Raw genomic sequence first — 72,089 nt, 5'->3', positions numbered from 1 at the left:
ATCAATTAATGATTCATTTTTTATCCACTTTGATTGGTGTCAGCAAGTGACACATGGTAATATTTGTTAGAAACGATATCATAAGATTGTAATTTGTTGATTAATGTTGACTGTAATGTTAGACTATTACATATCACATTATATTCTATATATTAAACATAAATTCAGCTATAACTAGTGTTGAACCGATACCGTTACCAGTATCGCGCAGGGCCCCAATAGAGCATTAAAATGGCGGGATCGGTATCAGCGAGTCCTGACAAATAGGGCGCTGATACCCTTGTGAGAGCCAAAAGTTTATTCAACTATTGTCACCCATTCCAAGTAGGAAATAAAATGTTCTACAGGATTCCCTTTGCATTAGTCTTTTTCCTGCTTCACAAAGGTAGGCAGCAGCTTGAAAATGCCATGGTGGCAATTATTTTACATCCAAGTAGTATGCAGTTCTTCATATATACACACAGACATCAATTTCAAACAGATGATATTGGTATGGTATCGGTATCAGCCAATACTGCACAGCCAGGTATCGGTATTGGTATTCGGGGCCAAAAAATTGCATTGTCGCTACACTAGCTATAACTACCTTTTAGACATTCAAAAAACAGTGTTCTAAAAAGCAGAACCCTATTTGGTTTCTTTCTGGCCTGAAATATTGCACATGGTATGGAAGAAAAAAAGGGACTAGAATTAGATCAATTTTTAGATATTGAAATTAGTCAACACAATTTGAATCCACTGCATTTAGGTTTGTGGCACTTTTTCCTTTACTTTAAATTTGCAAGCAAACATCCCCTGCAAAAAATTGCTTGCAAATATTTTGAGCTCTGGTAACTCAGGTAATAGTAATCAGAATCAGATCAAGTTGCAAAGCTTTTACTTAATCAAATGGCACACCTTTTAATGAAGTTACTCATTAGTGCACTGGGAAAAGATGAGTTTAGCTTGTGAATATAAAGTTGCAAGTTGAAGTTTTTGCACACCTCCCTAGCCTCAAACAGTTTGGACATGAAGGAGGAAAAGCAGCGATTTAAAAGGGAAATATTGCCTTTTATTTACTGTTCTCTAAAGAAATGTGATATGATGCATCTTGGTCACACAGAAGGTAAGATATTGATTTTAAAACAGGTATTATGGTTTGAAGATGAAAACAATATATGCTTCTTAAAAATGCCAAAAATGTTTAAAGATTCTGGTTTAACTAAATTCACTGCGCATGGTAAACGATAAAAAAAAAAAAAAATTGTGAAATCTCATTGGAAGATTATTTTTCTTGTCTGTAAGTCAAAATAAGTATTTAAAAAACATATGTTTTGAGGGTTGTTTTAGGGGTTTATAAAATTGATTTTTAACTATTTAAGCAATCATTTAAGAAGAAAGTCAAAAATGTATTTGGCGGATTTGCTCTTAGCCTTTGTTTTTTAAGCTTTAAATTCTAAAGTTAATAAGTTAATAAAACAATAGATGTAAGCTAGAGCTAAGTGTATCAGAAGAAGTCTAGGAAAGCACCTTTATTTCTTGTCAGGTAGCAACAGAACCTCTTCAAGGAGAACAATAAACCCCCACGGTGACCCAATCTCCAGTCACGTATCCAACTGAGTTTTGTCTTTTTTCTCATCAACTGTGGCTCACTCTGACCACAGAGATCTTTTTTCTTTAAGGATGGTCTTTTTTTGACACTTTTACTGCTTATAACAATCTGAGTATAATTAAGGAGCAGAAAAACCATTCCAGAACCAAAATAAACTCCCAGGTTGCTTTTAATAACAGTGCCTCAAGGAATTAATAGACTATCTATAAATGGTTGGACATTTTATTGCAGCTGTTTCGCCTTCGGGTCGAGAAACATAGTATAAATTGCTCCATCTGAGTGTGATGTTTTCTTAGTCTTTAGTTACAGAAAAAAAAAGAAAACGGCAAACCTAAATGATAAGCTTTGAAGCTTTACTTTCTCTGACTTAAAAGTTTTCTAGGATATATTTAATTTGACATAATAACATAAAAGTTTAATTTAGAGGAAGAAACTGGTATATTTCCTTCACCTTTTAGAAAAAGCATAAAAGTAGGCTACACTTTGAACATCAGCCTTAAACAGAATCGACCCAGAGGCTAAAACATAAAGGAGATTTTTATTTTTACACAACATCTAAACTTCTGTTTTCAGGATCTCAACCCAACAGTTTTTCTGCTTAAACATGTGAAACAAAAGAGATAAAAATCTCTGGGGGCTTTTTCATAAGCAGCTTGTTTTCAGTGTAAAAACTTGGAAAGCTTCCGCATCTGCACTTTTGAAAACAACAACAAACGCAGCATGGTGTCCTAACTTATTTAATAGTAGAGACAATACTTTGCTTTAAATAACAAATAATTGGGTGAAGAAGAGGCTTTTGTTCAATTTCCTTTTAAAGGCATTTTTACAACTAAATCCTGTTTATGTTTTTTATTCAAAAAGAAAAATGAATGAAATTTTTTTTTTAAATAATAACCTAAATCTATACATTTTTTTCAAAACTAGATATAACACAAGGCCATGCATGTTTTTTTTTTTTTTTTAATCTATTTTATTTTTTTTTACAAAGTAAATTTCAGTAGCAAGGCATTTAAATGTGCTATACATCAAAAAATAAACATTTCAACCAGGAGAAACTCGGAGAAAAGCAGCAATTAGAAAGGTTTAAATGACATGAATGAAATTCATGTCAAGTTCTTTGGCGCCTGGGCCCTGGCAGAGGACTTTGATGCTGTGAATCAACATTTGCTGGATGACTAACCTAGGAAAATAATTACTGTAGTCTTCCCCCTGGCAACCAGACACTGGTACTGGAGTAAGCCAGAGGCTGAGTGGGACTGACAATAGAGTGAGGGAGGAGACGGGGTGGAGGTGGGTGAAAGTTCAGCTGCCGTGCAAGAGTAAGTGCCAGTAAGGGTTCATAACATTTAATTGGCTTCTGAGGAGGTGCAGTCCTGACATTGATTGGCTGGAACTTCAACGTGGGACATCAGCAGGTGGTCCATCGGAGACTGATAAGAGACTTTTAGATTTACTTTACATTTAATCTTCATATTATGAAAATAAAGAGATTGCAAACTTTATAAATAAAGGTAGTTAAAAATTCTTAAACATTTCAACCCTATAAAACTCACAAAAAGAAGGAAGAGAATAAGAAGAGCCCTCAGTCCTCAGTGAGGTACATTTTACTTTGATTATTCACATGAGCTGCTAAATGAAAAAAGGGATAATGCCCCTCCAGGCCTGAAACTGGTGGTGGAACAGAGATGTAATGAATATGAATGCCAGCTGGAACAAAGCACAGCTTCATATGAACCTCCATGATGAACAAGCATGAAGCGACAGTGGAGAGTGTTATGGAAATTTTTAATTGGCAAAGAGTAAGACACTGTTTCAACGAGAAAGAAAAGATCTATCAGTTTAGATGAAATCAGATGTGAAGAAGGTGCTCAACATCCAATGGAATAGCCCACATTGACCAGGTAACACAGCAAACAAATGAGCCCCCCCCCCTGAAGAAGTAAATCCAACCTCCATGATATTTATGTAATGAGACTCTGGCATCCTGTATCTTCAAAGGAACAAGATAAGCTTTTCGCAGGAAACCAAGGTAATAAAATTTGCTTGAGGTCAAACCAAGATGATGAAAGTCAGTCCACATGAGGGTCAGCATATTCCAAAGCAATTTTTTCTACTAAGTAAAATATACATAGGTGAAATTTCCCATGTCAAGAGAACAAACTTCCCTTGGGAAGAAATCTTTAGCAGAACCAGGCTCAACATGGCAGTCTTATGAAAGCAGTACCAGTTCAAGGAAATACTTCAACAGGGGAAGAGCAGCAGCATGGAGAAGGACCCAGATGAAGCTTGTGAGTATGGTGGTGAAGGGTTAAATCAAGGTCTAACATGCGGTCCAACTCAGATGCTTGTTGGTGGCACGTTGAGCTATTTAAAAGTCTTTTAAGCAGGACTCTTAATGCTGATTGAATCGTGAGGATGTGCGGTTGAATGCTAAATGGTTGCTTTACAGACGGATGAGCCATGAACTATCTGACTGCATGAGGGTTAGACATCCAGTTTATTTAGTTGAACTTCCGCCTAGGCAGGATACAAAAGTTAACAAAAAATGTTAAAATCGTGAAATGATAAAAAAATAAAAATAATAATCAAATTATTGACAATAAAATTAAAGGAAGTTGGAGCAAAAACTTAAAATAAAAAAAATGTTTAGAAACCACAAAGGCTGCTCTAAACATATATTTTTAATCTTGATTTAAAGAAACTTACTTTAGTGTTTTAACGCTTTAACAGTTTTCTGGTATTTTGTTCCAGATTAGTGGAGAAGAAAAACTAAAAACTGCTTCTTCATATTTGGTTCTGGTTTTGGGTTCTGTAATGTATTTTGGTGCTAAGCCATTCAGAGATTTGTAGACAGATAGAGGAATTTAAAGTTTTCTGAGATATGGGGAGCCAGCTTCATGACTTTAGAGCAGGGGTGAAGTGCTTGTTAACTTCAGCTGTCTCATTATTTTTTTGGGCAGATACAGTTGCAGTTATCAGTTATTGAAAAGAAAAATGCGTGCATTTTGTTACACATACAAAGACATACAAAAAAAAGGATGGCATTTTTGTCACAAAGTGAAATGATACAGAGAATAATTACTGAACACTTAAACAAACTGAGGTGACAAAGATAAAAATAACTTATAGAGTTATTCTGCTCCCATAGAAAATTTGTTCCAATGCAAATAGTTTGAGTTGCAGGCCTATAAAAAGCTATCTACACAATAAATGTACCATAATGGGTAAAAGCAAAGAGCTCCTTTATTTTTCAAAGCTTTCCAATGACAGAGGTAAATGATGTGTTTCTAAATTTGTAACTTTTACTCCAATTCATTTTCATTCTGTAAAACTGGTTGAGTTGGTGAACTGCAAAGTGCCTTGAGATGACATGTGTTGATAATTAGATCTATAGAAATAAACTGAATTGAATTGGTTGCATTGAGGCTTTCACTATGTACAGAATGACCAGATATCCTGATATAACTATCCTGCATGTTTCACTTTTCCCTCTATCACACAAATTGTAACAAAGTCCCATATTTGACTGTTTCAAATTTTAAAGAGTAAAAAAAAAACTTAACAGGCCCTTCTCTTAGATGTAAAGAAAGCAGTGCAGCAATCATTAGCAGACCTGCACAGCCTGTCGATCAAAATACAAACAACATGAGCAACCTGACGACAATACTCTTAAAATAAAACAGAATGGGTAAACAATTATAACAAATACAAAACATAGTGGAGACTACGTTTAAAGAAGAAAACCAAAGCTTTTTGTAAAAATTCGACAAGGTTATTTTTCAGATTAATTCAGAAGGGAGCGAATGTCCTGCATCCTCCCTAATAGGCGTTCTTTTTAAACATTTGTTTTTAAAGCTCAGAGGGGATTGCTATTTCACTTTATCGGTTTTCAGTACTCCTGAGATCCTACTATGGATTACCTTCTCTATTTATTAAAATGTGTTATCTATTGTGTAACAAATGTGGCAGTGGTATAGTAAGATTGTTACTGGGGGGGGGGGGGGGGGGGGTATGGTGCAAAAGGGGGCCAAGGCTATTTTAGGAGGCTCCACAGACTATAAGAATTAATTTTAGTTATTTGCAATTGGGGTTTCTAAACATTAAAAATAACCAACTGCATGTAAGGCACAAAGGAGATAGGATTGGTATTTGTCACATTTCAATAGAAAAAAACCCCCATGACAATAGTTACGTTTACATGGACACAAATAATCGGATTGAAGGCCTGATCAGATCAAAAATGTTTCATGTAAACATGTCAGACTGAAGATTCTAATCCGATTCGGTCCGATCGGAAATAAATTTAATTCCGAAAGAGAGAGGTGGTTTTTGCCGATCGCCATTCTGATTGGCGTCCATGTAAACACCCATTCGGATCTTAAGAGTAAAATAATCTTCACTGCGCATGTGTGCGACATCAGCGTGACGTTTTTCCGCCTTGTCAACAACAGGAAACCACCGGTCGCTCTCGCTCTTGTTGTGAACAACATGGCGGGAGGAGTCTAGGAACGCCGACTTATACACTCAAGTTCATTTAAAGCTGCAGGGAGCAGGAATTTATCCTCCTCCTCTTTTCTCTCTCCACAGCCCACTCGCTCTCCCACGCCGGTTCAATCGCTCATTCTCTACATTTTCTCTCGGACATTTCGCTGCCAAGCGCTTTTTTCCTCCTCTCTCCGTTTTTCTTTCCGCTGGCTCCGAGCGCATCGTTTGTCAGGCCTCCCAAAAACCAGACGCAGACAGAACTGCCAAGTTTGGCAGGAAGTTCTGCGCATGCTTAAAAGATTTAATCTGATCCAACGCTTGGTACATGTATACACACGTCATGATCGGATCATTTCATTTAGTGTCCATGTAAACGGAGATTTTGAGTTTCCGATCAACCAAGGTTTGGATCGGATCGGGGAAATTTTGCGCATGTAAACGTAGCTATTGACAGCAAGTAAATGTGCGTAAGAATCTGTGATTGAGTATCTTGATCATTTCCTGCTTTGAAAACAAAAAATACAAATAAATTGAACTTTATAGATCTCACAATGGAGAAATTAACTGTCTGCATTTAAACCATCCCCCATGGGGAGCAGAGGGCTGCCACTGTTCAGCTGGTGGAGAGCAAACAGGGTTAGGGGTCTTGCTCAGAGACCCAGAGTGGCAGTCTGTGGGTATGAGTTTGGAACCCCACTTACATCCCCACCCCACTTTCGAACTACAAACTTCGTGATCCCTAGTCCTGTCCTTATTAACCTTTATTGTGTGTATGCTCACCAAGGTTCCTCCAGAGGCTGTATCGCTTCTGCCACAGAGCATACTACTCTCTGGTTCTCTCTCTCAGGCTCTTGTCTTCTGGACTCTTGTCTCCTGGACTCCCTTTCATGGTGATCTCATGTTAAATTCCTCCATCTGAACACAATTAGAACCCCATGACTGGTATTTGCTCCTCATCATTTTCCCCTGCTGATCCACTGCATTGGCCGCCAGTCCAATCTCCTCAGAAACATCAAGCCAGACCTAACCCTCCAATCCACTGCACTGGAACAAACCGAAGCCCTTCATCTGGAATCTCTGTTGGAAAAACGGCCACAGCTTCAACCCTTGATCTGTTGGCAGTTCATCTCCACTCCTACTTAAGATCTATGTATTAATATCAAAATTCAGTTCATCCCAATCACCACCTCACGCCGTCTCTTCCCTAGCTGATAATCCTACTTTCGACTTAATCATCGTCCCTTTACAATATCCTATGAACCTTTTTCATCAATTTGTCTCTTGAGAGTCGGCTGCTATATGGGTGCACAGACTAGAGAAAACTATGAATCCAGGGCCCAATCCTAAACCGCTAAACACTTCCCCTAAGCACCAACTCTCCATTTGTGCATTCCCACAGAGGGTCCATCACACTGGGACAGGCATACACATTATTGCGCTTTTCGGGCTGATTCTCCAGTAATGGGAGAATTGTTTGGACCGGGCTGTGTTTCAGCCTTATTGTGCGTCCATTGTGAGGCGTGAACTTTTAAACACTGCGGTTTTGTTGTAATGTTTGAGTTGCACCTGAGTACAAAGATTGAAAATATTGTATGGTGTATGCCTGCCCCTAAGAGTTGTCTGAAACCACATGTTGGGGAGGATGGGTGGACCTTCAATAGTGAGTTTGCGTAAGTGCAGGCTCCCTAAAATTTGGCAGGGGGAAACAAGTGCATTCAAATTCAGGTTCCACAGGTTTGCTGCATCTTTGTCAACTGAGAGAAAATCACAAGCTAGGATAGAGAAAAAAGACGTTTTTATTCCAAAAAGGAAGACCCTCTTTAAAATAGTGTTATTTGAGCATATACATGTATTTCTAAGAAAGGGGTAATTTTTCTTTATGCCAATTTGTGCCACAGAGTTACAACCATGCATGTTTGTTACTCTCCATGGGGCGTCCATGGCCAAAGCAACGACTGATTTCCTTTTCGGTGGAGGAAAGAGGGTGTCCCATTCTCCTTCATACACCCCCACCTTGAATCAAGGCGCCTTCCACATCTATGAGTGCAACTTTGTTGGGAGTGACATTCCCCATTTACACTACCGTTTTGAAACCGTGCTGAGAACAGTTTCAAGCTTTGCATGGTTCAGTTGTGGCTCGGTTCTTTGATAAAAAAAAAGGGCGCATGAGCAGACCATGTCATCTCCTATTTAGAGTCAGCTGACTCATTTCTAGGGTTTTACAGCATGTTCAGCTTTACAATTCACAGATCTCTTTACCTGTTCACAACACAGAGCTTCTTCTCAGCCTATTAACTTTAAATGGCATCAAAAGAGCGTTTGCGACCTGGGATTATGCCTAGACCGAGGCTCTAATTGAAATTTGGGCTATTATGCTATCCAGTCACATATGTTCCTGAATGTTATCGGCGCCGCCACTTTTGTTTGCGTAATTCCCACCATGAACACTGTTCATCGTGGATAGGTGGTGGGAACCGTGATAGCGTGATGTGTAAATGGTTGTAAGAACAAAGCTTGGCACGTTAACTGATCCAAGCTCCGTCCGAATTCGGCACAGATTGTTGTCAGAGGGGTAGTGTAAATGGGGCAATAGTTAAGGGGATAGTTTAGAGGATAAGTAGAGGTTTGAGCCTATATGAGTTCAGGCCAGTTAGCAGTTGGTCATATAAAGCTTGGTTTTTCAACACTGGTCCTCAAAGCAAACTGCCCTGCAAGTCTTGGATGTTTCCCAATTTTCACACACCTGATACCAATTGATAGCAGATTAATGGACTCTGCTGAACTGCAATAACCTGAATCAGGTGTGTTGAATCAAAGAAACATCTAAAACATGCAAGGCAGAGTATGTTGAGGACCAGGGAAACCCTAAGGCGCTTCCAGGCCAGCCGAGAAACATAGTCCCTCCAGCGTGTCCTGGGTCTCCCCCTGGGCCTCCTCCCAGTGGGACGTGCGCGGAATCACCAGGGAGACGTTCAGTAGGCCTCCTAAACAGATGTCCGGGCCACCTCAACTGGCTCCTCTCAACGTGGAGTGGCTGCGCCTCTAACCTGAGTCTTCCCAGGATGACTGAGCTCCTCGCCCCATCTCTAAGGGAGACCCCAGACACACTACTCTCCATCCACTCCTCATTCGTCAACCCCAAAATACTTAAACTCCTCCACTAGGGGAGTACATCCTTCCTGATGGATGGATGGATGGATGGATGGATGGATGGATGGGTGCAAAACCACATTTTGTTTTTACAAGATTTTAAGTTTTCCTCTAATTCATTTTCTTTTCAGGCCAATATACATGTATCCTCTTCTCCTTTATGAAATTAACTAGGGGTATTTTTCTGCTTACAAAAAGAAACTAAATAACTTTTACTTAATGTAAAATTTCTCTGTCATTTTTACTTTTATTTGAGTAATATTTTGTTTGGTAACTCTTCTTGTTTTTAAATGATGTTTTTATTTAAGTTTTTGTAATTTTACCTTTTTTATTTTTTGCACTCTTTTTAGCTCAGCAAAGCACCATTTAGAGTAACAGAGTGATGTAGTGCTGTAATGGGTCAATCATCTGTTGGGCCCCACATCAGATTTCAGGGTGTCCAGATTTCTTCATAAATACATAGGTCATAATCCAGGCTGAGCCATGCATGCTGCAGGTTTCTCCATATAAAATACATCTTACATTTATTGCCATAATTTAATGCGTCTTCAATACCTGCTCATCCATTAGGATCATGGAGGGCTGGTGCCTATCTCCAACAGTCATTCGGCACAAGGTGGGGTACATCCTGGACAAGTCTCCAGCCGCATCGCAAAGTGACGCAGGCAAAAACACCCATATACACACATACACCTACAACTTAGAACCTAACAGTCATGTTTCTGTTTTTGGTCTATGGATGAAGCCAGAGAAAATGTTCAAACTCTGTCCACAAAAGCTCCAGGTCCATAACACTGCCACAATCTTGTCCACAGTGCAGCATCAGCCTTTTGCTTTGTGTTATATTAAGCAACAAATCCTTTTCCTACTAATTATTTAACATGTTTGAGTCAACTTGTTGAATACTCACTCTATCTGTAATTTCATATTTTTCTTATGACTTCAAAACAAGTTAAAACAGTGGGAATGGTTGCACCAAATATAATAAAGTAGATCTTCAAATCAATAGCCTCCAGACAAACACGAAGATGCATATGCCCTATAACACCATACAAAGCTCTAAGGATCTAAAGAGAAAGACACATCTACAAAAACATTTGTATCTTCATTGCAGCTCCAGTGTAATTTACAAACATAAATCCAAGCGAAAAACAATAACATTAGTTTTTAAAGTCTGTCTATCACTTACCACAGACATTTTTATTGACTTTGCTGCATCTTTTGATGTAGACTGCAATACTGATGCTTTTTGCAACATCTATGGTATGACACGGATTAAGATAAAAGAGGTGGTGTATATTTCAAAAGTTAAAGGTGAGCTAGTTAACCCGAAATACTTGCTTTAAATCTACACCTCTCTAGTTGTGTTGTGGAGTTGTAATGATTTGATTTATTCATTTCTGACATGTAATCATTGAAGACAACAAAACAAGAGGTCCCAGTGCAGAATCCTTTATTGATGCTTGAATATTATGGCTTCCAAAGAAGAGCTTTTCACATTAAAATAATATATATGTTGTCTTAAATAGGCGTGGATGATAATTCAATATAAACATATATTGCAATATAACGTTATACAGTAACAGTGATATGAATTTTCTGATATTTCTATGCACTTTACAATGTATGATTACAGCATTTTTCACTGACTGACATTTCAGGGTTTATGCAGGGGTTATGCAGGCCTTTATGGGTTTTGTTTTTATACAAGATTCTTGTACAAGATTCTGTTGTTGGTATTCTTAACATTCTCCTTACGGCTTTTATTTTCTTTATATCGATATTGTAAATATATTGTAAATATATGGTGATATAAGTTTTGGCTGTATCGTCCAGAACTATGTCTCATGTTTACTGAAGATACCCCAAAAATATTTACTAGTTTATAGAAAACAGAGCACTGAGGCATATTAAATCAAAACCTCATGTAACTTAAAAAGAAGTAACATATAAGTATTGGGGTGAACCCTGATCAATTTCTAGGATGCTAATGCTTGAGGATAAAGTAAGTTATACCGTACATTGACTAATGTCAAAGTCTTTTTTATTTATCTATGAAACTAATAATCAATTGTTAATCTTGAGCTGGAAGTTCAATGCTTTACAACAGAGGTGTTCATAATTTTTGCTTAAAGGACAAAATGTATATTGTTTATTTTACAAAAAACACATTATTTTACTATGAACTACTTTTAAAATTATCAAATGTTACATGTAATTTTGCAATGACAAAAAAAAAAAAAGTAGATTTACTGTAAATCCAACACAGGATCTCAGATACTCTGTAACACTTCCTGATTTTTTATTTAAACTGTTTTCTAGTTTCCTGGTTGTGAAATTATTTGAGAATCGCCCAGCAGCTATTATTTTCCTTTCAAGGAGATAAAATTGTCATCCTGAAAAATTACAAATCCTCTAAGTCCTTATACATTAGAAAGTATAAATTTGTCAAGAGACTCTAGCTGAAGACCTGGACTGTCAGGACCTTGTCAGAACTAGAAGTTTATTTAAAGCCTTTTAAAGCAAAAGTAAAATAAAATATTAGCTAGAACATCGGAAATATTTTGCATTGCTGAGTGTATTTCCTGAGTCTTCGTAATAGAAATATGTTTGTCTATTCATGAGTTTAACAATATATATAATCTCTTTCCAGTTCAATTGGATAAGGATAAAAATGCAAGAAAATATCAGAATGACAAAATTAACCCAGTTCTTTCATAAAGACATTTTATGTGTGTATGCAAGCATTATATTATACTGTATATTCTTTATTCCTTTGGTATTGTTTGGGCTATGTTCCCATCTTTGCTGTTTGACCACATAGATTTGCCAATGGAAGGTGTGTGATTTCAAATTACTTAAGCTTTGTGTTCTCATAATGACTTACTAAATACCTAGATACATCACCAAAATAGTCCCCCCTCCCCCGACAATATAGGAGAAAACAGCAGACAAAACAAACTTTCAAATGTCTATTTATTTCATTTTCTTGGAAGGAGTTTTATTGTCGACACTTCAGATTTCACAGTGAGACATACAGCGTTTAACTTTTTGCAAAGTTCCAGCGGGAGTCACAATTGAAACATACGTCTGTAAGAAACAGATAATGTAATGATTAAAAGAAAATCACCAAAACAATTATATGATAAAACATGGTTTTCTTGCTCTTTAAGTGGGGAAAAGTAGTGAAAAGGTAAATGTAGGTGTGCACTCATCTCGCAAAAAAAATGTCTTTAAATAAAACATCCACGGAAAACCTCCGATCCAGACAGTGCAGGAGACCGCATTGTACAGGTTTGCAATGAAGAGTACTGACAGTGATGGTGTGCAGCCAGACCCCTGTCAAATTTGTAGCATTCACAAACTATGGATTACAGGGAGAGTAGCACACTGTATAATGAAAATGCTACACTTTAAATGTATAAAGGAAGTGATGCTGGGGCTATGGAACTTCATGTACCATGGAAACCAAAGAAGGAACATAAAGTTATTGATTTTTCTAACTTATACTGTTGGATCTCCAAGTCCAGTCCTTCAGAGCTTCTCTGCTCCAACCTTTAGATAGACTGAGGAAAAAAAAACTCTTACCATAGTGGTGTGAGTCTTTTTGATTGCTTCCTTCGGGGAGGAAAAGTCACTGACTTTTAGCCCACTACACCAAAGAGGGACTCTGAGTTCATACCAAATGCAAACATTTCCTTTTTCAAACAATGTAAACAATTTGAACAAATATTTTTCCCCTGCTATATACATGGTAAATGCTTTTTAAACAGTCACATTTTGTTGGGGGCTTAGAATTTGGTTCTCAACTGTTGTTTTGCAACCCTAATCTAAAACATGTGGGCACCTGTTCCACATGTTTTAGATTATCCCTAGATTCAGTGCACCTGATTCCCATTGAGGGGTGCTTAACCAGCTTTTTTTAACCTGCAAGCCTCTGAATCACAAGTGTTAAAGCAGGGCCACATCTGAAACATGAAGGCCTGGACCTGTGTTGTAAAACACTACTCACATCTTGCCTTGTTACTGTTTTTAATGTACAAAGACAAGATATGTTTAAACAAAACCATGTTCCTATTAAATTGTTTAGGTCAAACTGAGGTTTCTGACGATATAGGCTTTACAGTGGGTAAGAATGACTCCGTTTTTTTTTGGTTTTCTTAGCTATACAGTTATTATTCCCGTTATTGTGGTAACTTTTCATAAACCATAGCATTCCTAGAGCTGTGCTTCCTTTTAAAATTTTAAGGTTTGACTCTTGTTGGTTATGTTCAACAAGCTGATGACGATTATAGAACTACATTATTTTTTCCAAGTAATTAAAATAAAATGTGAAATGTACGACAAAAAGAGATATTATGTATGACCCAATAACATGTTAAACAATATAAATCATTTCGTAGTGATTTACATTCAATCACAACTGGTCAAAAGAAAATGTTGAAACTAAATTAATTATTAGTGAAATCGAAAGGAAGACCAGTAAATATTTAAATAAAATCCTTAATGATGGTTTCATGTAAGAATTTACAGAAACACTAAAACAAGAATAGAAAACAGAAAACTAATCTATACATACCTTGCAGTGGAAATGCACAATTATTGCTGTAAGCACCAAAATTAGAGTCCCTCTATCTGAGGGCTTTCTGCCAGGGTAAAGGATCAAAAGGAAACAATTTAATGTAATTTCATCCTTCTTTCATACTAAAGTTACCATAAAAGACATTCTCTTTAGTAGACTGCAAATGCATGTTGGATACATACATTAGCTTTCAAGTTAAAGTCAAGCTCTAATCCATCTCCAACATCTTTCTACAGAACACCTTACTTTAAGATGAAACATTTCTGCCTCAATTTAAAATTACACTGCTGCATAGCCTAGTTAAAATTTCAGTCTTTTTTTTAAAGGCATAATTTTGATCATTCATCAAGCAAAGCAATCCATTCTGAGGGAGGTACAAAGACAAAGGCATCCAAAATGAAAACCTCTTTATGAGCCATTCACGCTCACAGCTGTGGAGAGCTCTCCACCTTAAGGCGGAATGTATAAATAAACAGGTAAACTGTGGGACGCAGGGAAACTGTAGGCAGAAATCATCATTCACCACATATGTCGATAGATACTCATGCAGCTGTTAGCATTGTAGTGCACGGTGTTTTGCTTTGAGTGCAATCATTTTCTCTACCCTAGCATCATAACTGTTTGGGCTTGCAAATGTTTTTTTAGGTCAAACATTTCTCCTACCTCTATCTTTGTTGTTAAACTTATATTATAAGCATCACATCAAAGTAGAAAGTGGAATGTTTGAACTAAAGCTACACAAACCTTTTTTAAGATAAATCTTTGTGCTGTTCTGTTTTTGTTTTTATTCTTTCATAATCTTACTGTACGATTTTTTAACAATATGCTAGTTTCACATTTTATCATTAACATCAACAACCAACATTTATTTCTTTTTTTAGATTACTATATCACTGATTAACACAAGAAGAGAATAATTGTAAACTGAAAGAAAAAAATGAGGGATGTTTTTTCAAATTTGTAATTCTGACAAATGTGGCACAATTTTGTATACATTCTCTGCTGCGCCGCAGCTACAGCTTTAACTTTTTTTGTTATGAATCTATCAGACCTTCACAACTAACCTGTTAAGGTTTCATTTGTTTGTCTGGTTCTGCTGGAGGTTTCTTCCTGATAAAGGCAGTTTTTCCTCTCCACTGTCACTACAAGCATGCTTAGTGTGATAGATTGCTTTCGAGTTAATGAGTCAATGCAATCAACTGTTTTTTCTTAGATAGAAAACTTTCAATCAATTTGACTGTATGATCTCGTGAACTGTAAAGTGCCTTGAGATGACATGTGCTGTGAATTGGCACTATACAAATAAACCGAATTTAATGTTTTTTTTCTTCCAGGATCGCTCTATAATTAGCTCCACCCAGAATCCATCCTGAAAATGAATACCCCTGTAGCATGGTCCTCCTCCTGCTATTTTTTACTGCAAATATGGTAAAACTTAATGTTTACTTGAATGCTGGACAAAAACTTCCGTTTAGGCCTCATTTGCCAAGATGACTTCATAATAATTGAACTTTTTTGATCTCATATTGGCTCAAACTCAGAACCTCAGAATTCCAAGCTCTATATCCTAACCACTAGGCCACCAGTCCCCACTAGTTGAAGAAGAAGCAGACATGTTATTTTTTTGTGTAAGTCCCTCATGGCCCTCATCACTTTTTAACAATTTCTTAAGGCTTTTTTCTATGATAGCTTTTATCTTACTGGTATCGGATAAAATCCAGAGATCCCATGGCTAATTGTTGATCTGTCAACAGTTTCTGAGCTAAATATAATAAATTCTCTTTGTCTTTGCAGATTTATTTTAATGCTAAACTTTTTTTTCTTCAACTTTCACCTTTTGGAACATGATCACTTCCAAGCTCTTACTTGAACTAAAGACATGTATTTAGAAATTCTAAGTATGTATTCAGATTGCAACAATACTATTTGAGAGAGAAAGAAAATCTATTGATAAGTTTAGATCTTGTTTTTTACGTCAAGAAAATCTGAAAAGTCATTCTCCAACTCTGGCAATTAACGTATGAAAATAATATTTCTATTTTATTATATTCATAATTTTTTTTACTGTAAAAGAAATTGAAAGGACAATTATTTATAGGATTTGTAATTTTTTTTTGTGTGACTGGATAATTACTGTACATTTCTATATGAGATGTTAATGTGATGCTGAGTGGAAATATGTTTTTATACTACTGTATGAGAGAAGTGTTGTGTCCTGACAACATTCCAGGCCTAGTTTAGAGAGTCTGCTGTGGAATTCACATATGTCTTCAATGACATCTTCAACACCTCACTGAGCCAAGTTGTTTTCCCCACATGCCTCAAAGCCACCACTATCATTTCAGTCCCAAAGAAATCATCTCTGTCCTGCTTCAATGACTACCGCCTGGCTGCACTCACTTCCATACTTTTTAAGTGCTTCAAGCGGCTAGTTATGCACCACATCAAGTCTTTCCTCACCACCTCCCTGGACTTGTTCAAGTTTGCATATTGCCTCTACCGCCCTATTGATTATGCCATTTCCACTGCTCCCCACTAAGTCCTCACACACCCGGACATTGAGGACTCTTATATTATGACACTGTTAATAAAGTTTTTTTCAGCATCACCAGCAGCTAAATCACAAATTGGACAAGCCAGGGCTCTGTATTTCACTGCGCAACTGGCTGATTTTTATGGCGAAAAACCTTAGGTTGGCAGTAATTCCTCTAGCACATTTCTGTAAAACTGAGATGACTGCGTTTACTCACATCAGCACAGATAATAGGAATACTTACATGAGTGAGTCTAGCTGTCCGGCCCTGTGGTGCAAGAACTATAATCTCCTCTTGAAAGAAATAAGACACTATAATGGTGGACTTCAGGAAAGTGCACCCTAGCATGCACCTCAACAATGCTGCACTTCTCTGAAGGCCTATCATGGGGTGCCCTCAGTGCCTGTTTGGCTCCTGAAACTAAAGAAAACAATGGACCTCGAATTATCACACGAACCCCCTATCGCGTAAAGGGGGCAAAAATGTTCAGTGAAAGCATCCATAGCCTGCCAGAAGATGCTGCAACTAATGATGAGAAAATACATATACAGTATATACATATGTGCTTCACCTGCCACCTAATTCATCTATACACATTGTTCATTTACGCACATAACTGAATTGTCTAATTCAGCGTTTCTGAACCCGCACTATTTTTTTTTATTGTAATTCAATTACTGCTTGTTTGCTTGTCGTAGGGGATCAATATTTCAATTTGGCTTTTTGTTTGGGGAATGGAGCATAATTGCCAATACAGTTCACTATGATAACACATATTCCTCTTTTTAAAAAGCTGGATTATATACTGTATTATATGTAAGTATAATATCCCCTAGTATTAGCCAGTATTATCCAAAAGCTTTTATCCATCTACTTAAACTAATTTCACTATGCTACCTTTTCCACATGTACAACCCTGACAAATTTGGTCTTTTTCATTTTTTTTATTTAAAGCTACAGTGAAATTTTAAGCGACATCTAGCGGTCAGACTGCAGACTGCAGCAACATGAACGTCTCCCCCCCACCGCTTCTCCCCCTCAACAGTACGGCGAGCGTTACGGGACAAAATGTCTTCCACGACGTCGGAATCACCTACCTTCTCAAGTGATGAGGTTTGTTTACATAGATAATTTTACAGATAGTATTTCATTAGTCTGTGTAGGGTATAGATTTCATGTAGACTTAAGATAATAAATATACCCATTATTTTTTCTGCGCCGTTGTGACGTTTTGGTGAGCTGCTTTGCATGGTGATATAAACAGACGAAGTAATTGTAGTCATTACTTTAACAGCGAGATTGTGTTCGCTGGAAGAATATATATTCCCCGTTTACAGAGTCCAAGTCATGTTTGTGGCACGGGGGTTACAAGGCGAGGAAGAGGGAGAGGAAGAGGGCGAGGGCAGAGAGGCCGTGGTGGGCGTGCAGCTAGGGCCAGGCGAGGGAGGGGTGCCAGCGGGGTGACTAGAGCAGTGGAGGAAAGGCTTGAAGATCTCCAAAGGAGCCGCAGAGAAGTAACCGAGGTATATATCCAGAAAATTATTTTACAGAAAATTACTGAATCATTACCTGTGAAACGTCAGGGACGTTGCTGAATAAGTATACTGGAGAGTAACAGCATCATCACGCAGCATGTTATTGTTTTAGACAGGTCTGAGCATCCTGTACTCCAAAAACTGCAGTGATATTAGACAATTGTGTGTGTAGGATTAATTACCTGTCCAAGAGAAATCTGGCAACTTGAGCGTCACTTTGAAAACCTTTTTGCTCCATCAGTGACTTCCACCGTGTAAATGCCGTGCCAATGTTGATCCGTGTTTTTTGTCGTTTCTTGTCACGCTTGCGTTTATTCTCGTTGTGTTTCCGCTTCTTAGATGACGGGGGTTCGGTGTCCGCCGCTTTTCGTTGTGATACAGAGTAGGCATGATCCTCCATTCGTCTGATGTTTGGCCACACAGTGCCAAACAGTTTGCAAAGTCACTCACGCCTGCCGCCTTGTTCACCTTTCTTGTTACTGAGGCGCAGTATACCTGCTTCTTCTTCTTCTTCTTTGGTTTCAGGTAGACTAAACGCTTCTCAGGCATAATACTGCCATCTACTGTTCAGTAGCCTACCGTCTCAGTTCATCTCTCTCAACTTGCTGTAGTTATTTTCGAGCGTAATGGGAGATCTCGCAATCGCTAGTTTGTTGCCTCTGTTCTTGCCGTAGCGCAAAGATGTCTGCCTCCATGGCTGCGAGACCCGCTCCTATGTAATTATAAATAACGAATTCTAAGGCAACGCAAATATTATGGTTAAAAGGCTGAGCTCGTAGATGATGATAAATAACATAGTTATGTATAATATATTAAATTTCTGACTTTATATGCCTGTAATTATTACACACTGTATCTTTAATTGTAAATCTTTAAATCTTAACAAAAAGTTTTAAAGATTGACAAAAATCCTGAATCTAGATTGATTTTATATTATTTACTAATATTGAGTAGTTTGGTGGGTATTTTACTCCTGAGGGTATTGTTTGCGTTGGATTTTACTTGGCGATTTAAGTGGAGAAGGAGCTAAAAAAGCTGCATGTCACACTTTTTTTTAAATCAAAAAATGTATATCATTCTCATGGTTTTTTAACACTTATGCTTACCTTGGTTTATTACATAAAATTACACAAATATGCATTAAAAATTGTGAATGTAACATGAATAAATTCATAATAAATACTTTTTCAAAGACGAGTTGATAAACTATCTGTACTCTGCGCACAGCAGTTCATGGACAAAAGCATGTCTAGAAGTAATCAAAATTAAAACTGACCTTGCTGCTAAGTTTGATAAAGTAGCTTTGCAGAGTTGATTAATAAGTAGATCAAGAAGAAAAAACTAAAAAGGTATCTACATGTGTTTTCTCCTTCATTTGACATTCAGCCATGCAACATGTATGTGTGCGTCAGTGCCTCTTTATGTATGCATATTTGAATCTGTGCAGCCATCTTCAAACAGGCTAAAGGAACCATTATCATTATCTCAGTGTGCACCATAATTAGGATGCTTACTTCAATTGCTTCTTTCAGAGTATTAGTGCAAGGGGAATGGCCAGAGGATAGAACTTTGATGGTTTATCTTTAGAGGTTAGTTAAAATCAGACTGACTTGCTGTTTTGGAACAAAGAAGAAAACACCCCCATGATAACCCCAATTAACATATTTATTCTCTGATCTTGCTGTCTAAAGTGTTTTGTTGATTTTTTTTTTGTCCACAGCATCCTTTTCATAATAGCTTATCTGTCATAATGGCTATACTGTAGATGTGTTTTCCATGTTGTTGGTATATAAAAGAATTAAAATGCATGTGGAAAACCTCAAAATCATTATTTCACAAAACTTTAGTGTTTCTAATCTGTTAATAAAAAAAAAGATATTTTATCAACAAGCTGCATTAATTGGGTCTGAATCTATTTGCAAAATATATATACTTATTTATTTCTTTAGCAGCAGAAAAAAAAGGAAATTGATGGTTGTTGTGTTAATAATACATCCGTGTCAGACTTCATATATCCTAAATGTGGAGTTCCTAAGGATCCCTTATTAATTTATACTTATAAGAAGCATCTTTATAACTAAAATTTCTTAGAACTGCAAAGCAAATTAAGGTTGGTGAAATGGTTCAAGGAGTATCTGTCATTAAGCTTTTAGGGGTTGTTTTAGACCACATTGGTACGTTCACACTGCAGGTCTCTGATTTTTTGTGAGATCTGATTTTTTTGTGTGGCTGTTTACATGACCGTTTAAAATTGTGTCCATTAAGTGACCCGTATGCGCAGAAAAGGAACAAACCCCGTTCAGAGTAGAAGTGACCCACATGTGCAAAAGAACAATAAGATGTGTCAGAAGTCAGTGGCCTTTTCCCAATATGCATACTTGTGAGTTCTCATGTGGTCATGTAGCGTCATCAGCCTAAGCACTGTTGCAACTAACAAAAACAAAACAAAATCCCTGGATGCTTTTCCCGCCCCTCCCTCTTTACCGAGCATGCATCAGTGCAGACTTGTGTGTTCTCCAGACTGATAGCTGTCCCAGCATGCACCACGGCGGCAGCAGCTTCCAGCAGAGAGCTCACAGAGCTCAGAGAATTAAGTTTAATGTTCACTTTTCTGTTGCCGTTTTTCTACAAAAAAAAAAATCTGATGTTGAGAAGACCTGTCAGCGCTGAGTGGAGGTTTTTTAGGGCCTAAATGCAGTGATGAGGAGGCAGAGATGAGTTTGCAGATTTAATGGAAGAATCCAACAGGCAACGGAAACAAAGTCCAAAAAACACAAAATACAAAAAAACAAAAATATAGTAAACACACATGGGGAAAAAGACACAAGCAAAGAGCAAAGAGATTACAAAGCAAGAAATTGACGAGAAACCAGCAATGAGGAACTGCAGAGGTGGTGTATGTAAGGGGAACAGAAAAAAGGATACGCTAATGAGCTGATATGGAGCAGGTGTGAATAGAACTAACCAGAAGGGAGTCAAGGGGAAAGGAAACAGGTACAAGTGGGCAACAGAGAGTAACTCAAGAAATACAGAAAACAAATACACAGACACAAAATTACAAAGAATTAAATCATAAACCTAAAACAGAGGGCAGAACTCTACCAGGACCATGGCAACAAGCAGAGCTTCGAGGCTAACCACAGCCAGGGCTACTTTAGCCCATCTGCAGCCTGCTGTGTGGGATGTACCGCTGGCTTTGATGGTGTTTCTCTCTTTTTTTTATAAATATTTATATTTGAAAAAAACGCTCCAAATTTGGTGATGTCAAGAGTACGTTTCTGTTTTAGTTGACACAGATTTGTTCTGCTTCCTCCCGCTCTTGCTGAGTCCATAGTTTCCTGGTGTTGTCAGGAATGTACTCAGCGAAAATACGAGTCCATGCTCACTTTCTTTTAAATTGAGCAATTGCCAGCACCTATGGATGGATTTAAAGCAGTGGAAGTGGCTGAATGATACAGCAGACAATGTGGAAAAGGAGACAGAGGAGAAAGATAGCTAAAATATTAATTCGGGCTTTCGAAGGAGCAGTGGCAGCAACATCTCTGAGATCAGATTCCTAAAGATCTGACCTGTATCAGATTAAAAACCACACACATATGTGGCCCAGATCGGATTGGAAAAAGTCTGATTCTATGTGATTTGGCCTGTTCACACAGTCATGAAATAATCTCACCTAAGTCACTTCAGGCCAAAAAAACAGATTTGAGCCACATTTGTCTGCAGTGTGACCATAGCCAAAATGTGTGAAATACATGTATATATGCTACATTTATCAGCAGTGTTATAATTTTTTTTCATATTTTGTTCGTTGTTGATCTGATTCAAAGCCAGTTCAAATTGTAACATTCATACCTGCTCTGTGTCGCCCATGTTAATGAAACTTTGCCATATTTGCACATGCATATTTATGAACCTGTGGCTCCTTTATTATGCAGGTTGATTTATCAGTTAGTGACTGTGTGTTACTCATGCCCCTGACCAGGCAGAGCTACAAATGACAGGGAAGTCAAAATGGGCCGTTTTATATTACCTTCATGCTCCATCATAACCTGATAGAGTGAAAAGAAATAGAAGACTGACAAAAAAGAAATTTTTGAACATGTGGCATTGGGACTGAGCAACTACGCCAGCAGACAGAAGCAGACTGATGGCCCAGGGCAGTCAGCCTGCCTCATTCATGGCATAGAGATATGCTAGGTGTTAGTGTTTACACAGGAACAAGTGGAAGCAGCATAACCCAGGCTGAAGTTAGCGATAAAACCTGAATGCTGAGGCAGAATTGCCTGATTATGAGTTACACCAAATAATTTCACCTTCGCCCAGCAAGACATGAGGTGGAGGTTCACTCTTAAAATCACTGGGTCATCATGAGGAATAGAAATAGCAGGGACTTTGAGCCACAGTTAAACTTCTTACCAATGTGATGGGACTAGAAAATGAATGAACCCTATCTGGGATCTTTTGGCATGATTTGAATCAGGACGTGAAAACATATCTGGTGATCGGGTCAGTAAAAATCAAAGTAGATAAACACATTAAAGCAACACTGCATAGCTTTTGGCTTAAGTGTTAGCTTACTTTGAACTATATCAAGTTATTTTTCAGGTTTTTATATATAGCACATGGTGTGCATCAATCCTCTTCTCAAAATGTAACTTCAGTTCGGATCAATCACTGAATAAGTCAATTTTACAGTGTTGTTTTACATTGCACTGCCCTCCTGTCCAATTGAAAAACAGCCTCTCCCATTTTTGAACCATTTTGCAGCACTCTTTGTTGTGTCAGCATTTTAGTTTCTTTAAAGTCATTTCCATTATATTTTCAGTTTGAAAAGCATTGCACACAGCTTGGTCATCACGTGGGGCACTGGTGCATGGTCTGTGACTGCAGCTCTGCCTTTCCATTTAGGAAATAACATTTTTTGACTTTTATATATTCAGCGTTGACAGTGTGGGGGCTCTAGCCAGTCAGAAACCAATCACTTGATTTAATCATCCATCCATCCATCCATCCATCCATCCATCCATCCATCCATCCATCCATCCATCCATCCATCCATCCATCCATCCATCCATCCATCCATCCATCCATCCATCCATCCATCCATCCATCCATCCATCCATCCATCCTTTCCCTCTTATCCATCAGGGTCATGTTGGAACTGGTACCTATCTTCAACCTAGAAGTATCTTTTAGCAAGAAAATCACACTCAGTTATTTGTACTGCATACAATAGTCAGTTTTGGGTTGTTTTGCAAACATACAAAATTAGCACTGATCTTCAGTATTATCAAGGTTTTAAATATGTGAATATTTTAGTTTTCTGTCTTTCTGCTTGCTTTTGAATCTGCATTTTGTATATGCCTTTTTCAGCTTTGCCTGAGTCTTAATTCTTGTCTGAGTCTTCAATTCAATTTATTCTTAAATAAATTTAATTAAATTTATTCTAACATAAATTCAACTCAATCTCCTCTTTTTGAACATAGATTTCAAATAATAGAAAGGTTTTATAGTGACTTCTGCAACCTTGACGATTTGATTTTTGAAATAAAAAATCACATTGAAACAAGGCTCCTGTCACTCTGCTAACTTTATTTACCCCAATGATATGACAACCAAACATTGTGGTTGCACTGTTTATCTTGCACTTTACAATTTAACACTCATGATTTATATTTGATGTGTCTTGTGTTAACATATGCATCCTACTTTACTCTTGTACAGACTCAAAGGTCATCTTACATCCTTTGTGGAACCAGATATTATATTCTTTAGGGAGAACTATAGATGTGGGTGAATTCAACAAGAGAAATGCAGAAGACAAAGATGAATAGGTATAAGCATATTATTTACACAGCTTTGATTATAGCCAGTGAACTCTACTGTTTCAGCGGAATAAAATGAGGTTCCATTATCGGCGGATCACATGAAACTTCACGCCTAATGCTAGGAGGGGTTCAGAGTGTGTGGACACAGTCGAGAGAGTGCCATGCATTTGCATAACATCAATGTCAAGCTCACATCCCTGGATCAAGCTGATCAGTATTCCCACTGACACATAAGAGATGCTCTCAGAATCTGAAATATACAGGTGTCTGATAATATCACTTTCTACTTTTTTACAGTACACGCTGCTTGCATAGTGTAATGGAATTAAAGAACATATGCGCTGCCCACCAGGGCAAATTATAGACAAGGAAAGGCTGGTAAAGGTGATGTCCTGTAATGAGAGCAGACATTTTCCCTGCTGTCGTGAGTGGGATGATGGTAATGTGTCGAGTAAAATTGCTCATAAGAGCTTCAGCAACATGTACCTTATCTAGATGTAGATGAAAGTAGGGTAGGAGCAGGATTTCTGCAGTTTTATTTACAAACTTTTAGGGAGCTTTATTATTGTACATTATATTCTTTATATTAACGTAATGGTTGTGATATGTGCAGATATATAGTATTCCAAAGAGAAAAAATGTCAGAAGCTTAGAAAGTGTCCTACTAAGGACCAAAAACAGATTTCATGTGTTTACCTTTGTCATGCTTATATGAGCAAAAAATATTATTAGATAATGGTTATCTGAGTAAATGCATTCTTTTTAATTATCTAATCCATTAAGGGGAAAAAGGTTTATCCAAATTTACCAGGCCCTTTCTGAAATAATAATCAAGCCCCCTCAAACTACCACTAGCAGTAATCATTACTAAACTCTTTTTCAGTCGCCACAGCTAGTTCGGATTATTTTCTGACCTTTATATATAATAAACCACTGTATTAGAACTTGTCCGACCCATGACGTTTTATAGATTTAAAGTTATATGTCATGCAACTATGGACCAAAATGTTTGACATGTAGTAGTCTGAAGGGTTACTATGCTACTTCTATGGTTTTGGGACTCAAGTCAACCACAGTGAGAGTTGCTGTCAATATATGGAGAAAACATGTCTGAGTGTTGAACCTTTCTTAGGAGCGGGCAATATACAAAAAATACTCCATGTGTGTTTCCAATTACATTTGAGCTTTTTTAAATTCTGTTATTCAGGAAAAGGAAATCATAAAAAATGCCAAAAACTGTTGGTGTTGATGGTACGGTAATCAAATGACTCCCCTGATCCAGTCACAAGCATAAACAAAGAGAATGGCCAGTGAGGAACCCCAGTGAAGAAGCGTCTAACACAGCTGTAAACAAAATTACATCAGTAAATCCTGTGGAGCAGAGCGAGAGCAGAGATGAAACTTTGTGCGTGGAGAAGAAGTTGAGAGTGCGTTGTCAGAGTTGAGTGCGCGACAGACCGCTTTTGAGCGAGGTTGTGCGAGTGCGCATTGTTCTCACTACATGCTCAATTCAGTTGTACCAAAATTATGCCACAGATGTTGAGCAAAAGAACACGAAATGCAAAGTTTGTCTGAAAACTGTTTGGACTTCCCAAAGTAACACATCGAATCTCCACCACCTACAGCACAACCTCACTGTTGAGTTCAAAGATGTGTAAAAAGAACCTTTAAAAAAGCTTACAATAGAGGAAACATTTTTCTCCTGTTCAATGACATTGTTGACTGCTTAAACCTGAATGGGTAGAAGACTTTTAAATTTAATTTAAAGTAATATGTAAAGTGATTTATTCGATGGTAAATGGTAAATGGCATGTACTTATATAGCGCCTTTATTCAAGTTAGGAGACTTGACCAAAGCGCTTTACACTACATTCATTCACCCATTCACACACACATTCACACACTGATGGTGGCAAGCTACATTGTAGCCACAGCTGCCCTGGGGCTCACTGACAGAAGCGAGGCTGCCGTACACTGGTGCCACCGGGCCCTCTGACCACCATCAGTAGACAATGCAGGTGAAGTGTCTTGCCCAAGGACACAACGACAATGGAAGTTGGAGTCGGGGCTTGAACCGTCAACCCTTCGATTACAGGGCAAACTCCTCCATCCAACGCCACTGTCGCCAATGGATGGAGTCGATAAATAAATTATAAATAGATCAGTTGGATTCCTTGCCCATGCCTTTATTTCTAAAAGAGCAGCATTTATCGTTATCAAGTGAAAACTGACCAATTTATCGTGATATGGATTTGAGGTCATATCGCCCAGCCCTACTTCAGAGGGGTGTGGTCCTGACATGAATTGGCTCAAGTTTAAACAAGGACCATCAGCAGGCGGTCCAGGTGAGCTTGATAAGCGTCTTCCAGGTTCAATTTTCAGTTAAAATTCAAGACTTGCATTATTACTTTTATACACTGAATAATGTTTATAAATAATGTTTATAAATTATAAAAAATAACATTATTAAAGTGCCCGCCACACCCTTTTCCTTCAAATGACAAAAAGGAAGAAAGTCATATTAATATTAAAAATTATTTTACCCTTCATAGTTTTTTAAGATGTAACGAAACACACCTGTGACACAACATGGGTATATTTCTTTGTTAAAATCTAACTTTCCAAAGTTGACAGATGGGACGAAAAAAGGTAAGTCTGAGATCATTCATTGTATGAACATGAATTATAAACAGTTGAGGCAGCAGGTTGCACAAATACAGCATATGGCTGCTTGGTTGCAGCAAAACTGCCACCGTTCATCAGTTTGCACTACTTTTCTGGAATGAAGAGGCAATTTAACTTGTACAAGACATATCTGAATTTGTCGAAGAATTTATGTCAGAGGGCTTGATATTTTAAAGGAAAAGGAAACTTATATGAACATCGCATATCTACCTATCTATCAACCTATCTACTTATTTATCTCCCTCTTTCTAGCTCTCAATCTATATACTTACTTGAGTGTAATAACACTCTTAATGTTTTAATAAAAGCATAGTATAAGCCTAAGACATGAATGCATATGGAATATTGAAATAAATGCCTGACTACAAAATCTAAGCAAGAAATTATTCCCAAATGGGCTGCGGTCTTCAAATCCTGAAGTCAACTGTTGTCCTCTGCTACTCCTCCATTCTGTTTTAGTTTACCCGTGTGTTTTTTTTTTACTGCTGTGCAGCTCTGTCCGCTCTGCTAGTGACACCAACATGTACTGAGTGGCACCTAAAACTTGTGCCCTCATATCTGATGACAGCTGACATTTTTTTTCCGACTCTGCTTCATCTCACTTTGATAGCGACTGAAATATATCTGTGGAAAAATCACATTCTTCACAGCTGTCGCTGTTGTTACCCCCTGTGGTAGAAGTCAGTTTACATCCCTAGGTTTCCCTCCCATGTCATAAAAGAGCACAACAAAATCCCACAATCTGGAAGTGCTTTTTAAAAGGGGATTTTAACTATATGACTCAGTAATTGCCGATTTTTGTGACATGTATGTCATTAGTATTTTTAGTTTTCACTTTATAGTTAAAAAAAAAAGATTTCACAAGCACTTTAAGTTGCTGTCCATGTTTCATATTTTTCAGGATGGGATATGCTTTGACAGTGAAATGTTTCAGGAAATGATGGAACAAGTATTCAAGGTGACACAGACAGTGGGACAGTTCAAAATGTTAATTTAAATAAACAGACAAACAGAACAGAAGCGCAGAGCGTTGCATCTGTGGCCCGCCGCATCTGCAGGGGAGAGGAGGGGCATCTCCCAATCACTGACACTCTGGAGGGAGAAAAACAGGTAAGTGACCATGATCATGTCACAGTAGATGGGATACAGATCAGACAGGAACAGTTCTGGAATCCAGGAGTTTGCATGCCAGTGAGAGGTTCCAATCCACACAGGAACGGACAGATCCAGGGTTCCAGGAATCCAGAGTGTGAAAGCAAGTTCAAAGATCCATGCGTCGAGCAACAAGCTCAGACAGAAACGCACAGATGTAGACAGACAGGTTCAGTGGTTGAGGGACAGAGACAAGACATGGTAACGGGATCACTGCAGAACTTTAAACTGGTCTCCTACTAGGATCCAGGCTTACTGGTCTTAAAACTGTACTCTCACCTGAGAGCCAGGACACGATCAGGAGACAAAACAAAAACTAAAAACCTCTCAACCCCCTGGCTGCCGGGAACGGGAACATGAACCATGGAGTAACTCAAAGTAACGAAACAAATGAACAAAAATCAAACAGTGATCTGGCCCTGATAATTGGACTGAGCCGAATATAAAGCAGAAAGAGCAGGTGGATGAGATGAGTGATAATTAGGAACTGGGCAAAGTTAAGCAAATGAATGAAGTGACCAATTAAGAGCAGCTATCAGGGCATATCATGACAAGATTGTGTCATTTCTGGTTTGACATAATTCATTTTTGAAAATCACATTCTTTTTAGATTCACATTCAATATTACTAATTACTACAAATTGCACAGCAATGGGCTTCACTTATAAAGCAGGAGTTTAGTCAAACACAAAAAAATTAAGGTCTTATTGATTTTCTTTATACATTTTAAACTGTTATGGTTAAATAATGCACAAAATGCACCAAAATTCTATGGAACTCTTTTTTATTTCAATTAAATTGGTACATTAACTTCAAATTAGGTTATTATCCCTTGTAGGCATTGGGGATTTAAAGTTATCCAGTTGGATTTGACTTGCTGTTGGCTTCTAATAAAGAGAAAAACATATTCATACCAAACTTAATCGATCCAGAAATGGGTCAGTCACACCAATGCAAACATAGGTTTTCATCTTTCACTTGGAAAAGACTCTTTGAATTTTTTCACCTGATCTATTTAAAATTGTATAAAGGCACTTATATTTTTCTGAAACAGATCATATCCAAATCATTTTGGTGTGCTATGTCATGAATTACTTTATCAACCAAACCACACATTGGTATGATGAATTCATTAAGTCAGTTTAGCCAAGTCCTCTTTGAGAAATTACAAGTTGTTGCAGTGACTGACTTTCCATGACATTCTGTAGAGTTTCAAATGTTATATTTAAAATGGATTTTGTGCATATTCAGAAGCTAGCGGCACCCAGCTCAACTCAGACACCAACTCCGGATAGGTAAAAAGCATAAAAAACCTTAAGTGCAAAGTATGAGAATGAGTGCTGTAGTTCTTTGTTTTGGCCACAAGTGGCAGTATCATTAGAAAATTCCACTATGCAATTTTAAAATGCCATCCAAGGCAGCTTTTAATTTTAATTCATTCCTTAGCGTTTGTAAATTTTAACAGCCTGTGTTTTAACACTTGAGGTTATGAGAGAGAGGGGTGGAAGTGTTAGGCCAAGGACTGAGGCATTATGGAAGGGGCTGTGCACTTTCCCTTGAAAGACCACCATAACCCACCTTTAGGGGTTTTGATGTGTGTCACATATTACTTTTAGTTTAGATTTTTTGTCTATAAAGCTTGTAGGCCCTTTGCATTCCGTTTTAGATTTGAAAACTGCTTAGGGTCAGGGCATAAATGTTTAAGGAAAAAGAAAATTTTGTTGTGTTTGTTTTAAACACAGCTAGTAAACATAACTTTTTCAGACCTTAAACTATCAAGAAGTCTGATTCTGACTTCAAAAAACAGAGAATTCCCACTCTGCACTGATATAACACTGAGTCCACATAATTGAGTGTTACAGTTTTTTTCCCCCGAAGGCCAAATTTAACTCTCCTGTGGAAACAAAAGTCTTTATTTCTCACTAGTTCTCACCACGTTAAAACATTTTGTGCAGATTTTCTCTTTTTTGTATTTAAGAAAAAAAATATCATCCAGGAAGCCTGAGAAAAACACTGGTATACTCACTGGTTTGGAAGAGATTTAGAAAAGACATAAGAAAGGGTACTGTAAAAACAGATAAGTACCTGAATAGCTCAACACTTTGAAGGAAGAAAAATAACTCCACCTTCTATATGTTAGAACCTAAATGATCATATAGGGTTTTTTATCTTGAAGGTTATGTACATAGCTACATATATTGTAATTGGTGTTCTTGTTGCTATTTTCTAATTAACACTTTTATGTCCTCATGTTTCAATAAGGGGTAAAATAAGAAACAGCACTTTGGCACATGTCACATCGTCATATCTGCTTGTCAAGCTTAATAAATACGGCATCATTTACTCAACCATCCACAGTGGGTACATTTAGCTGTTAGTTAAACCTGGAGGTGATGAATAATGGTAAAGGTTCCCGCAGCATGTGGGTGTTGGATTATATTGGGGAACTGACGATAAGAACCATATAGGTCTGTGTTCCAATAAGCCTAATGATGATCACAGAATATGCTGTAATTAACACCTTTCATACTGATCCCCAAACTTCTCACTCTTACCTCCCACACCCACTACACCGGGGCGTCAGCAAGCACCTTACCTCTTTGGCACTCTGATCTGATTGACACATCACTCCTGGAAGAGTTTTTTCATGTATTTTTTTTTTTATGTAATTGGAAAGTCATTTCATTGAAAGTCAAGTAGAAAAATAAAAGGCAGGCAAATAAACCACTTAAATCAGGCAGTTTTGACAAAACTTAAACAGATAACTTAATTATAGGTTATATATTAAAACATTTCGAACATTGTTGAAAACAATTGATCAAATGTCCTATTGACCAATGACTCTTAGAGGTGTATGTCCATTTCAGACCATCCTGAAGTCTGTGTGGAAAGGTTTTGTCATCTATTTTGATTATAGCTTAGTGTAAAAGTACAGGGAAGAGATACAAGAAGGCCGGAGGGGTCCTATAGTCCTGCTTTGTAGGTTGCCTGCTCTTGAATTTCATTGTGCTGTAACATAAACATCTCCAACTGAGAGGCTGAAGACTTCAGCCTCACAGTTAGAGTCTCTTTTGTTCTGGGATTGTATGTTGGATATTTCTTTTATACCTTTGAGTCTGCCTAGTAGATTGCTTTACAGAGAGCCAACCACAGCTCTCTCATCTCAGGAGTTCATGGCTTACTGCTGTGCTGGGTCTGATGTGGAAATCGGCACAAAGGTTTGGTGAAATCTTATCACATTTGACTCAAAAACAAATGATTAAAAAATTGCATGAATATCACACATAATTTATTCAGGATTGCATATTTGCACCCATCAAGATGGATTTGCTTGTAGAGCATTCAGTCAAACCAACTTTAGGTGAAATCAGAGAATGCAAATGTAACATAATAAATCCAGAGAGTTTCAGAGGCAATATTCATCTGAAAATACAAAACTGAAATAAATCGTGCATAGTTCCACAATTATAAGGTCTAAATATAACCTTCTACCAGTGTAAAAGAAAAACACTTTTTTACAGTGGAACCACTACCAAAGCTGGTACTACGTCTGATTTATTTTTAATTAAACAAAAGCTAAAAAAAAATATGATTTAGCTAGACCCAAAGTTTCTCCAATTAACAGTAAAAAAATGTATGAAAGTGCCTATAAAAAGTTTGAAGACACAGCATAGAAGGGAATCTGGTCAACTAACAGAACTGATTTCTATTGTAGGACTCATATAAGAGAGCTTTTGGTCATCATAATTATGCTGTATATCATGAACTGTGTCCAGTGCAGTTTGTAAAGCTAATTGTGGATAAAGAACCCAGGCTATAAATGTGTCTACTACTTTTATAACCTTCATTACAAATAGAAATCATAACAGTAGCGACAGAACAGATTTTATTTCCTGATTTAATCAGGAGAATTTTGTCATAGTTTTGTGCATAAAAAAACAAAAAAACAAAAAAAACGAATTCACCAGGTCAGTTAGACACATTAGGTTTTCAAAACAAACATTGCATGTCCTTTTGACGAAGATGTTTTAAAAGAATGATCAGCTTTATTTCACAGAGAATTAAATATATATGAAATATACGTAGGGAGAAGATTCTACAACTCAGTTGAAAGGATATGATATTTTTCCTTTTTTGGTTTGTTTTAATATGAGCGACAGATCATTCTTTATTTTTTTTATTTATCTTTACAGAACACGAAGGACTACTGAAATTATTTTCAGATTGCACATACATAAATTTATTATTTCAGCAGGGGAAAAGGAATTACCTTAGGGTTAGGATTCACTCGGTGATAACAATCTACTGAGCCTACTAGCACAATCTGAAGCCATTCTATGGTTCTGATAACCGCTAATAGCCATTTATTAAGATGATGACATCCGAAGCGGCTGCAAACAGCCACTTAGCCATTGGAAGACAGAATCAAATGGAGGACGAACCCATCAGATGATGAACAGATCCCATCTATTTGAACATTGTTTTTAGACTTCATCTTCACCTGCTGCCAGGTGATTTTACCAAAATAGTACACATTGATCCACAACCATTCAAGAAATAAACTTGCAATGTTATCATGGGTATACTTTTGTTAGTGCTTGTGGGTTTCTTTGTCTAAATGACAATTTTGAAGAAGAAAAAAAGTCATCCTCCACATCTGGAATAAACATTCTGGATGTCTAGAAATTTATAGTTCTTCGTATTCCTAATATTACTGGTCAGCATTTGTATTATTTTGACAATGAAGAAATGTAGTTCAGATTAATCAGTTAGGCTGATAAATATCAAAATGGCTACTTAATATGTGTAAACATTTCTAGCTATGTAAAATTTTATTCTTACTAGTGTATTTTTGTTTTTCCTGAAACTCAGTTTCTACTGCAAAAAAAAAAAAAAATGTATTTAGAAAATATATTATTACAGTTCAAGAATGTGATTTTGATCAGTAGGAATCAATTCAAGTGATCTACAAATGGAACAACAGAGATTAGACCAAAAAAATACACCTAAAAACGGCTTGCCATATTTACTTAGATGTTAAGTTGAGCAACAATGTTTTCATTTGCCATCTTCCTCCGATTAGCAGGTGTAGCGCTGTTTCTCTCTGTTTTAAACACTTTCTCCATTTTTTTATTTTTTTATTTCTGCATTAAAATCTTTATTCCCAGTGGGATGAAATAGGCACTTCCTGTTGCCTGTTGTCATGGTGACTCGTCAAATCAGGGCTCAACTAATAATGGATTTTAATACTTGCTAGAGTTGATTAAACTAATTCATAGCAACCGTTGTGAAACCCAAAACTAAGAGTTCCTGACTTTAGGCTGGATCAAGTTAGAGTTATGGATTTGAATCTGAGTTGGTTAAACCTGCATTTTCAATTGAATCTCAGGTGTTCTGCACCTGTTAGAAAATATAAGGAAGGTCAACACATCTTTACAAAATATAATGATGGGATGACACTATTCCAGCCTGTCCTGGAAAAAAAAAAGACATTGTTACATACATAAACTGAAAAAGAACATAAACAAAAGCAGCCTCATGATTCTCCTTAACTGTGTTTTCAATTTTTATACCTACACACTGTCAGCTTCTTTGCCACTATATACCAGCAGGTCAAAAATAAATGACCTCTTAGGTTTGCTACCTAGAAAGGAATTAAAGCTTTAATAATTAGTCAACAGGGAATCAAGGTATTTCAGAAACATTTTGTGGAATTTCAAGTCATAAAAAAGAACATAAAGTAAAGATCAGAAGAATAATGAAAGAGAAGAGATATTAGCACTGATTAGACATGTAGAGCAATCAGTATGCGCTGTGGAAGTGTGTTATCGGTATCGTATACAGGTGCTGGTCATAAAATTAGAATATCATGAAAAAGTAGATTGATTTCAGTAATTCCATTTAAAAAGTGAAACTTGTATATTATATTCATACATTACATACAAACTCATATATTTCAGATGTTTATTTTGTTTAATTTTGATGATTACAAATGACAACAAATGAAAATCTCAAATTCATCATATCAGAAAATTAGAATATTACTGAAGACCAATAAAAACAAAGGATTTATAGAAATGTTGGCCAACTGAAAAGTATGAACATGAAAAGTATGAGCATGTACAGCACTCAGTATTTAGTTGGGCCTCCTTTGGCCTGTATTACTGCAGCAATGCGGCGTGGCATGGAGTCGATCAGTCTGTGGCACTGCTCAGGTGTTATGATAGCCCAGGTTGCTCTAATAGTGGCTTTTAGCTCTTCTGAATTGTTGGGTCTGGTGTATTGCATCTTCTTCTTCACAATACCCCATAGATTTTCTATGGGGTTAAGGTCAGGAGAGTTTGCTGGCCAATTAAGAACAGGGATACCATGGTCCTTCAACCAGGTACTGGTAGCTTTGGCACTGTGTGCAGGTGCCAAGTCCTGTTGGAAAATGAAATCTGCATCTCCAAAAAGTTGGTCAGCTGCAGGAAGCATGAAGTGCTCTAAAACTTCCTGGTATGTGGCTGCGTTGACCCTGGACCTCAGAAAACACAATGGACCAACACCAGCAGATGACATGGCACCCCAAACCATCACTGACTGTGGAAACTTTACACTGGACTTCAAGCAACGTGGATGAAGTGCCTCTCTTCTTTTCCTCCAGACTCTGGGACCTTGATTTCCAAAGGAAATGCAAAATTTACTTTCATCAGAGAACATGACTTTGGACCACTCACCAGCAGTCCAGTCCTGTTTCTCTTTAGCCCAGGCAAGACGCTTCTGACGCTGTCTGTGGTTCAAGAGTGGCTTGACACAAGGAATGCGACAGCAGAAACCCATGTCTTTCATACGTCTGTGTGTGGTGGTTCTTGAAGCACTCACTCCAGCTGCAGTCCACTCTTTGTGAATCTCCCCCACATTTTTGAAGGGGTTTTGTTTCACAATCCTCTCCAGGGTGCGGTTATCTCTCTTGCTTGTACACTTTTTTCGACCACATCTTTTCCTTCCCTTCGCCTCTCTATTAATGTGCTTGGACACTGAGCTCTGTGAACAGCCAGCCTCTTTAGCGATGACCTTTTGTGTCTTGCCCTCCTTGTGCAAGGTGTCGATGGTCGTCTTTTGGACAACTGTCAAGTCAGCAGTCTTCCCCATGATTGTGTAGCCTATAGAACTAGACTGAAAGACCATTTAAAGGCTTTTGCAGGTGGTTTGAGTTAATTAGCTGATTAGAGTATGGCACCAGGGGCCATCAATTTTGAACCTTTTCACAATATTCTAATTTTCTGATATGATGAATTTGAGATTTTCATTTGTTGTCATTTGTAATCATCAAAATTAAACAAAATAAACATCTGAAATATATGAGTTTGTATGTAATGTATGAATATAATATACAAGTTTCACTTTTTAAATGGAATTACTGAAATCAATCTACTTTTTCATGATATTCTAATTTTATGACCAGCACCTGTATACAGGTGAAACACATGGATGAACAGTGGCACGGGAAGGGGGGTGCTGCGGGGGCTGCAGCCTCCCTCGTCATAGCATCAGCCCCCCATGGTGGGGGGCTGTGGAGTAACATAATATTGTACTTAAAAACATTAAATTATTTATGTATTTATTTTTTAAAAGACTGTGTTTGATATGGGATTAAAATGATGGGCTGTGTATAAGATATAAACTAATGATACATTATTATAATATTTCATAAAAAACTAGGCTACTCCCCCGGAAGTGCTTCCGCCACCTCACATTCATTTAGGCATGGCAAGCAATAGGCAGCAGAAACTTATTTCTGACTATTTCGAGGTAAGAAATGGTTTTAATTCCCCTATACTGCCGCCGAGCATTTATTTAGCATTATTTATTTCTTATTTATTTCTATATGCTGTGCCTATTCGTCGTAGTCCTGTGGCTGAAGAAGTCTACGCTAGAATAAGGCTGCATATCACTAAATATTATGTCTGTATTAAGCTAATTAGTGATAAAATATGAAATTTGTTTTTTTTTTTTTTGTGTGTTTTTTGTTTCAGATACAAAATCATTCCCCATATCCATAGTCGAATGGACTTTCAAGACGTTCAATGCTCAGTTTAGGCTATATTTAGGCCATGTTTCATTCAAGTATTCCTGATCTTGTTGATTGTGAGCTGTTGTTTGTTTTGAATGGTTAAAAGAGAAGAAATAAAGTTTAAAATGTTCATGCTTTGTTCCGATGCATTTTAAATGGCAATTTTGGCGACAAATGTAGGCCTACAATATTATGTTAAAAACATCAGCCACAGCCCTCAACATAATGACGCCATGTGTTTTCCAACCCAGCCATCAGCCCCCCTCGCTTGAAACAGCTTCCAGCGTGCCTGTGGATGAAAGCTGGAGGCTAAAACCTAGGGCCAGAATTAAATGTACATTTTTTTTTTATTCTTTGGCCTTGTTTATAAAGGCCACTTAATCTGTTGAGGGATTATTTCTTAATCTCAAATGCCTTGCGTTATCCTTCAGTTCACATGTGAATATGAATATATTGACTTTTCATCTCTTTTTTTTTTTTACTTTAGGTATGTCCTCAATCTCATTATCCTTTTAAATATTGCATCTCTGACACTTCTCCGTATGTTGAAATGTATTGGATAAAGCTTGTTGGATCTCTTGACATGAAGTTTGAAGCCCCACTTTAGGTAGATGATAACACTTTTGGATGAATACGTGCACCTTTCAAAACCAGATTCATCTACCTGTATCATCTTTTTATTACTATTATGATGGATCAGGACAGTGTACATATGGACAAACTGTTCTAAAATAGTCTTCTACAGCTTAAGTCATGGCTGAAGATTTGCCAGCACAGATAATAAAATGGTAAAAACAAATTCAGATTACAGAAAGGTGATACCAGCTCAAACCCTTTCTCTAGACGTTTATAACAGAGAAAGCTTTAAAAAACATTAATCTGATAGTGCTATATTTCATAAGCACCTTTTAGTTGTTAAAGACACCTACCAACTCAAATTACAAATCAGATTCACAGTATGAAATTAACACTGATTTATCCCATATCCTCAGTCCTGAAGGTTTTAGCACACACTCCACTACAGAGTATGGTGCTGAGAAGGTTTGATTAAACGTGTCTGGTATTGTTAAAATAAGTAAGTGAGAAAATTGAGCCAGGGATTGTTTAGTTATATCGTGGTCATGTCAACTTCTAAGAGCCGACATATCAGAGTTCTTAAAGGATCCGGATATTCTCTTAGGTAATGTCTATACAGTGAATTTGAAAAATTCTTCTCAGGGCTTTTTCTGAACCGGGAAACAGGGGCGCATGCCCTCATACCTGCACCCTCATGCGTTTTTGTTTTATTTTTTTCCGTAGGGGAGCGTCTTGTGAAGTCTGTCAAAAATTGGAGACTGAGACACAGTAGACTGCAAGGAACAAAACAACCTTTTAATTCAAACACTTGCAAGTGGAGAGCATCACAGTTACACAGAAATTGTCAGTGAGCTCTAACTGGGGTTCCTCATCCCCCCCCAGATATATAGAGTAGAGCCTATTCATATTAGTCATCTTACACCCCTGTGACCCTCAACAAATACACATCTTACTTAAAAAGAAAGATATAAGTTGAACACACAATTTTTTACTTCACATGGTGTTCCAACGGTTGCAGTTCCGAATTCTCCCCAGTAGTGCCCGACTTTACACGAGTGAATAAAGCGAATGTCATTGGTTATTATCAAGGGGATGGGATTGTTATGGCGGAAGGTTGGCAGAAGGTTCGCAAGCATGTCTGGTTGTGGCCGGTGTCTCGGAAGCATCTTGCTAACCAGTTAGCCACTTAGTGCTAGTAGTTTCCCAATGGGAAATTACATTGGGACCAAGTAGCACTAAATTGATGACTTAGAAACAACACTGTCAAGGAACGTTATGGACAGTGGAAGCACGCAAGAGAAGGTTTTGTGTTGGAGTAGTTTTGTCTCGGAGGACGTGGATGAGTCTCCTCCATCATACATTTTTTATTTAGAGGAGGAAAGTGGGGACAAAGTTGTTGTGGAAGAGGATTCCAGGGCGGCAGAAGCTTGGTTTGGTGTAGAATGCTTACAGCCTTACATGTTTGAGCCCTTGCCTCGCAACGCTGCCAGTTCTGTTAGCTCTACGCCTGCTGAGGACACAGACGTCCATCCCCGTGAACACTGGGACCTAACGTAATGCTAAAGTAAATGATTCTTATTTCAACCGTTGCATATATTAGTTGCGACATTAGAATCAAGACCCTATGATCGAAAAAAATTAGATTGACACATAACCATTGATATATGATTGGCCGAATTTAGGTGTACAAGCTGACGTATACAGTAACTAACTGGCCTGCATAAGATAACGAACCCCCCCACCACCCACCACACACACAGATTTTATGACAGGATGATTTGAAATTTAAATATAACTTCCCAACGACTTTTTAATTATTTTTTGAGTGCCCCTAGAAAATTTCTCAATAATAACTCAAATAAACATAAAGCCTCATTAATCCACAACATTCTAATGATAATAATGATCTAATCAGTGTTGGGAAAGTTCTCTTTCTACGTGAACTAGTTCAAAGTTCAGTTCACACATTTTAAAATGAACTAGTTCAGTTCATAGTTCACAATTCCAAAAAACGAACTAGTTCATAGTTCTTTTTTTTTTTTTCATATATTGCTCAATTACACCATAGCCTACTGTAGAACCACAGACGGCAATTATTTTATCAGTTGTAACACTGAAACTGTGCGTCAGATTTCATCTTCATATCCAGTTTTGAATCCTTATCCAACCAGGGTTTCCATTAGCATTGAGGGGACAGCATTTCCCCATTGTTGCTTTAACGCTTTGTTGCTGTCCATTCACTTCACACTAGTAGCAGCTGCAGCTTTCACCCCTACAGTATATTCTCAAAAACATCAGGAAAAATGTGCTGCTTGAATTGTCTTTTTTATGAGTAATTATTAAAAGAAAAATAGGAAAGTAGTCTTTAAGGTGCAAATGTTTTTTTTTTTTTTTAATATTTTTTTCCATTTGAAATTCCATTTCAATACATACTAAAAAGGAATACTGGAATCCTGGAAAATGATACCGGGCAGGTTTAACAAACAAGTTACATGGATAGTAAAACCCTCAAGAACAGGGGTCTTCTATGTTTTCCAGACCAAGGACCCCCAAACTGATGGCGAGATGGAGCGGGGACCCCCTAACTATATATATTGTATGAAATTGTGTCCTATAGTCACTCTATTACAGATGGAGTAATGTAAAGAAATTAATTTCTCCCTGGGATTATTAAAGTTTTTCTGATTCTGATTCCTGGTTGATGGGACAGGTGTTGTGAAGGAAATGGTGCCCAGCTTGAAAGAGCTCCTGTGTGTCGCTGAATGTGAGCATTGATGACTGAAAGACATCTTCTGCCTCCATTTATCTGTTTACTACAGTGTGTTGATTTCATGTTAATGAGTATTTAAAGACATTTCAATTAGTGGGGGAAAAATGCAGGGGGGGGGAATATAAAAATATCAACTAACCATGCAGACCTTCATGCAGTACCTCTGTAGACCCTCTAGGGGTCGCGGATCCCCTGTTGAAGACCTCCGCTCAAGAAGATTTTACTAACACAAACTGAGGGACCAGGCTGAGGTAGGAATTTAAGGTTACTGAAGTGCGGATTTTTTTACTGAAAGCCGGCGGGCAAACTTGTTGCCATCATCTTCACCGACCACCTGGTCATAGACCTGTTTTAAGTCGCCTCCATGCTGCTGTGGCTTCCACGCTGCATTTTGTTTTGATGACGCACGCGGCTGTAGGCTACGACACTGGTAGCTGCTGTTGCCAGATTGGGTGTTTTTCCCGCTACATATTAAGGCTTGTTTACGGTGTGATTTAGCTGGGGCTTCGCCTGGAGGGCTTTATAGAAATCTGGCAACCTATTGAACGGAGTTGAACTGAGAGAGCGTGCCGTTCACAGACACCAGAATGAACGAGTTCACAATAACGTTCATCAGGCAATAATGCAGTACGTTCAGTTCACGTTCGCCCAAAATATGAACGAGTTCATGAACTTTCGTTCAATGAACGCGTTCAGGCACAACACTGGATCTAATAAAAATCTAAATTGCTAAATGGTCTAAAATGGAGACAGCATTGAGCTGTCGCATTGATAATAGTAACTTTTCTGCACTCTTCGCACATCTGTGTGAACCAACCCCCCGTGGTGCTCCCTCATACCTAAAGATCCTAGAATAAGCCCTGCTTATATTAGCCTACTTGGTACATCATGGTCTACTTTATTGAAACCTTGTTCGCTGACTTGCTGCTGATTATACCTGATGACTTTTTGTCATTTTGATTATTTGTATCTTAGTTCAGGCACACACATTATGTTTTTTTTACTGTTCTGGTCCAGATTCTTAAAACTCAGTATTACATTTGAGTCAAATAAAACCCTTACCACGAAACCAGCATAGCTCCACCTTAATGTGAATGTTAAGGACATTATTATGGTGTAGGGGAATTGTTAAATAAGTTTCACTTCTTCATATCCTATCTTCGGACATAAGCACCAAAATATACATATAACATAATTTACACAATTTATACATATTGCTTACATGTGTTACACTGATCTTTTTATTGGACTGTTTACTTTACTTTGAATTCAGAAAGTGTTTATTTGAGTTTAAACATGTAATAACATTAGTTTGTGTCCATTTACCTTCTCTTGTATTTATGAGTCAATGCCACGAGTCATTACGGCTCTCAGACTTGGCAAGGTTCTTTCCTTTTAGATACCCGTCCTGATGCTACGGGGATCTAAGCCCAGCTCCTTTCCACTACAATCAAAGGCAAAAACCATATTCCCATGGGGACAGCAAACAAGCAATAACATTTTCTAAAAAAGTATTCAGCCTATAGTGCCTTACACGAATAAATGTGGGTTAGAATTCTCCATTGTCTGCTTGTTTGACTAAACTGTAATCAAATTGATGTTTTTGGTTCTTCCTGTATGTTTTGGCATACCATATGTATCTTCAAACATGATTGAATAAAGAGCATTTGCTAGAGCAGACATGCCTTACCTCATATATAAAATTGTGTAGGATCCTTATAACATTTAACTTACGTAGAGTAGTTTTGCAACCTGCTATGGCTACAGACCTATTTTTTTAAATCCAAAGTAATATTTTGTTAGTGCATTATCTCATTTTTTTATTATATGCCTCGTGAAAACTTGACCATCCTAGCCGTAAAAGTTAGTAAATTTCTGCACATTCTATGTGCTGCATTACTAGCCAAATAATTATTAGTTGAATTAATTAGAAAAAAGGGAAACTCCCCTCCCTGTCATGATCCTTGGGCGTTAAAGTTACCTTTTAGTTAGTCTTACATTTCTGCCAATGCTAATCTTCTCTTCTTCATATTACCTTTTCTAGTTTGCTTGTCAATTCTCAGACCCTCCCTCAGTATTTAGGTTCTCAATTCTTCTCCAAAGCCTGCTCTTCCCCCATCATTTTTACCTGTTTCCTATTTATACTCTATAGCCTGTTTATTTAGTGCAGGGATGTATGGTTTATGTTTTTTTTACCCCAGCTTTATAACTCTTTTACTAAATCAGAATCATGCATAAGGTTATATTTTGCTTTATTGATGGGACTATAGCTTTTTATCCTGAGACCTGGCACCTAAAAAAATATTTTTATGAAAGCTGCGACCTGACAACGTTTTTTCCTGAGACCTGAGAGCTGAAGATTCCCTAAAATATACACCTTAAGAAAGATTATTTCTACTCAAAGCTGAAACAAATTGCACAGCAACAAAACATTTTTTTTTCTTAGCTAATCTCACAAAAATATGTTACTCAGATGCACAAGTTCTCAGACCCATCAGTCCTCTCTTAAGAAGAACCTCATTGAAAAATGGGATCTGAAAAAAAAAATCAACTGTCGTTATTTCAGTTATTTCTCCCCTTCATTTCCCTTAAAATTTGAATCCTGATGATATTGTGTACAGCAGTTTGATGTTTTCACTGTAAAGTTTGAGACAATCCCCATTTTAAGTCCTGTTTCCCTGTCATCAGTAAGGCAATTCATCTGCCACGGTTTAAAAAACCCCAAAACAAACTCTTCTGTCACCATGGAGACCATCAACTCTCCTACCAAACAAGCCTTCAATTTCACAATAATATGGCCTGATCGCAATTGAAAAGGCTTTTTATGAAGGTAATGAAATGAAATGAAATGAAGTACAAATTTTAGGCATCTAGATTTGAATGCAGAGGGGGGCAAACCATTTGTTTGATACCTGAAGACATCTTTTATTTGAGCTTTTGTATTCGTTACTTGCTGTAGCTTCATGTAATACCTACAGTACTGGGGCTTACCTTTCATACAGCCCCAACTCTTTGATGCCTGTGTGCCTGAATTATACAACCAAAATCATACACACCTGTGGCTCAGGAGACAGCAGCTGCATATCCTAAAGAATACTCGATGATGGCCCAGATATGTTTAGGATGCTAAGCACTCGGGGGTAATGCACAGGGCATGGAAATGACAAGTCGAGGCTCAATGTTGCCTAAAACAATCAACAGAATAGTCTGACAGCCACTGAGCAAGAAGTTTTGCCTTCAGGCTGTCAGTGCTTATAGTTTGGAATTCCTTAAGCTGTCTAAAGGCTATTGTATACAGTAATGCTATTCAGAGTTCAGTGTCATGTTCTGAGATGGGTGTGCCACAGAACTGTTTTACTGTTTGACAAATGCATGTTTTCTTTTAGGAAAATATGTTCATTTGCTTTTTGATTTGGCTTCCCTGAAGGTTGGCATGTTTTACCTAAATGTAAACTGTTTATTTGCTTTGTACATAACACAGGCATCTATCATAGCCAAGCCTTATTCCAAAAGTAAGACAGAAATCTTTCATTTTTTATAAAACAGTGGGTGTATGAAGTTGAAGCTTGTAGCTTTTCATAGGAATGCAAAAATATTAATGAATTTGTGTTCAACAGTTAGAATTTGTTCCCCTGAATAAAGTGTTTTGTAGCCTGTGGTGCATTTGGACTGAAAGCCATAATTTTCCGAGTAAAAAAACCCAAACCATTAAAATACAAAAAACAATTCAAACTCAGCCTTATATTGGAGTCTGTGTGAAATAAAATATAATTGAAATGGGAAATTGTATGATGAGTAATCCAGTGACCAAGAACATTAAATGGCTAAAGTAGTTTCTGGTAGGTCTTTTATACAAAGAAAACAATCCTGTATAACAACTATTTGGATCAGGTTTTTGATCTAAAATTGCCTTTTGGGTTTATTACAGAGATTGCAATTAAGATTTGAGACCAACAAAAAGACAACTCTAATATACACAATAAAATAAAAATTAATCCATGCATGTATCTACTCATCTATTGCTTCTCTTCTCAACACTCTCCATCCCAAGTCTTTTCTACATCAGAAGGTATATGCGATGCCTCAGCAGCTGCCTGTCTGCCCTGGGGTTCCCCTCCCAGTGAGATGTGAGCACAAAAACCTCCTAAGAGAGACACCTTGGAGGGATCCTGATCACATGCCTTAAGATGCAGAGGAGCAGCAAGTGTGCCCTATAAAGATGAAGATATTCTCTTCCCACTCCAGGAAACATGTGAGGTTTGTTTCCATCCCACTTTAAACCAGCTAAAAATATGGCAGAAACTAAAAAACGGGGAGACAGCAAGATGCTGTGGAAAAAAATAGCTGAAGTTCAAACTAAGCACTAGAAAGTGAAATAAAAAAGAACTATAAGTTACTTTGAAAGTAACATAATCATTAGTGGATGACAGGCTGGTCTGTACTGTATTTTCGAAACTGTTAATCTACTGAAATGTTCTTGTACAATCTGTTGAGCTTATACAGAATAGCAAGAAAAGGAAATATCCACTTTTGCCACAGTTATTTAGACAAAAAGCAGCTTTGATATCTCAAGTGAATGAGCAGACTGGTATAAAGTGATAGAGAGGCAACTCTAGCTCCAACAACCTTGTTATCAGCAAGGCAGGCAATCTCTGATTGCACATCAGTTGCACCTTGAGGAAGATGAGCTACAGCAAACTGAGGCCACAATGTGCACTGACTCACCATAGTTAAACACAGGGAGGTTGGGATTGCTCGAACTTTGTTAACGCTCAATTTAAGGTGCAATATTTTCATGCTAGGGAATGTGACATGATTGCAGTCTAACTACAGTAACATGATACATCCTGTCTTATACCAACAGATCAAGGAGATGGTGGCAGTGTTATAATTGTGATTTCTTAGGCATAAAAATCTTCTTCAGGAAGAATCAAGGCAAACAGAATGCAACCAGTTACACTCATCCAACTAGAGGAATTAAACCAATAAATAAAGTGTTTTTGCTGCTGTCTGGTAGTATTTCTGTTTTTTATTTTCAACCAGTTGTGTTATCATTCCAGTTTGTGTTAAGTGCTTTGACTTCTATTTTTAGCCCATAAGGTACATGGGTGCATTTTTTTACTTTGAGTTATTTACACATGCAGGACAGTTCGAAATCCAGAAGGAAAACTGGGCCCTATTCAAAAACACATTAGCAGAGAGGGAGATTTATTTTGGGTGTTTAACATTTTAAAAGAGTTTCAATCCTCAAACTTTAATAATCATGTAAACAGGCAGGCCTTAGTTGTTTTAAGGTTAAAGTAGAAAAATAACCTCACTTAAGTATTTACCCATCATCAGGGAATCCTGGGCTTCAAGGAATAAAATTTGTTCACAGAGAACATGTTCACAAAATAAAGTAAATTCATGACTTTAATAGAATAAAGAAAAATACAATTATACAGTCATGGTGAAAAGGCAGTATACCCTTTTTTTAATTATTAAGGTTCTTAACTCTTTAAGACAAACCTAGCAAAGACACAGAAAAAAAGGTGAAGTTTAGATTGTTGAAAACAAATTTACAAAAAAAATCTACTCCTTATATAGTGTATAATACTGTGGACAAATCACTGGGCGAGAGGCGAGGTACACCCTGGTCACCATTCCATCACAGGGCAACACAGAGAAAAACAGGACCAACAATCATTCATGCACACACTCACACCTAAGGAGAATTTAGAGAAGCCAATTAACCTGTCATGTTTTTCGACTATGGGTGGTAGCCAGAGTACCCAGAGAGAATCAATGCATGCTCAGGGACAGCGTGCAAACTCCAGGCAGAAAGTCCCCCACTGCTCCACTGAGCAGCCCTCATAGTATTATACTAAAGATAAATAAACAGAAAAGCTCATCCTGTGCTCTCCACAGCATGGGATTTTGGTCCTTCTCCTAGATTTAAGTCACTGGTGGAAGTGGGCAAATATTAGATAAACAAATGCTTTGCTTTAACCATGATTCCAATGGGACTCACCTGCAGTGCAGTTGGTAAGTTTTAACCTATTGCACAAGACCTGCAGAACCATTAGAGATGGCTAATTTAGCTGATAATACATCCCCGTGTAATTAATCCAGAGCACATAAATGGATATGCACAGTCCAATTCAAACAGATGTAAATACCAGGTTATAAATCCTTAAAGACAATACATCAAATGTTTCACCCTCATTCGTTTACTGTATATTTTTAAAAATTTGATAAGAAATGGAAGTCTTGGCAAAGTAAAACAAAACAAAAGGTTGCCCAGTGACGGAAAGGAAAAATTTATTCAACAGATTTAAAAGAATAATTTTCTAGATAAAACAATGGACTTATAAGCAGATACTGAAAGGAGTATGTATTTGTTTGTTGGGTCAATAGATACATCATTTTTGGAAGATATGCCTATTTGCATAATAACAGAAAATTTAGCTTAAAAAAATAATGGATCACTCTCAGTTAAGAAAAAAAATTGGAAGTGACATTATTGGGATTCCACTGCTGCTACAGTGTATTTTTTCTCTCAAAACAAATTCAGTGATGCTTTACAGGCTTTGCAATTTTGACCTTACTTCCTTTGTTTGCAGATCAAATCAAAATTGTTGTTTTTTTCCCCCTTATTCTTAATTACTCTCAAGCTGAAAGACAGCTTAAAAGTGTACATGTCAGAAGCAATGTTTATCACGTGAATTGCACCAAATACAATATGGTTGAAGCACAACTCTCTAAATATGATATAATATGGATATTTTGTAATGCTGGGAAAAAAAATGCTTTGCTTTAACTCTTTTCTAAGATAATATAGAAACCTATGATTGGATTGGCTGTAGGGAATGCATTATGTTCAGATCACGACTCAATGCAAGTTTTCCAGCTTGATTTTCCTCGCTTCCTGAGGACAAATAAAAAGATAACAGAAGTTCTTATTATTCTGCCACTCTTTGGATTAGGAACCTGCTGTGCATAGTATAGCATGGTCCATTATTTTTTGATAACTGTGCAGCTTGTCAAACATTAAACTACAATATTCGTTTTGCTTTTGACAGGTCTTTGCTCTATTCAGTTTTAGATGTTGTTCAACCCATTGCACACATTTAGACAGTCCAGTTTAGAAGTGTACATAAACTCATATATAGAATTGTGTATTTAGAATTAAATATGAGCCACCCATGATGTGTTTAAAATAATGTTTTTTTTGGATGGATAATAAACCCTTCAAATTTTATGAATTGTATAATCAAGAATTATGAGAACAAGTTTTAACATATTTTGGATTTAATTAACATTATTTAGGGATGTGCTAATTCTGCAGCTTAGTGTTAGCCTGTTTTATCCATTCTGAAACCAATTTTGATGTCTGTATAAAATCATAATGTCCTGTTGTAAAATTGGACTGTATCCATCTTTAAACCTTATGGTTGTTAATTTCAGGTAAGTTAAAGACTGGCAGTGTTGCTCTTTATCATTCAACCGAATTTAGGCGATGCACAGGTATCATTTTGTCTCAGACGAGACCCTAAGCATAATGTTATCCCTACTAAGCTGTCACACTTAAGCTCTGGAAGACCATTCTTAACTCCTTCAAGGATCCTTTTTGGTATGATGATAGCATGATTTTTTTTTCTTGCTTGACTGTAAAACCTCTCTTTGGGAGCTATTTGGCCTGTGCAGGAAGGTAATTGCAAATTTCTGTCATGCATGATGGTGTTAATATTTGAGTATCTCATTTTCTTCGTGATCAGCACTCTCAAGCTTTAGGTATACTCTTGCATGCCAGATATCTCATTAAATTGTAGGTGTCAAGAACAATGCTTTGAATTTTAAGCCCTCACATTAGGCAAACAGCGCTTACTGCAGTCCTTTAACAGTGGAACATGCTGCATATAAAATCTGTCTGTAGAACTTGTAGCCAAAAAAGGAATCTAAAGGAATTCCTGATAGATATCTCTAAAATTAAAGTTTTGGGTGTTACCTTTTAGTCATTTTTATGAGTCTGTTGGCCTGATATTTAAATAAAGAGTGTTCAATTGTGCAAAAAAGAAGTTGCACATGCAATAAATAGGTGGTTGCAAGTGATAAAGGTTGAGGTTGAGGTTGAATAATAGGTTGGACTGCTCTATTGAAGGAATTTGTGTGTGCTAGTGCCATTTTCAGGGTACAGGGTGGCAGGTAAATAGAGTTCAAATCCCTGGAGATTGAGGTAATATACTGATAAAAAATAAATAACAAATATAGAAATACTTTTAATTAAGATACACATATAAAAATATAGAAAAGTGTTACTGTACTAACCAAATGTAAACAGTATAAAGATGATCATTTTTAAAAGACAAATTTAGAATATTGAATATTAATTAAAAGACATGAAAAAGCTTAATTTGCAAGCAGCTACTTTGCTGATTTCTATCAAAACCATCCTATTTTGTCTATGTTATTTGCGTTTGATTTTTCAATTCAGTTTCCACATTCCACATTCCCTTCTCGACACTTCTGTAGTTAGACTGCAAACCCTGAAAAAAAGTGGTGGGTAAAAACAAGGTGTCCATTCTTGCTGATGGAAAGTTGCTTGACTCAACAGTAAAAGCTGTATCCCATCTGGTTCCCTGTAATGGCAGGTTTAAGCTTTTAGAGTTAATGAAAGATATTTCCTGAAGCCCTTACTTCACTCCTTTTGACAATTTGCACACTATAGTTTGAAGTTGGGTCCATGCAAGCTAACCCAACCAATTTCAATAAGCTGTACTCTTTCTGAACAGAGAAGGGCTAAATTGTTAAGCCAAAACTATTCTTTCTCCTTCATGCTGGGTAAAAAAAGCAGCTTCTCAGCTGCTCTTGAAATGAACTTGAACCAAACAGTGGTGTTAATGCAAAGATTTTAGCCAATATGTTTAGTTTTGAACCTTTGTCTATCCCATAAAATTAGCATTCCATTCAGACTTAAAGTTAATAGGGTAGAGAGTAAGCTTTCTCTTTTTTAATCCGATCAAAATAATATAATTGCACTGTACATGTCCGTGTCAGGGCCCTGTCTGTCTTCTGATAATCAAACGCAGCCAGAACATGTCCCTTCACTAACTGAAGTCAATTAGAGGTTTGATCCCTTCCAACGTATGGAATCGACTGAAGCAGAAGGGCTCAGCGCTGGATGGATGCTCTGCTGCAGAGGAAAGAGACCATTTGACAACCAGTGTTTAATCCGTCTGTGTCAGTCCATCAGTGTCAGCCACCGCTGTGACAGGCTCATACAGTGAAGGTGAATGATAGAAAACAATAGAGCAGAAATTGTTTTGAGAGCAGCACATCACAGCTCAAGCACAAAGCAGAAATAAAGCATTCAGCATGCTCCTAAGTTACACTGTTTTTTCCTTGCACCCAAAAACACATATAGTATCTGTTATCGTTCAACAAAAAAGGACAAGTACATTGCTAATCATAGATTTCTGTCAGTTTTTTTTTTTTGTACATCCAATTGTTTTATCTGTTTTGTAATCTAACACACAGTTTTCTGTCATTTATAATCAAAATCAAAGCAGACCATCTGAAATAAATAAATATAATTGTCCTCCTTAAACTATTGTGTTATTATTGTGTGCGTGTGTGTGTGTATTGGCCTACTTATATATGATGAATATGAAATATTACAAAAATCAAGGTTTTGACTGTCCTTCAATGCCATAAAATCCTTACTTTAAATGGTGCAACAAAAGTACTGTGGCAAGTGAACGGGAAACATTATGAATTAATTTCTTAACTGCATCAGGACACTGGACACTTGCGGGGCACTGTATTTTTCCAGAGCTGCTCACATCTGGGTCACTCTGCTGTGGGTCACACAGCCAACAGATGGTTCTAGGATCAGGCATACATGCCAGTCCGGCCCATGAAAACCTGTATTGCTCATAGTGTTATAGTGATCCAAAGGATTTTCTCACAATTTGCACTCTGACTTAGATTTTTTTGTACCAGATTAGAATACAATTAAATCAAATAGAATAGAATAGAAAATCCACTTTTTGTTCCACAGTAGGGAAATTCTGGTGTTCACAGCAGGAAAAACTTTATAGAAAAAATAGACGCACAAATATGGACATTAGAAAAGTTAATAAGAATAACATAATAGTGAAGAGTTAAAATATATACAATTAAAATACTGTATTGCAAAGTGTTTTAACAAAAACTGTGCACCTGGGGCCTGTTTCAGAAAGGAGTTTAAGTGAAAACTCTGAGTTTGTTAACCCTGAAATGAGGGAAACTCTGGGTTTTCTGTTTCAGAAAGGGAGGTAAGTTAAACCTGAGAAAGAAAGTAAAGTAAAGCCCGTTTCTGAAAGAGAGGTAACTTATACTCAGAGTCAGTTACCATGGCAATTTACTCTGTGAACCTAACCTGGTCGGGAGCAGGTTTTCTTCAGAAAATCCAGAGTTTATTTTGGTCTCCTCCCCTTTTTTAAAGAGGAAGTGGTGTTTAAAGACCTCATTGATTCTTTGGAGACATATTCATTGCACACATTTCAGTCACGTAGAGCGCATCAAAGGAAATGAAATGGCATGTCCTTTTATGGATGATCCTGTTGACGAAGAGGCTGTATTACTTCGTAGGGAATTACATTTACGTCGGGAAAGGATTTTGAGGCACAGAGTGGATTTTTTGTCATATCCCTATCCATTTTTATTTGAGCGTTACTGTTTTTCTTTACAGTCAATAAGATACATCCATAATCTCATCCATCCTTACATCAGAAACATCAACCATCGTGGCCGTGCTCTTACATCCGAGCAGATTCTTTGCGTTGCCTTACGTTTCTTTGCGAATGGAAGTTTTCTTTATAACATCGGGGATGCATCCCAGCCCTACAATTACAAGACCCTGAGGAAGAGCTCATCAACCCTGCAGATTTCCAGGATGGAAGGGTAGTCCGGGATATGATATGCCGCAATGTCTTCTCAGATTAATACACATGATATCCACCACCACCACAAAAAAAAAAGAATAAACACAAAATCACAGCAATTTATGGTGTTCTTTATTTCATACAAATGCAACCACAAAATAAACTAATTAATAAACAAAATCACAGCAATTTATATGGTGTTCTTCATTTGCTAAAAAAAAAAAAAAAAAAGATTTTAAAATAGTTTCAATACTTCCTAGAATTCACCTGTGACCATACACTCACCTCTGGCTTTAGTTTCAGAATGTCGATTTCCAGATCTGCCTTTTGGATCTGGCGGTCCAAGTATACAAGTTCTTTGCTGTTTTTTTCTATCTTTTTAATAAGAAGAAGTCTATATAACTCCTTAACTGGCAACTGAAAATACATTAGATTAGAGTCACATCATGAATGTAGTCTACAATTCAGAATGAAACTGGCATTTACTGTAAATCACTGAACTGTGTCCATCTGTGCACCAGAAGTTGATGGACCTTCTTCCTGCTGTTATTCCACACTCTGGGGTGTAGAGATAAGAATGACCATTTATAGATATAAACTTGGATTCTATATGCTACTCCACATATAAATGTGAATGTGTAGATTGTTTGATGTGTAGACAAAAATATTAAAATTACCTCTCTAGGCCTGTCTGTGGCAGCAGAAACAGTTTCTTCATCCCCATCATCCTGTGAAGATGAGCATTTCATAGAGTACACTTTATAATACTATTTGTCATAATTGATGGTGTATGGAGTAGGCTACTGACAACTGGATGGGGTACTGTTGGGACAGGAGCCTCCAAGAGGCAGATATTACCATCCGAATCTGCTGGGACCAACAAAAAACCCAACCCAAAGTAATATAAATGGAAATATCACATTTAGTCTACATAAAAAAATAACACTGTAGGTAGACCTCTTACATTTTATGAAGGCACTTAAATCTTCTGGAGTGACTGGCTCTGATGAAGTCCCTCCAGGAATTCCCTCAGCCATTGGCCGTCCAGCATTTAGGCTCAGGGCCATCTCTTCTGCATTTGTCAGGGGTGGTGGTGCAGGTCCTCCCCCTGTTTTACGAGCCTCTGCCTTCTTTCTGTTGGCTGAGTAGAAGTCAAATGAGAATGAACATTTAGACCTATGTCAAAAATGCTGCTGCACTGCTAGACACTGAATGCCATTTAGTCATTTAATATGTCAAATGTTTGTAAAGCCAGGTAGCTACTCTACTCGCATGATGTGCTCAAGGCTTATCTGCTTGAAGTATGTTTTTATATTTCATTTTCAGCTGCTGCCATGTTCTTTTGATGCCTGCAGGATTGCACCTATCCATGAAAACTAAATTAGGTTTAATAAAATACTGTTCTTCCAGTTTCACCTCTGATATTATAACAGTTGGGTAAGTTACTCTAAAATAGTTCTTAATTACTAACTACAAATTTTATCTTCAACAAGTCTAATTAGATTAATGTAATAATTACTGTCTCTAGAAAGTATTGGTCTACTTACTAATTTGTTTTACTTACTTATTAATTACTTTCTAAATCCCAAATCAACCTCAACCATTTGAACAATACAAGGAGAGACAAGAAACTGCACTTCTAATGCTTTCAAATAAACAATATTCAATTGCATGAATTAATCTTAAATTGACCAACGTGTGTAACTAGAGGGAGAAAGTTCAAATCAAAATATACCTTTTAAAATTTGATATTAAATCCACTATTGTTTTATAGTCTTTAATTTAATTACAGTATTTATATGACTTAAGTAACTTAATTCATTACACCCAACACTGTATAAAAGTAATTAAAATGTAAACTTACGCATTGACTCGAGCAGCTATTTTCACCCAAGCTAACTCTCTCTCCTTCGCCGCTGCAGCCGTGTTGCTTTTTTTTTTAAATACATGTTCAAATTCTGCATATGCTTGCATAAGCACATCCAGTTCTGCTGGTGAGAAATATGCACACCTTTTTTTGTCTGACGCTGTTGCCATGGTGACTCGTAATATCTGTGCTCCATTGATAATGGCTTTTTTATAGTTGTGGTGCACGCGCTTAACTCAGAGTCAGTCAATTTAGAGTTGATTGAACTAACTCATTTCAGCTGTTCTGAAACCCAAAACTCAGAGTTTCCAATCTCAGGATAAGTCAACTCAGAGTTCAAGTTTTAACTCAGAGTTGGTTGAACTTCCTTATTGAAACAGGCCCCTGGAGAATAAATAACCAATATACAGCTATGGACTTTTTTTCAGTAATGGATATTTGAAAATAGCAGCAACATAAGAGATGTGCAAAATGACAGCAGCATGTAAATTTAACTAAAGTAGAAACTGTGCAGCCAGGGGTTTATCAAGACATTATACTATTTTAACTGCTCTCTTTAAGTTCCTTTATTTATTAAGATGTTGTTTTGTTTAAGTTCTTTTTCTCTCTGAATTAAATTGGGTCTTCAATGAAAGTGCACATCATTGTTTCCCAAACAGCTGATTGGCTGCTGGGAGGATCATTTTCCAGGATTCAGAATGATCTTGAAAGCTAACCTGTTCCAGAGCAGGTTTGCCATTTAGAGTACTGTACATTACCATGGCAACTAGCCTCGCTAATGATAAATCCAGCTTTGTGAAACTGAAAAGTCAGGTTTAAACCTGAAGTAAACCTGCTTGGTGGTACAGTTCAGGCCTCTGGTTAACATTGATTAGGAAACATATTGATAAAGTTTTGGTTCCTGTTACATTTGTTAGAAAAGAAAAACAATATTTAAATATCTGTGCAGTGAGTGAACTAAAATCTGATATCTGCGATGACGGGTACTGTTGCTGAAGCTCCTCAAAGCTCCGACGTCAGGCGGGTGTCGCTATTGCTTACGTCATAACATTTTAATCTTCAATTGTGTCATAGCTTTAACAGCCAGTTGAGAGGTGCTAAGAATTAAGCTTTAAAGTCTTAAGCCTAAAAGGTTTCAAAGAAAAACAGAGCATTGAAAACAAATTAAGAATTATTTCAGTTTTTCTGTTTATAAGCATTTAATGACTCTTCAATACACTCTTAAAATGAAGGACCTTCTCACAAGATTTTTTTTATACAACAAAGTGTTCAGTATTCAGCAGCACTGCAAATTAAATAAGGTAAGAGATCAAAAAATATTAAATGACATGCAGGGAAAATTTTGTATTTATGTTCATTGGCTGCGTTTTAGAGGATATTAAAACCACATTAAATATGCAGGAAGCACTAGTGAAAGTAAAACATATAAATAAAATGGCATGTGGGTATTGCACTAAAAACAAACCCTAATGAAGGCATATACATAGGTTGAATATCTTATTAGCGAAAGGAAATTAGTAAATAAATCACGAAAGTGAAAGTCTAAAGAAAGGAATAAAAGGAAAAGAATGATTCAATAAGATGGGAACCAAGTAAAAAAAAACGTCAATGAACTGCATCATCATTCAAGAAATTTCAGAAAGGTCCAAAGGCAATGAATAGCTTTTTATACCCTCCTGAAGGATCTTAAATAAAGAGCATGACCCCAAGTCAATGCCTGTGCATTAAAAACTATTCAGTGTGGCTTCTTTTTGTGAGGCTTCAGCAGCTCTTACAGAAACCAAACACAGAGAGGAGAAATGAAAAACTCTATTGTGTTAAACTGGCCTGAGTGGATATGAGGATGCATTATAAGCTTTTATCTGGGGAGAAATCATATTATAAGGCCCATCAAGTTTGGCTGGAGCTTTCAGCTCTGACACTATGTATGAAAAAGGCTGTGGGGGAGAGCGTTTATTTTATTCATTTTTCTTTTTTCCCCCCTCCAGAAAAGACATTTTTAAAACAAGCTGGAGATATTTATGTCTCCAATGATGGCTATTGCTTCCTGATTTAAAACACCGTTTCATAACACTGTAAAACGAGTAATAAAAGAAACCCCAAGTCATAAATCCTAAAGTATCATGTAACAGTTTTAAAAATCAAAATGGCTTAACCCAGAGATTGTTAGAGAGATACTAATTCAAAGACTTTTGACAAAATGTAAAAAAGTTTTATCTTAATGACCAGAATAGCACCTGATAGATACTTTCCTTCATTTATAAAAAGCAATAACTTGCTTTATAGTAACCAAACCTTGAACTAAACTAGTTTTTTTATCACAAAAATATTATTTTCAACTTAACGTCAGAGTTTTATTCACAAAGCAGACGCTATTCTGTTGCAAACATGACGAGTGTGTGCGGTTTTTAAATGGGCAACATCTTGTGGGGGGAGTGTCGGCCTTGATGTTAGAGCTGTGCGCTTGTGCCCTGGGAAGGTTGCAAGTACCCGGTTTGATCCCCACAGTCTGCACTATGGGTGCCTGAGTAAGACCCTTAACCCCACACTGTTCTCTGGGCGCTACACAATGACTGTCTCTTAAGGGGATGGGTTAAATGCAGAGGTAAATTTATCCAATGTAAGATTAATAAAGTTAAATTATTATTATTAATTATCTTGCTCTATCTTAGAGAATAATTCCATCTTTTGCTGCCATGAGTTTTAGTATAGCGCATTTCACAACACGTGATCTCAAGGTACTTTACAGTTCACCAGATCATACAGTCAAATTGATTAAAAGTTTTCTTTCTAAGGAAAAATAGCTGATTGCATCGACTAAATCGAAGGCAATTCCTCACACTAAGCATGCTTGTAGCGACAGTGGAGAGGAAAAACTCCCTTTTAACAGGAATAAACCTACAGCAGAACCAGGCTCAGTGCGAGTGGCCATCTGCCGAGGCCAGCTGGGGCTCAAGGAGACAGAAGCAGAGATACAAAACGCAACTGTAAAAGGCGTCCCTATCCAGGAAACACACAGCCAGGCAGACGAGCTCTGAGCCAACTCCCATGTCAGAGGATGAAGAGAGCACATCCAGCCAATCACAATCAGAGAAACAGGACTGTATTGAAGAACAGGCTGATCTCTAACATTTATAAACAAAGGTGTTGATGGAAGCAGCACAGCTGATATTTCTCTCCAGGATGGCGTCACAGCCAAACAGGAACAGACCACATGAAGCTACTATGAGAAAAAGCAGAGCGAGCATAACATTAGAGATAGACTAACAGATTCTGCAGGGTGGAAGAATAGAGCTAGAATGAAGCAGAATGATGAAATAGGGGTCCCCATGTCCTCCAGAGGTCTCAGCCTATAGCAGCATAACTATAGAGATAGCTCGGGATAACCTGAGCCACTCTAACTATAAGCTTTATCAAAAAGGAAAGTTTTAAGCCTACCCTTAAAAGTAGACAGGGTGTCTGCCTCACAGACCAAAACTGGTAGTTGGTTCCACAGGAGAGGAGCCTGATAACTAAAAGATCTGCCTCCCATTCTACTTTTAGAAATTGTAGGAAGTACTAGTAAACCAGCAGAGCGAAGTGCTCGTTTAGGAATATAAGGATCAATCAGATCTCTGATATAAGATGGAGCTTGGCCATTTAAGGCTTTATATGTGAGAAGGAGGATTTTAAATTTTATTCCAGATTTAACAGGAAGCCAATGATGAGAAGCTAGGATAGGAGAGATATGATCTCTCTTTTTAATTTTCATCAGAACTGCAGCATTTTGGATCAGCTGAAGGCTTTTAACTATAGTTTGTGGTCTTCCTGATAGGAAAGAATTACAATAGTCCAGCCTTGAAGTAACAAATGCACGGACTAGTTTCTCAGCATCATCCCTGGACAGGATATTTCTAATTTTTGCAATATTGTGCAGATGAAAGAAGAATATTCTAGAAACCTCTTTGAATCCTCTACAGACATACAAGCAGGTTTCACAGCTTTGACTTTTAGAAATATGAACAAAAATCTAATAAGCAACACCGTTGAACTTAACTATGTTTGGCCCAAACATTGAAATGTGAGAAACGGTCAAGGATTAGTTGGGATCTAGAAATATTTCATTGGTTTAGCTATAAAATACTGTATCTTCAGGGAAAGTGGACAGGGTGTCAGAGATGATAATGATGTTAATTCAAGGACATCCAAGTATAAAGTGGAGATATAGGTGCCATCAAGTGTTTTAGTAGCTGTGAGGAGTCATCACTTTAAGGACCATTATCTAAGGAGCATTTTATTTGACCAGTTGCAGAAGGTGATAAAGCTGATACAGTACGCACAGGGAAACACCTTGACACATAAAACATAGGCAGGTCAGTATATATAATCTGAGTTATAGGTTTAAACTAGACAAAGCAGGATTTTAAGAAAATATTCTTTGTTTTTCTTTTAGACAAATCTTAATTTTTTAACCATAATTTAAAGAGGGATTTTAACTTTAATTCACACAAATACAGTTGAAAATTCAAACAGTTATTTTAGCATATTTATCTTAGTTAAAGGCTCATATTTAAGCACAAAGGAAAATTAAATATCCAAGAAACAGTCAGAGAAAGCTAGTGAATGGAGAGAAAATGAGTTTGCTTGGTTTCCAAAAAAAGAGAATGGCCTATCAATGGGTTTCAGTATCAATACTATGCTGTACACTGTGTACCGAAATGTAAGTGTTCATTACGGTACAATTCAGGTGTCTTATGCTACATTCACACATAATGTGATTTCAGCAGCAAAAACCCTTCTTCTACTTCATTTTTGATGCTTCTACACATTAAGGTCAGATGCACCTCAAGAGCATCTTTGATGCTCCTGATGCGCATCCAGTAAAGTGTGTCCAGAGGCGTCTCATGCTTCTGCTCCTCCTGTAATCACTGGCAGAGAGTGACTTTGCTATACAGGTGCTGGTCATAAAATTAGAATATCATGAAAAAGTAGATTGATTTCAGTAATTCCATTTAAAAAGTGAAACTTGTATATTATATTCATACATTACATACAAACTCATATATTTCAGATGTTTATTTTGTTTAATTTTGATGATTACAAATGACAACAAATGAAAATCTCAAATTCATCATATCAGAAAATTAGAATATTGTGAAAAGGTTCAAAATTGATGGCCCCTGGTGCCACACTCTAATCAGCTAATTAACTCAAACCACCTGCAAAAGCCTTTAAATGGTCTTTCAGTCTAGTTCTATAGGCTACACAATCATGGGGAAGACTGCTGACTTGACAGTTGTCCAAAAGACGACCATCGACACCTTGCACAAGGAGGGCAAGACACAAAAGGTCATCGCTAAAGAGGCTGGCTGTTCACAGAGCTCAGTGTCCAAGCACATTAATAGAGAGGCGAAGGGAAGGAAAAGATGTGGTCGAAAAAAGTGTACAAGCAAGAGAGATAACCGCACCCTGGAGAGGATTGTGAAACAAAACCCCTTCAAAAATGTGGGGGAGATTCACAAAGAGTGGACTGCAGCTGGAGTGAGTGCTTCAAGAACCACCACACACAGACGTATGAAAGACATGGGTTTCTGCTGTCGCATTCCTTGTGTCAAGCCACTCTTGAACCACAGACAGCGTCAGAAGCGTCTTGCCTGGGCTAAAGAGAAACAGGACTGGACTGCTGGTGAGTGGTCCAAAGTCATGTTCTCTGATGAAAGTAAATTTTGCATTTCCTTTGGAAATCAAGGTCCCAGAGTCTGGAGGAAAAGAAGAGAGGCACTTCATCCACGTTGCTTGAAGTCCAGTGTAAAGTTTCCACAGTCAGTGATGGTTTGGGGTGCCATGTCATCTGCTGGTGTTGGTCCATTGTGTTTTCTGAGGTCCAGGGTCAACGCAGCCACATACCAGGAAGTTTTAGAGCACTTCATGCTTCCTGCAGCTGACCAACTTTTTGGAGATGCAGATTTCATTTTCCAACAGGACTTGGCACCTGCACACAGTGCCAAAGCTACCAGTACCTGGTTGAAGGACCATGGTATCCCTGTTCTTAATTGGCCAGCAAACTCTCCTGACCTTAACCCCATAGAAAATCTATGGGGTATTGTGAAGAAGAAGATGCAATACACCAGACCCAACAATTCAGAAGAGCTAAAAGCCACTATTAGAGCAACCTGGGCTATCATAACACCTGAGCAGTGCCACAGACTGATCGACTCCATGCCACGCCGCATTGCTGCAGTAATACAGGCCAAAGGAGGCCCAACTAAATACTGAGTGCTGTACATGCTCATACTTTTCATGTTCATACTTTTCAGTTGGCCAACATTTCTATAAATCCTTTGTTTTTATTGGTCTTCAGTAATATTCTAATTTTCTGATATGATGAATTTGAGATTTTCATTTGTTGTCATTTGTAATCATCAAAATTAAACAAAATAAACATCTGAAATATGAGTTTGTATGTAATGTATGAATATAATATACAAGTTTCACTTTTTAAATGGAATTACTGAAATCAATCTACTTTTTCATGATATTCTAATTTTATGACCAGCACCTGTATTTGCTATGATAAGTGGGTGAAAAGTAATTTGAATATATTTTTATACAAGAAACTCCAACTCAAAACATTGTCTGTGCAGTCAGTTTATGAGATTATGATCCTGTCTTAAAGTATTATTTTGCTGTCGGAGCCGTTTATGCTGTCTCTGGCAATCCCCAGCAGCAGCTGCCTTAGGCAAGGTCGCCTCTTGGGGTTTTCCCCTACTGTTCGTGGTGGCAACAAGTAGATGTTAGTGTTTTCTCAGGTTTATGGTACACACTGCAAGCATCAGAATATTAAAAGCGAAACTTTTTTTGCAGACAGGTGACAAAATTTTCAGTTAATGTAGGCCGAAACAGAACGGCACCATGAATGAACAAAATCACACCTAGGAAAGGTGAAGTACATTTACCGTACCTGGTGCAACATAGCAATTCTAAAAAAATAATAATTATCAAGAGAGATAAAAATCGAGAGCTGTTGATTTCCCAATTCAGTTCATCTGGTGGAGCAATCAAAGGTGTGTGCAGGGAGTGGGCAGGGCTGTCTGTTACATGGCATACATATCAAGAAAAGATGTGCAGACAGAGCCTCTTCCATGATGAGTGGATGTGTTTGGTTTGCCCTTCTGATGATGTAGACTGTACATTTAACATCTGTTTATCTACCAATTACCTAGATACAGTTTATAAAATATTTGTACTTTAAATACTTTTTAAAGAATTTATTCTCAGACATCTGGGTCATGGCAATCACAAAACAGACTTTAATTGGAAGGCAACCAGACAGTTAATAAGACACAAATTTGACAAATATTTTTTCATAGGTGTCGATGTGTCACAGTTTGAGCCTGTTTTGTAACTTATTTGAAGGTTTAAATAAATTATTCTAAGAAAGTAAAACACAAAAATTAATCAATTTACTAAAACGGTGGGTTAATTTATTGACTTTCCTGTCCTATTTTTTAAAGCCAGCATTTCAGCAGGTTATTTTATTTGCAGTTTCCACCAAATATCTTGAGCTCACTACATGTTTACTTTTTGTTCTGACATTTTTAAGTGAATATGAGTGTTTAATTAAATAAAATATATAAAAAAAAGCCCATTGCAGCCCATGAAGCCCATTTGCTCAGAAATATGTTACCAGCTTGACAGTGCAATTCAAGAATCACATGTTTTTTTTTTTGCTGGGGTTTAGAATATAAGACAGAGGTGCAAAATTTGTTTGAAAGGCTGTTTGCAGGTGCTAAACATATTCAGTTTTATAGGGAATGTGATAGACATAATTAAAACCAGTTAAATTACAAAATGTTATTTCTAACCAAGCTGCTTGAAATGTAAATAGTAAAGAAGTAAGGGCTGAAATAAGTTTAGAAGTATGAGCTGCAGAATGACATTACAGGACATCTGTCATTTATATATATATACTATATATGTATATATATATATATATATATATATATATATATATATATATATATATATATATATATATATATATATATATATATATATATATATATATATATATATATATATATATATATATATGCTAAATATATATACTAAATATATATATATAGTCACACTTATTCACCACCATACGTTGTGTAATGAATATAAATATAGTCAAGACATTGACAAGGTTAGAAATAATGATTTGCATTTGAAATAAGATTTATTTTTACAACCTTGCTTTCGTCAAAGAATCCTCCACTTTCAGCAGTTACAGCCAGTGTTGGGAAAGTTCTCTTTCTACGTGAACTAGTTCAAAGTTCAGTTCACAGATTTTAAAATGAACTAGTTCAGTTCATAGTTCATAATTCAAAATTTTGAACTAAGTTCACAGTTCCAAAAAATGAACTAGTTCATAGTTCTTTTTTTTTTCATATATTGCTCAATTACACCATAACCTACTGTAGAACCACAGACAGTAATTATTTTATCAGTTGTAACACTGAAACTGTCCGTCAGATTTCATCTTCATATCCAGTTTTGAATCCTTTTTCCAACCAGGGTTTACATTAGCATTGAGGGGACAGCATTTCCCCATTGTTACTTTAACGCTTTGTTGCTGTCCATTCACTTCACACTAGTAGCAGTTGCAGCTTTCACCCCTACAGTACAGGTGCTGGTCATAAAATTAGAATATCATGAAAAAGTAGATTGATTTCAGTAATTCCATTTAAAAAGTGAAACTTGTATATTATATTCATACATTACATACAAACTCATATATTTCAGATGTTTATTTTGTTTAATTTTGATGATTACAAATGACAACAAATGAAAATCTCAAATTCATCATATCAGAAAATTTGAATATTGTGAAAAGGTTCAAAATTGATGGCCCCTGGTGCCACACTCTAATCAGCTAATTAACTCAAACCACCTGCAAAAGCCTTTAAATGGTCTTTCAGTCTAGTTCTATAGGCTACACAATCATGGGGAAGACTGCTGACTTGACAGTTGTCCAAAAGACGACCATCGACACCTTGCACAAGGAGGGCAAGACACAAAAGGTCATCGCTAAAGAGGCTGGCTGTTCACAGAGCTCAGTGTCCAAGCACATTAATAGAGAGGCGAAGGGAAGGAAAAGATGTGGTCGAAAAAAGTGTACAAGCAAGAGAGATAACCGCACCCTGGAGAGGATTGTGAAACAAAACCCCTTCAAAAATGTGGGGGAGATTCACAAAGAGTGGACTGCAGCTGGAGTGAGTGCTTCAAGAACCACCACACACAGACGTATGAAAGACATGGGTTTCTGCTGTCGCATTCCTTGTGTCAAGCCACTCTTGAACCACAGACAGCGTCAGAAGCGTCTTGCCTGGGCTAAAGAGAAACAGGACTGGACTGCTGGTGAGTGGTCCAAAGTCATGTTCTCTGATGAAAGTAAATTTTGCATTTCCTTTGGAAATCAAGGTCCCAGAGTCTGGAGGAAAAGAAGAGAGGCACTTCATCCACGTTGCTTGAAGTCCAGTGTAAAGTTTCCACAGTCAGTGATGGTTTGGGGTGCCATGTCATCTGCTGGTGTTGGTCCATTGTGTTTTCTGAGGTCCAGGGTCAACGCAGCCACATACCAGGAAGTTTTAGAGCACTTCATGCTTCCTGCAGCTGACCAACTTTTTGGAGATGCAGATTTCATTTTCCAACAGGACTTGGCACCTGCACACAGTGCCAAAGCTACCAGTACCTGGTTGAAGGACCATGGTATCCCTGTTCTTAATTGGCCAGCAAACTCTCCTGACCTTAACCCCATAGAAAATCTATGGGGTATTGTGAAGAAGAAGATGCAATACACCAGACCCAACAATTCAGAAGAGCTAAAAGCCACTATTAGAGCAACCTGGGCTATCATAACACCTGAGCAGTGCCACAGACTGATCGACTCCATGCCACGCCGCATTGCTGCAGTAATACAGGCCAAAGGAGGCCCAACTAAATACTGAGTGCTGTACATGCTCATACTTTTCATGTTCATACTTTTCAGTTGGCCAACATTTCTATAAATCCTTCGTTTTTATTGGTCTTCAGTAATATTCTAATTTTCTGATATGATGAATTTGAGATTTTCATTTGTTGTCATTTGTAATCATCAAAATTAAACAAAATAAACATCTGAAATATATGAGTTTGTATGTAATGTATGAATATAATATACAAGTTTCACTTTTTAAATGGAATTACTGAAATCAATCTACTTTTTCATGATATTCTAATTTTATGACCAGCACCTGTATATTCTCAAAAACATCAGGAAAAATGTGCTGCTTGAATGGTCTTTTTTATGAGGAATCATTAAAAGAAAATCAGGAAAGTAGTCTTTAAGGAGCAAATGTTTTTTTTTTATTTTAATATTTTTTTCCATTTGAAATTCCATTTCAGTACATATGCCATTTCAGATTTGCTTTGGATGTTACTGAAGTGCAGATTTTTTTACTGAAAGCCGGCGGGCAAAGTTTGCAGAGAAATGTAAGATTGTTGCCATCATCCTCACCGACCACCTGGTCATAAAACTGTTTTAAGTGATCATACTGCTGCTTTGTCTCATCCACGGTCGCCTCCATGCTGCTGTGGCTTCCACGCTGCATTTTGTTTTAATGACGGACGCGGCTGTAGGCTATGACACTGGTAGCTGGTGTTGCCAGATTGGGTGTTTTTCCCGCTACATATTAAGGCCTGTTTACGGTGTGATTTAGCCGGGGTTTCGCCTGGAGGGCTCTATTGAAATTTGGCAACCTATTGAACGAAGTTGAACTGAGATAGCGTGCCATTCACAGACACCAGAATGAACGAGTTCACAATAACGTTCATCAGGCAGTAATACAGTACGTTCAGTTCACGTTCGCCCAAAATATGAACGAGTTCATGAACTTTCGTTCAATGAACGCATTCAGGCACAACACTGGTTACAGCATTGTAGACGTGTGGCATTCTAGCTGTGAATTTGTTCAGTTAATCTGGAGAAATTGCACCTCACACTTCCAGAAGCAGCTCCTACAAGTTGGATTGGTTGGATGGGAACTTCTTGCGTACCATACGGTGAAGCTACTCCCACAACAGCTTAATGGGGTTCAGATCTGGTGACTGTGCTGGCCACTCCATTACCGATAGAATACCAGCTGCCTGCTTCTGCTCTAAATAGTTCTTGCACAATTTGGAGGTGTGTTTAGGGTCATTGCCCTGTTGTAGGATGAAGTTGGCTCCAATCAAGCGCTGTCCACTGGGTATGGCATTGCGTTGCAAAATGGAGGGGTAGCCTTCCGTATTCAGAATGCCTTTTACCCTGTACAAATCTCCCACCTTACCAGCACCAACGCAACCCCAGACCATCACATTACCTCCACCATGCTTAACAGATGGTGTCAGGCATTCTTCCAGCATCTTTTCATTTGTTCTGCGTCTCAAAAACGTTCTTCTTTATGATCCAAACATCTCAAACTTGGATTTATCCGTCCATAACACTTTTTTCCAGTCTTCCTCTGTCCAATGTCTGTGTTCTTTTGCCCATCTTAATCTTTTTCTTTTATTGGCCAGTCTCAGATATGGCTTTTTCTTTGCCACTCTGCCCTGAAGCCCAGAATCCTGCAGCCGCCTCTTCACTGTAGGTGTTGACACTGGTTTTTTGCAGGTACTATTTATTGAAGATGCCAGTTGGGGAAACTAGAGACTCTAATGTACTTATCTTCTTGCTCAGTTGTGCAATGCGGCCTCTTACTTCTTTTTCTACTCTGGTTAGAGCCTGTTTGTGCTGTCCTCTGAAGCGAGTAGTACACACCGTTGTAGGAAATCTTCAATTTCTTAGCAATTTCTCGCATGGAATAGCCTTTATTTCTAAGAACAAGAATAGACTGTCGAGTTTCAGATTAAAGTTCTCTTTTCCTAGTCTTCCAAGGCCCCAGCAGCAGAGACGGCGTCCACCAAGGCTGCCGCAGTAGAGACAGCATCCTCCACAGGCCTTCCTCCGGCCTCACGGCAGTACTCCGGAGGCCCTCAGGGCCGTCGTCCTGAAGCTCTTCCTTCACCTCTGGCCTCATGGCCAGCCTCCAGAGACCCTGCCTTGCCTTAAATAGACCAAAACTATTTCGAACACTTAAATTACCAAGATTTTTTTAAGAATAAACTAATTGTACTAGCTGTAGTGCTTACTATTAAAAATGTTTTAATGCTAAGAACCTTTCAGATAAATATATTGTGAAAGAAAAGCAGAACTAGGTTAGTTGTTCACCAAGCTTTTTAATACAAAAATGAAACAAAGCTGAGACCTCTCAATAAAACTCAGAGAGAATACTATCCACTCTTTTAGCTTCATCCCACACTCTGCTATTGAGACAAAAAATTAAAAATTACCCCAACAAATGCCTGACTGTTAAGGATGAGTACTTTTCAGTAAACACGGTGCCCGTCACACATTTTGTCATGATGCCCTTATTGTCCACTTACATCTGTTAGGCAACCAACCTTCATCTCTCTCCTCAGTGCCTCAATACAAATAATCCTGTTTATAATTCATGCACACTTGTAGCTTGTAGAGAGAAAATCATAACAATAATTACTGGCTCATAAAGAAATGTCTTTTTGTTTGAGACTATAATTTTTGAGGTAGGTCAAAAAACTACCTTAGTCTTATATTACCAATTTTTGCTTGCATTAACGAACACAGCCCCACAACATCCAGAGCCTTAAGGTACTCAGGGCGAATCTCATACACCCCTGGGGCCTTGCCACGAGGAGCTTTTCAACCACCTCAGTGACTTCAGCACCAGAGATGAGAGAACTCGACCCAGAGCCCCCAGGCTCTGTTTCCTCAATGGAAGACGTGTTGGTGGGATTAAGGAGGTCTTCGAAGTACTCCGCCCATCGAAAAACAACGTCCCGAGTTGAGGGTCAGCAGCACACCACCCCCACAATAAATAGTGTTGGTACAGCACAGCACTATTTCTCCCTCCTGAGACACTTCCCCCCTGTGCATGTAAGATTTAAGATCATTTATCAAAAAAAAAAAAAAAAGCCTGAGTTTCTTCAGGGCGTCTGGAAAGTTAATGAGCGTGGGGCACACTGTAACAATGACCGATGGTTAATGGAAGTATGTGTACAATGAGAATGACAGCACTAAAAGACATGAACTATCCATCGGGGGGAATGTGCGGGGATGCAGAGGTCCAGAGGTGGGAAATGCAGGAGCTAACAGCGGGGAAGGTGGCTACCAAGTGGGAGGAGGCTGGTCAATGGAGGGTTAGGCAGGAATTGGCCGATTAGTCTGCAGTTTGGCCGACAAGTGACAGTCAGTTGGGCATTGTGCTGATGATGCGCTGGTGTGACTGCTTGAATCTTTAAGAGGCTGAGATTGGCTCGGCAGAGATCTGTGACTTGGTAAAGGTGCTCTGAAGTGGGATTTGGAAACAGATAAATATATTCATGTTTGATCATTTCAAAGATAACACATGTATAGATCCCAGCACAAAGCTGTTGCATTGCCTTAATATAAACTCTGCAATGTTTGCACAAATAAAAGTCTCTCGGAAAAACTTAGTCACATCGACTTCTGTCTTTATAACGAATAGAGAGAAGGGAAAGTGATGTGTGCCACAAAGCAGTCTGCACATTTATAGTTGCTTGGTATGACATGGTTAATGTCAAACTCCTCAAAGTTTCTTAGTGCCGGTGAAGAGATACAGACCTCCTTGGGCCATGACGGAGGAGTGATTCAGTTGTTAGTTGACATTAAATCACAAAAGTTATGAAAATATTTTATGAAGAGTGAAAATAGTGAAAATTTAGAGTTAGTTTAAAGCAAAATAAATAAAAAAACAACAACATGAGAGCAAAAAGGCACAAGGGAAGATAGTTAAGAGGTCATTGTTCACATTGCGGAGGATGAGGAATGCCCACCTGCCCCCACCCATCCTCACAACCTTTTACAGAAGCAACATAGAGCACGTTCTGACCAGCTATCTCACTGTGTTGTGTGGAGGCTACAGCACTGCAGAGTGGAAGAAGGTGAGAAGAGTGGTAAGAACAGCAGAGAGGATCATTGGAGCTCCTCTTCCCTCCATAAAAGACATTTCATCCCAGCGCTGCACGTCCCGAGTCCGTAACATCATCAGTGACCCTTCACAACCCCACCATGGACTGTTCCCCCAGCTGCCCTCTGGGAAGAGGCAGCATTCTGCAACAACTTTCTCCCCACTGCCATCAGACTGCTGAACTGTTGAAAACAACTCTAAATCCTTTTCACAGACCCTGCATCACACTGACAACAGCGAACCAAAACACTGCATACTGGCACCATATATATTTAATGATCTAAACTTCCATGTTTTTTTTTTTTTTGGGGGGGGGGGGGGGGGGGGGGGGGGTTCTCCCACATTGTTTACATTTGATCACTGCTGCAGGATATGAAATGTCATGAAAGCTGCAAAAACACATACACTTTGTGTATACAAAAAGACAATAAAAGTTGTCTAAGTCTATGTATAAAAGAAAAATAATTTTCAAGAATGATTGGTTTTGGTCTTGCAAATGGTGGATCAGTTTAAAAGCAATTCCGACATGACAAACAAAACTAATTAGACTAAGGTTATCTTCATGTTGTTTAAAGAACATTAAAGGTGTAGTTCAGATTGTACAAGAGATTATGTTGCACCATAACAGGGGTCGAGATCTTTATAAAACTATGAAAGGATCTTTGTTTGGTATAAATGCAAGTTCGTTTGGCTCTGAGGCTAAATCTAATAATGAGACCAAAAAATAAATAAAAAAATATTGGTGCAAAACATTCAACCTTTATTTACAGTTTACATAAATGGATTCTGTTTCAATAACCATTGATTTTGAATCTGATCATAGATAATTCAAGCTCTAGTCAAATTTCTTTTAAGATTATAAATGTTCTAAAATGGTAGATGTCTACTAAGACTGCCTGTCAGCTTCATTCTCTGGGATTAACAAATACAGATTTATACAAAATATAGATGCTAACAGACTGCAGCTGGACATTAACAGCTTAAAAACCTTTGACAGAACCTAACCTCAGCATTTCTTAACTCTCCCCATGAACATAGCCTGAGAGAAAGCAGGAGAGCATTTTGGAGGAGTCTGTTAAAGCAGACTTGTAGCAGAGTGCAGCCTGCAGGGGGTTGATGAAAACTTTTAGCTGAGTCACTTGGAGAACTGCATGGGTCAAGAAGCTGATTGGACACTGGGATGCTCTTTCATGGCCATACCTTTGTAATCTGTGTAGAATGCTCTTTCTTTAACCTTCAACCTCTGTTTCAAATGTACAATGCTCTATTTTGATGTTGAATATTGCTTTTTAGCAAAGCATTTACAAATCTGCTCTGTTTTTGTATCAATTCAATTATCTTAGACCTTGATGGTTTTTAAAGATGTGTATCAAGCAAACATATAATGAAACAAACAAAAAAAACTTTAAAGAAATCAATAAGCTTCAATTATTTTTTTGGGAAAAGTCTGCACAGGAATTTTTTTTTTTTTTTAATAGAAATGAAATATTTTTAATAAAAATTGGCAGGGAATGGAAAGTCCAAGAGAGGAGCATGCTGGAGACAAGAACCAGGAATCCAGAGGATCAAACAAACAGGAAAAACGGACGGTCGGATACAAGACGCCTTAACGTGTCCGAAAAACAAAAAACACCTGCCCAGGGGGGGCGGAGGGGGAACCAGGAAGGAGGGCACAGAAAAAAAAAAGTTAAAAACTCAAAGCAACTTACCCAAAACAGGCAAAAAACTAAATAAAAAAACAGACACCAAAAACAAACAAATCCAAAGGTGGGCAAGGGCGACCCAAAGTCTCTTGAGGCCGGCCATCAGGCCGGAGATGAGGAAGAGTCTCTGGAGCCCTGCCATGAGGCTGGAGGCAAGGCAGAGTCTCTGGAGGCTGGCCATGAGGCCAGAGGCAAGGCAGGGTCTCTGGAGGCTGGCCATGAAGCCAGAGGCAAGGCAGGGTCTCTTGAGGCTGGCCATGATGCCAGAGGCAAGGCAGGGTCTCTGGAGGCTGGCCATGAGGCCGGATGCAATGGAGGCCGGCTATGAGGCCGGAGGTATAGGAGGAGCTTCAGGATGACGGCCCTGAGGCCAGCGACAAAGGAGGGCCTCCGGAGGACGGCCGTGAGGCCGAAGGAAGGCCTGTGGAGGATGGTGTCTCTGCTGCGACAGCCTTTGTGGAATCCGTCTCTGCTGCTAGGGCCTTGGAAGACACAGTCTCACAAACTCTGAGGGACCTTGGAGGTGTGGGGCTCCTGCTACTGGGTCTTGGCTCGGATTTTGGCCCACTACAGGGCCCTGGCTCAGGTTCTAGGCCGGAGCCTGAGTAGCAACGCACCGGAGGCAGGTCTGAGGAGCAGCTAAAGGACCCAGGGTGATTCCAGGAAGGGGGTTCTCTTGTCCGGCTCGGTAGCACCAAGGGGGCTCAAGGGGAACACCAGAGCAGAATTGGAGCATCAGGGATTCAGGAACCAGCCCTCAGAGCATGGAGACAGACGGGTGAGTAATCCAGAGCACAACGAACTGAGAGAGACAGGAGACAAGTTAGAACCGGCAATCCAGAACATCAAATACATACGAAGATCTGTCTACAAGACAGAGGCCTAGGCGTACCACAACAGTTTAACACTCTGGCCTCCTTCAGCTTCAGCTGGCCGTAATGCTCCTCTTAAGCTCAGCAGAGCAGCCTCAAAGGCTGCGGGGCCACGCCCACTTGTCAACAACAACCACCCATGGAAGAGAGTGAACAGAGCACAGAATCCTGACAAAAATAAACATTGAATCTTAAGAAGGAATTTTCTTAATCACTCAGTAAAATTTTGGAAACCCCATATGTTTTCTCAGACCCTTAAAAGGTGTTCTCAGCCAAATGACCTTGATTACAAGACAGACTTAGGAACTTAAAATACAGCAGGGCAGAAATATAATCATTTAAATGATTCAAAAATAAATTCTCTAGATGACAGTAAACCAGCAAAACCCAATATTAGGACAATGAACAAGAAGACAGCAAAACCAAGACAGGATGCAACAAAAAAAAAATCAAATGAGCAAAAACTACTTATCATGGGTACTAAAAAACTATGTCACTATATGTCAGGACAAAAACGTTAACAAGTACAACACTCTTGATTTTTAAAACAGAAAATGTGAAAACCAGTATGACTGACATTAGATTCAGAACAGCTAACAGCTGTACTGTAGTATTGAACAACTTAGAATTTCCCTTTGAATAACCTTCTTGTGTACAAACATTAATAATTCACATAAACTGAGCCACTTTTAAAAACACTTTGCAATCAGTGGCTTTGCTCTTTGGATAAGTTTCCGCTCCAACACAGCAGATATAATGGTGGAATTACCTTCGGTGTAAAACACACTATGTTCCAATCCTTCCAGGACTCCAGATTCTATGTTCGATTCGGGTGAAATGAAGAGAGGGCTAAGAAAAGACAAGATACAGCAAAGCAAGAACAGAGGAGGGAGATGCAGGAGCATCAAGAAAATGCGACCGCTTCCATCGAGAGCAGATCCCAAGAGAATACATGCAGGCTGTAGATCAGATTTTCTGATATAATTAGTGGATAATTCGTTAAAATTCAGTTTATCTATATAGTGCCAATTGACAACATGTCATCTAAAGACACACAAGAGAGACAACTCAATCAGATTATTCAGTAAGATTTGCAAATATCTAAGGAAAAACAGCTGATTGCATAAATTTCCTTTAAAAAGAAGTTAAAAAAATATCCACGCCCAGAAGAAGGAGGGGGTCACTCCAGAGGTTGGAAGTTGGGGGGGGATTCTGCTGGGAGTTGTAAGGAAGTGGGCTGCCATTTGGCTGGCGTTTGACTGGGAAGGGCAATTTTGAATGGCAGCTGCTGTATAGTGGCCATGCCTAGGATTGAAACTGTTGAGTGGACAAGCTCTGAGCCAGTTTCATATCAAAAAGGTTGAACATGAGCACATACAGTTAGTCACAGTAAAGCTGACCACATATGTGTAGGAGAGGAAAAGTGCTAATAACTAAAAAAGAAGCCCAACTCTATCACCTATAATTGAAGATGTTGATGACAGAAGCCCATCAGATATTTCTCTCCATGATGGTGTCACAGCCAAACAGTAACAGAGCAGATGAAGATACTATGAGGAAAAAGAAGAGAGAACACAAAGTTAGGTGTGTGGCAAACAAATACTGCAGAATTTGAGAATAGAATAATAAAATGAAGCTGGTAAATATTTTCAGTCATCCAGGTCATAGTCATTCCAAAAAAGTAAAAGTAAAAAAAAAAAAAAAACAATCCAATGGACTTTCTTTGCAGAATAGAATAGAATGAAGCAGAATGATGAAAAGTGGTCCCTTTGTCTTCCAGCAGCCTAACCCTATAGCAGCACAACTACTGTATAGCAACAGCTCAGAACAACCTGAGCCTCTCTAATTATTGAAAAGGAAATTTTCAAGGCTAGCATTTTGTCTGCCTCACAGCGCGAAACTGGTAGTTGGTTAAATAAATGAGGAGCCTGATATCTAGAAGATCTGCCTCCTGTTATACTGTACCTTCAGAAATTCTAGGAACCAGTAGTACACCTGCAGATTGAGAGCAAAGTGGTCAGCTAGGGCCATAAGGAACAATCAGATCTCTGATGGAGCTTGGATATTTTAGGCTTTATACATCAGAAGGAGGATGTTAGATTGTATTCTGGATTTAATAGGGAGCCAATTAAGAGAAGCTAAAATAGGGAAAACGTTAATATGAATTCCAGCTGCAGCCTTTTGGATCAGCTGAGGTCTTTTAACCACAGATTGTGGAGTTCCTCATAGTAAAGAATTACAATATTCCTGCTTTGAAGAAACAAATACATGGACTAGCTTTTTAGTTTCACCCCTGAACAAGAAATGTATCATTTCTGCAATATTCCAAAAATCAAAATGAATGACATTCTAGAACACTGTTTGACAAAGCCTCTGATCCAGAGACAAAAACTTCTGTTTTGTCTGCATTTGAAAGAAAAAGTTTAGTCATCCAGGTTTTTGTCTTTAAGACATGCTATGTAAAAGTTTAGTTTCATCAAGATTAATGATATAACTCAGATGAAACTAACTAGAAAACTAAAACAAAATAATGTAAGGCAACACACTGATCGATGTGAACATGTCTACAGTGGCTCATAATAACTTTATGCATGTAAAGAAAGCCAAACAGAAGTCATATTACCCTATTGACAACCCCTGTCTATATTCTCTGCATACTTTTGAACTATACATTGTTCTTATATACATTTAGATGATTCAGAACTCTGCTCCAGCTCACCTTTAAATTTACATCCTTCAACAAAGCAAGTAATATTAGTAGTTCTGAGATATACCAGTTTAGTCCATACACCATGTAAAACACATCTTACTCAGTCTGTATTTTAAATGAGAGTTAAAGGAATTTAGGAAATTGTTATCAGCCAGAATTATGTTAGTTTTTCATTAGAGGGTCATTTTGTATTTTAAATTTTTATGCATACCGGGTAAATTTATGTATGACACAGTTGATTGTGCATCTTTCCTGGCCATTATAAAAATTTATATTTTTTTTTTTACGCCCTATTACAGAAAATGATCAATATCAGTAAATAACTTAGAAATCAGGGGATATATCAAAAACATGCTTGACTAACTTTTTCATAACATGCCGAATTTAAAACAAAAGAGCAGGTCATTATATTTAACAGACCTGGCTTTAATAAATTCTGCCTACATAAAAAACAAACAAATCAGATGTTTGTTTTCTCACACATTATTGTACTTAGAGATAAAACATTACAAAACTTAAGCTTTATATGTTACAAAATGAATAAGAACATAAGATGAATATAATGCAATGTTTGAAACATGTATATTCACCCATGAACAGAAATATTAAACTGCAGTTTAAAGACATTTTTCACAACTTATCTGGGCAGGCCGCTCAATTACAGTGTGGGAAATATTGCATTATGTAAAACATAAAGTGAGCTTTTTAATGAGATGAACTTTTAGCTGCATTCATTCTGTCTAATAATTACATCTGTGCTAGCAAACTGCATCTGATTGGATGTGAACAATGTGGAAAAGTCCCAGGGAGGCTTTAACCTTGGCTGCAGCTTCCTGCTATATCGATCACCACGTCTGCTGACCTCCCAAAAAACAAAAACAGAGCAACAGTTTATATACCTCAGAAATAATCAGTATCACAGCTGTAACGTCAAATTGGACAAACAGAAATTAAAACAAGCTTGAAAGGAAATTATTGGAAGAAAATTTTTACTATTTGAGAAGAAATTTGTAAGCACACACACACACACACATATATATA

The sequence above is a fragment of the Cyprinodon tularosa genome, unplaced genomic scaffold, assembly GCF_016077235.1.
Source record: "Cyprinodon tularosa strain WSP-4 unplaced genomic scaffold, ASM1607723v1 ctg55, whole genome shotgun sequence".
Lineage (NCBI taxonomy): Eukaryota > Metazoa > Chordata > Actinopteri > Cyprinodontiformes > Cyprinodontidae > Cyprinodon > Cyprinodon tularosa.
Note: the sequence above shows the minus strand (reverse complement) of the source record.